Below are 68606 nucleotides of genomic sequence, written 5' to 3' on the forward strand. Positions count from 1 at the left end.
GGTACAGAGTCAATGTGGAGGCTATATACAGGGTATTACGGTACAGAGTCAATGTGGAGGCTATATACAGGGTATTACGGTACAGAGTCAATGTGGAGGCTATATACAGGGTATTACGGTACAGAGTCAATGTGGAGGCTATATACAGGGTATTACGGTACAGAGTCAATGTGGAGGCTATATAAAGGGTATTACGGTACAGAGTCAATGTGGAGGCTATATACAGGGTATTACGGTACAGAGTCATAATGTGGAGGCTATATACAGGGTGTTACAGTACAGAGTCAATGTGGAGGCTATATACAGGGTATTACGGTACAGAGTCATAATGTGGAGGCTATATACAGGGTGTTACGGTACAGAGTCAATGTGGAGGCTATATACAGGGTGTTACAGTACAGAGTCAATGTGGAGGCTATATACAGGGGGTACCGGTACAGAGTCAATGTGGAGGCTATATACAGGGGGTACCGGTACAGAGTCAATGTGGAGGCTATATACAGGGTGTTACAGTACAGAGTCAATGTGGAGGCTATATACAGGGGGTACCGGTACAGAGTCAATGTGGAGGCTATATACAGGGGGTACCGGTACAGAGTCAATGGGGAGGCTATATACAGGGTATTACGGTACAGAGTCATAATGTGGAGGCTATATACAGGGTGTTACAGTACAGAGTCAATGTGGAGGCTATATACAGAGGGTACCGGTACTGAGTCAATGTGGAGGCTATATACAGGGTGTTACGGTACTGAGTCAATGTGGAGGCTATATACAGGGGGTACAGAGTCAGTGTGCAGGAGCACCAGTTAGTCGAGGTAATATGTAGGTAGAGGTGAAGTGACTGCATAGATAATAAACAGAGAGTAGCAGCAGTGTAAGAGGGGGGCAATGCAAATAGTCCAGGTAGCCATTTGGTTAGCTGTTCAGGAGTGTTATGGCTTGGGGATAGAAGCTGTTAAGAAGCCTTTTGGTCCGAGACTTGGCTCTCTGGTACTGGACCGTACGCACTACCCTCTGTAGTTCCTTGCAGGCGGAGGCCGAGCAGTTGCCATACCAGGCGGTGATGAAACCATTCAGGATGCTCTCGATGGTGCAGCTGTGGAACTTTTTGGGGATATGAGGAACCATGACAAATCTTTTCAGTCTATAGGCAATGTCGTGCCCTCTTCACAACTGTCTTGGTGTGTTTTGACAGTTCGTTGGTGATGTGGACATCAAGGAACTTGAAGCTCTCAACCTGCTCCACTACAGACCCGTTGATGAGCATGGGGGTGTGATCAGCCCTCCTTTTCCTGTAGTCCACGATCATCTCCTTTGTCTTGATCACGTTGAGGGAGAGGTTGTTGTCCTGGCACCACACTACCAAGTCTCTGACCTCCTCCCTATAGGCTGTCTCATTGTTATTGGTGATCAGGCCAAGGTGTGAGCAATGACCAGCCTTTCAAGCCACTTCATGACTACAATCGTGAGTGCTACGGGTCGGGAGTCATTTAGTTTTTGGTTGGTAGTTATTTAAGCAGGTTACCTTCGTGTTCTTCGGCGCTATGGTGGTCTTCTTGAAACATGTTGGTATTATAGACTCGGTTCGGGACAGATTGAAAATGTCATTGAAGACACATGCCGGTTGGTCTGTGCATGCTTGAAGCACACATCTTGGTAATCCGTCTGGCCCTGCGGCCTTGTGAATGTTGCCCTGTTTAAAGGTCTTGTTCGCATCGGCTATGGAGAGCATGATCACACACTCATCCGGAACAGCTGGTGCTCTCATGCATGCTTCTGTGTTGCTTGCCTCGAAGGGCGTATTGAAGTCATTTTGATTGTCTGGTAGGATCGTGTCACTGGGCAGCTCAAAACTGTGCTTCCCTTTATAGTCCGTAATAGTTTGTGAGCCCTGCCGAAGCCGGTGTAGTAGGATTCAATCTTAGTCCTGTATTGATGCTTTGCCTGTTTGATGGTTCTTCGGAGGGCATAGTGGGATTTCTTATAAGCGTCCGGATTACGCGGAACCCAAACCGGCTGCGCATGCGCATCATAATAAATGTATTTTGTCCCCCCACACTAAACGTGATCACGACACGCAGGTTAAATTATCAAAACAAACTCTGAACCAATGACATTAATTTGGGGGCAGGTCGAAAAGCATTAAACATGTATGGCAATTTAGCTAGCTAGCTTGCTGTTGCTATCTAACGTTAATTGGTCCTATTTAACTAGCTTGCTGTTGCAAGCTAATTTGTCCTATTTAGCTAGCTTGCTGTTGCTAGCTAATTTGTCCTATTTAGCTAGCTTGCTGTTGCTAGCTAATTTGTCCTATTTAGCTAGCTTGCTGTTGCTATCTAACGTTAATTGGTCCTATTTAACTAGCTTGCTGTTGCAAGCTAATTTGTCCTATTTAGCTAGCTTGCTGTTGCTAGCCAATTTGTCCTGGGATATAAACATTGAGTTGTTATTTTACCTGAAGTGCACAAGGTCCTCTACTCTGACAATTAATCCACACACAAAACGGTCATCCGAATCGTAACTAGTCATCTCTTCTCCTTCTAGGCTTTTTCTTCTCTTGACTTTATCTTGCGATTGGCAACTTTCATAAATTACCGCCATCGACATCATTCGTCTTTCAGTCACCCATGTGGGTATAACCAATGAGGAGATGGCACATGGGTACCTGCTTCTATAAACCAATGAGGAGATGGAGAGGCAGGACTTACAGCGCAATCTGCATCAGAAATAGAACTGACTTCTATTTTAGCCCTTGACAACGCTCGTTGGCACAATAATTGAATAACATTTCGAAATCTATTTTGCAACGCTTGCGTGCGTGACGTGAGTGGTGTAGTCAGCCTGTTTGTCTCCCGCTCCTTGAAAGCGGCAGCTCTAACCTTTAGCTCAGTGCGGATGTTGCCTGTAATCCATGGCTTCTGGTTGGGGTATGTACTGTGACGGCCCTGAATTATTCTGAACCGTCTCAGTGCAGCTCCTTCCAATAGGGCGCTTTCCCTTTAATTCCCAATTAAATAGCCAGCATCAGCTGCGCAAAAGTGGGGTTGTGATGGAGACGTGAATGAGGATGTGTTCAACCCTCAGTGCCGAAGCTTCTCTATTCCTTTTGTTGCCGTTAAACGTGTGTTTTGTAGCCTAAGAGAGTTTACCCAGGATCGGATCCACTCTTTGCGTCCGTGGACTACACCTCTCCGTTCTTCGTGGCCTTTCTCCGCTGGAGATCTATTGGCGGATTGGATTGTCTGACTGACCGACTGACTACCACCTTTTTGTATAGGGTATTTCATTTGTTTTGATGTGATGTATACTGTGATTTATGTAGTTAGTTGTAGTTGAGGACTTAGTAAGAGTCGATACGCTTTAAAGTTCTGTGGTAAAATAATTGTTATATTGATTGTATGTTTAATACTGGGTTTACGCTACACGGAATGAACGGACAAACATTGCGTGACAAAAGTCACTTGAGTTAACTGAACTCCTTTACCGGGCTGGACTCTTTTTAGGCCCGAGGTACAGGACATTTCTGGAGGAACCAGAACTCATTGTGATATTATTATATGTGTGTAATCATTGTTGTTGCTAATACAACCCACGCAAAAGAATGTAGTTGTTTTTGAAGTTCTTTCCAATGTTTTAAGGGTTTATGAAAAGTTTATTTCCATCCTGACTTTTACATAAGTCCTTTGTATTGGTGTAGACTTGACGGACCAGATGGGACTCATTCCCACCCAAACTAAAAGGAGAAACCAATGTTTTCTCTGGTAGGCACAACCTACCTGGCACCCCTATAAATAATAACCTCAAGTCAAAAACGTCATCGATGCACTTATTAATGAAGCCGGTGACTGAGGTGGTATGCCATCGGAAGAATCCCGGAACTTATTCCAGTCTGTGCTAGCAAAACAGTCCTGTAGCTTAGCTCAGATTTTCCAAATGAAGGGTGAGGGAGAGCTTTGTACGCATCTCTGTGTGTGGAGTAAAGGTGGTGTAGAGTTACATTTTTATTTATTTATTTTTCTTCTCTGGTTGCACATTTAACATGCCGGTAGAAATGAGGTAAAACAGATTTAAGATTCCCTGCATTAAAGTCCCCGGCCACTAGGAGACCCACCTCTGGGTGAAAATGTTCTTGTTTGCTTATGGCGGAATACATTGAGTGCAGTCTTAATGACAGCATCGGTTTGTGGTGGTAAATAGATGGCTACAAATAATATCGATGAAAACTCTCTTGGTAGATAGTGTGGTCTACAGCTTATCATAAGGTACTCTACGTCAGGCGAGTATTAAGACTTCATTAATATTAGATTTCATGCACCAGCTCTTATTGACAAATAGACACACACCACCACACCTCGTCTTACCGGAGGCAGCTGTTCTCTCTTCCAGATGCACCGAAAACCCAGCCAGCTGTATGTTATTCATGTCGTCATTCAGGCACGACTCGGTGAAACACAAGATAGTACAGTTTTTAATGTCCCGTTGGTAGGATAGTGTTGATCGGAGCTCATCCAGTTTATTATCCAATGATTGCACGTTGGCTAATAGGACTGATGGTAGAGACAGATACTTCCAAGGCACCTACGTCCCCTATATCTCTGTCTCTTCAACATGCGAATGATGGGAATTTGGCCCCCACAGGAGCCAGAATGTGGCCCCCACAGGAGCCAGAATGTGGGCCCCTGGCCCCTTCCATAACCAGTGTTGTTTTCTATTGAAGACCCCATCCAACGGAACCATGCAAAACTAACCATGTTTCTGTTGTTTTTAAAGATGTTTTGTTCAGAATGCATTGTGTTGGTTGCTAAATGAATTGCCTCATTGAGGACATTGAAGTGTTCTGAATGTTTCCTCTTGTTTTGTACCTGCAGACTATGGCAGGAGAATGTCTCTCTGAAAGATCTCCAGAGTAAAGGCGTTTGTCTCCTGAAGCTGCAGATAGGAAGCCAGTCAACTGGCCTTTATGGACGATCACTCCTCCTTCTGGAACCCAGAAAACACATGGGCGTCTCTGTGCTGCCTAGCAACAACTTTGGACCCGGTAAGAACGTTGAATAGCATAGCTTATGGTCTGTCCGTCTTTATGTAAGACTTTACACACAGTAGTAGCCTGGTTCCATGTATTTGATGTCTTGCCAACTCCTATGGCCATAGGAGTTGGCAAAAAACACATACAGGTCTATGAAAAGGCTATTTACATAGACTGAACTAAATCACTAACTCTCTGATTGGTTTTGTCTGTGGTTGCAGGAGACATAGTGGGTCTGTATGACCTGGATGGCTGTAAGCCGTCCTCCCAGCTGTGTACTGGTGTCGTGACCCGCATCAGTCAGTCAGCTGTCACCGTGGCCTGTGAGGACTCGCCGGACGGACTCAACCTGGACACAGACGCTCTGTACAACCTCATGAAGCTGGCTAACGATGTCACGTACAAACGCATGAAAAAGTTAGTAAGAGAACCTATGCCTGAGCTTAACCGTTACCCTGATCTCAACTCTAACCTAACTCTGACTCTAATCCTTACCTATTCCATTACTTGTTGTCCGCAGGGCCTTGAACACTCTGAATGGGTACAGCAGTGGACCAGCCTCGGATTTGATCAGTGTTCTCTTTGGCTATTCAGAACCTGGCTCTATATCACAACCAAGTAAGGCTTCCTCTCTGGAATATGTTATGAGCTTACTGTATCACACCAGAGCTGGAATTATACTCTCTGAAATAGAAGAATGTGAAAATTATTGCCTTTGTGATTTTGGACATCAGAAAAAAATTACAAATAAAATTTAAAAAACTCTCAGATGCAATTATAAGATTGACAATTATCGCTCTTCTTTGTTCAGATGATCTGTCTTTCCTGAACAGTGGTCTGGATGAGTCTCAGAGACAGGCGGTGTCGTTTGCTCTGTCTCAGAGAGAGGTAGCTGTAATACACGGGCCACCAGGCACCGGCAAGACAACCACTGTGGTGGAAATCATCCTACAAGTGGTCAAACGGGGACAGAAGGTAAAGTGTCATTGGTCCATTCTTATCAAGACCATTATCAACTACTGGCAATCTTATAGCAAACAAGTCAATATGTTATATTGAAAAAATTGCAGAATCTGGCTTTAAATATGGTTTAGGTAATCCTTTAAATATGGTTTAGGTAATCCTTTAAATATATATGGTTTAGGTAATCCCTTTAAATATATATGGTTTAGGTAATCCCTTTAAATATATATGGTTTAGGTAATCCCTTTAAATATATATGGTTTAGGTAATCCCTTTAAATATATATGGTTTAGGTAATCCCTTTAAATATATATGGTTTAGGTAATCCCTTTAAATATATATGGTTTAGGTAATCCCTTTAAATATATATGGTATAGGTAATCCTTTGTAATCATAATAATGGCTTGATTGTTATGTTAGTCACAGATTAACCAGATTTTGACTCTAATTGGTAACCGAGCTACATACCCCAACCAGAAGCCATGATCTACACTGAGCTAAAGGCTAGAGCAGCCGCTTTCAATGAGTGGGGGACTAATCCGGACGCTTATAATAAATCCCGCTACGTCCTCAGACTAACCATCAAACAGGCCAAGCGTCTATACAGGACTAAGATCCTACTACACTGACAATAACGCTCGGCGGATGTGGCAGGGCTTTAAGTCCACAAAGGGAAACCCAGACGCAAGCTGCTCAGTGATGCGAGCCAGACGAGCTAAATCTATTTTATGCTCGCTTCGAAGCAAGTAACACTGAAACATGCATGAGAGCTCCAGCTGTACCGGACGACTGTGTGATAACGCTCTCAGTAGAAGATGTGATCAAGACCTTTAAACAGGTCAACATTCACAGGGCCAGATGGATTACCAGGACGTGTACCGCAAGCATGAACTGACCAACTGGCAAGTGGTCAACCTCTCCCTGTCCGAGTCTGTAATACCAACATGTTTCAAACAGACCACCATAGTCTCTGTGCCCAAGAAAGCGAAGGTAACCTGCTTAAATGACTACCGCCCCAACAGATCCAGAGATGACGCACTCTCAATCACACTGTCCTACCAGGACAAAAGGAGCACCTATGTGAGAATGCAATTCATTGACCCTCAGCTCAGCGTTCAACACCATAGTGCCCTCAAAGCTCCTCACTAAGCTAAAGACCCTGGGACTAAACACCTCCCTCTGCAACTGGATCCTGAACTTCCTGATGGGCCGCCCCCAGGTGGTAAGGGTAGGCAACAACACATCTGCCACACTGATCCTCAACACAGGGGCCCTTCAGGGGTGCGTGCCCAGTCCCCTCCTGTACTCAGTGTTCACCCACGACTCCAGCACAATCATTAAGTTTGCTGACGACACTGGTGATAGGCCTGATCACCAACAACAATGAGACAGCCTATAGGGAGGTCAGAGACCTGGCAGTGTGGTGCCATGACAACAACCTGTCCCTCAACGTGATCAAGACAAAGGAACGGACTACAGGAGAAGGAGGGCTGATCACGCCCCCATTCTTATCAACGGGGCTGTAGTGAAGCAGGTTGAGAGCTTCAAGTTCCTTGGTGTCCTCATCACAAACCAACTATTATGGTCCAAACCCACCAAGACAGTCATGAAGAGGTCACTGCAACACCTTTCCCCCTCAGTAGACTGAAAAGATTTGTCATGGGTCCCCAGATCCTCAAAAGGTTCTACAGCTGCACCATCGAGGGCATCCTGAGCGGTTGCATCACCGCCTTGTATGGCAACTGCTTGGCATCTGACCGCAAGGCGCTACAGTGCTTACGGCCCAGTTCATCACTGGGCCAAGCTTCCTGCCAGGACCTCTATCAGGCGGTGTCAGAAGGCCCTACTCTATCAGGCGTTGTCAGAGGAAGGCCCTAAAAATTGTCACCCAACCCCGCACACTGACTCGGTTTCAGCACCCCCTGTACATATATAGCCTCGTTATTGTTATTTTGTTGTTACTTTTTTAAACTTTATTTATTAAATATTTTCTAAACTATTTCTTGAACTGCATTTTTAAGGGCTTGTATAAGTTAGCATTTTACAGTAATTTTATTTGAATGTTTTTATCTGTTTGTCCTGTAGGTCCTGTGCTGTGCAGGTTCTAACGTGGCCGTGGATAACCTGGTTGAGCGCCTGGCTAAGGCCAAAGCTAAGGTCCTGAGACTGGGCCACCCTGCCCGCCTGCTAGAGTCCATTCAGAAACACTCGCTAGACGCCGTCCTCGCTCACAGTGACAACACCAACATCATCGCCGACATACGCAAAGACATCGACAAAGCTTTTGTAAGTATTGATTGTATTATTATATATGTGGCGTCAATGATAATCACATCTTTATGCGAGTATGATGTATTTCCAGTAGGGCTACACCAGCATGGTCTCTAATTATTTGACTGGTAAATGATGATAACAGATATTTTGGTATCAGAAATTACTGTAATACAGTACCAGTCAAAAGTTTGGACACACATATTTGAGATTCTTCAAAGTAGCCTTTTCCTTGATGACAGCTTTACACACTTTGATAAAAAATAAAACATCTGTGAAAGACTTTTAGACTTAGATAATAAGGTAATTTTCTCTGTGTATTTTCATAACGTATTGGAAGACTTCTAGGTTTGATATTGTTGTGTTTTCTCAATGTATGGTGAAGATGGGGATGAAGAAGATGAATGACAAACGAGATCGGATCCACCTGAAGAGGGAGGTAGGAGAGCTGAGGAAAGAGCTGAGGACCAGGGAAGCTACAGCCATTGCTGAGGTCCTCAAACGTGCTGATGTTGTTCTAGCCACTAACACAGGTGAGTGAGGTTGGATATCAACAGTTGTTCATTAGGGCACACACTATAAAACGTTTCAAAATTGTTTTGCAACATAAAAGAAAAACGTGCAAGTCCTGGTAGCCCCTTCCTATTTCAGTCCGTTTTCTTCCCTTTGGTGCCTAATGAACACAACCCTATGTCTCCGTTCTGACTGGATGGTGTCCTAGTGAACAGTTAATATTACCTGTCTGTGTTGTCTCCAGGTGCTAATGATGGTGGCCCTCTGAAGAACCTACCTGTAGACCATTTTGACTGGGTGGTGATCGATGAGTGTGCCCAGGCGTTGGAGAGCTCCTGCTGGATCGCTCTGCTCCGAGGCAGGAAGTGTATCCTGGCTGGAGATTACAAGCAGCTGCCACCCACCATCAAGTCTCACACGTAAATATCAGCTCTTCTTATTGGTCCCACCAACAAAGATATGTTGCTCTGTGTATAGTCAGTGGAATTAGACACATTTAGATTTTTTTGGGAGACCATTGGGGTGCATGTAGATAAGGAATAAGATTGGGCCTAAAACGGAACCTTGAGGGCTTAAAATGAAAGGTGTCTCATCTTCCTGGGATGCTAAAAAATATTTCTGGGACGACTTGGAGTTGCATTGTGTTGTTTAAGTGTTCCCTTTATTTTTTTGAGCAGTGTATATCTGGGACGGTTCCAAACAGACTCTGGGACTGTTCAGGGACAATCAACTCCATTTTTTTTTTTAAAGCAACAATGATGATGCAACAGATCAGAACGTTTAGCTTAAAGTGTTGATAAACTATTATTGCTTCGTATTAAAGCGCAGCAATGCCCACAATGCTTTGCGCAAATGTTCCAAAATGCAACTTGCGGAAAAACACAGTTCTCAAAGAGTACCGCACTTGATAGCAGTTTAATGAGACCGAGATGACATTTGTTAGAATGTAGAGGTGGATATTGAAAGAACGTTGATTTGTAAACCAATAGAACATGAGAGAAACTGTTTTTAATCGCAGGAAATGTTAATACAGTCATTCCCTCAGCATTTATATGGTCGGATTTTGGCTAGGTTACTTTGAAACCAGGATATAGGCTAGGCTACTTTAAAACCAGGATTTGGCTAGGCTACTTTGAAACCAGGATTTTGGCTAGGTTACTTTGAAACCAGGATTTTGGCTAGGTTACTTTGAAACCAGGATTTTGGCTAGGTTACTTTGAAACCAGGATTTTGGCTAGGTTACTTTGAAACCAGGATTTTGGCTAGGCTACTTTGAAACCAGGATTTTGGCTAGGCTACTTTGAAACCAGGATTTTGGCTAGGTTACTTTGAAACCAGGATTTTGGCTAGGCTACTTTGAAACCAGGATTTTGGCTAGGTTACTTTGAAACCAGGATTTTGGCTAGGCTACTTTGAAACCAGGATTTTGGCTAGGCTACTTTGAAACCAGGATATAGGCTAGGCTACTTTGAAACCAGGATTTTGGCTAGGCTACTTTGAAACCAGGATTTTGGCTAGGTTACTTTGAAACCAGGATTTTGGCTAGGCTACTTTGAAACCAGGATTTTGGCTAGGCTACTTTGAAACCAGGATATAGGCTAGGCTACTTTGAAACCAGGATATAGGCTAGGCTACTTTGAAACCAGGATATAGGCTAGGCTACTTTGAAACCAGGATATAGGCTAGGCTACTTTGAAACCAGGATTTTGGCTAGGCTACTTTGAAACCAGGATATAGGCTAGGCTACTTTGAAACCAGGATTTTGGCTAGGTTACTTTGAAACCAGGATTTTGGCTAGGCTACTTTGAAACCAGGATTTTGGCTAGGCTACTTTGAAACCAGGATTTTGGCTAGGCTACTTTGAAACCAGGATATAGGCTAGGCTACTTTGAAACCAGGATATAGGCTAGGCTACTTTGAAACCAGGATATAGGCTAGGCTACTTTGAAACCAGGATATAGGCTAGGCTACTTTGAAACCAGGATATAGGCTAGGCTACTTTGAAACCAGGATTTTGGCTAGGCTACTTTGAAACCAGGTAAGACATGCCTCATAAAATGGCATAAAACATCCAGGTTTAAAACAATTACGTTAATGGTTAGATAGTGCTGACTGGCTCATCTCAGAAGGTGGGTAATGTGCTCTGGCCTTCTGTCCGTTCTTGTGACCTGAACAGTTTCCACCACCAAGCCATAAGACTGATAAGTGGTTAACCAATAGCTACCCAGACTAACTATTTAACTATCTGCATTGACCCGTTTTTGCAAATATGTTAGATTATCACATTTGCTGCTGTTACTGTTTATCCTGTTGCCTAGTCACTTTATCGCTATCAATATGTACATATTTACGTAAATTACCTCGTACCCCTGCACATTGACTCAGTACTGGTACCCTGTGTATATAGCCAAGTTATTACCTGGTACCCTGTGTATATAGCCAAGTTATTACCTGGTACCCTGTGTATATAGCCAAGTTATTACCTAATTAGACTATATGCCGATAAAGGTCTGGGGAAAGTTGTGAATGTAGCAACAATAGAACAAGTCATAGCTGACTCAACTATCTGAGTAGTACACATATTAGGGATTAAATCCCTGTGAATAACCTAGAGTAGGGACGGTTCGTCTTGCGTTTGGGACGGTTCGCCTTCGAGTTTGGGACGGTTAAAATTGCACTTCAGGACGATTCTGGAAAGGTGATTAGGGGGGGGGGTTATTCTCAAGCCCTGCTTGGGGGGTTCCACAGGTGATGGTAGTGGGTTCTGACTGTCCCCAGTCATACCTGCAATGTAAATAGTTCCATAGATCCATGTGTCATTCCTTGCTTGTGTCTTTTTTACTTTTTGCCATATTTAAAATGGATACTTGGATTTCAATCAATACTATTTTTTTCTCATCCAGGGCTGCATCTAAAGGCCTGTCTGTCAGCCTGATGGAGAGGTTGATCCTGAAGTATGGCGACTCTGTAGTCAGGATGCTGACAGTGCAGTACCGTATGAACAGTAACATCATGACCTGGGCCTCAGAACAGATGTACCAGGGTCAACTCGTCGCACACAGCTCAGTGGAGAAACACCTGCTCAAGTAACAACGGACTCCTTTTGGCTACGTTTACACCGGCAGCCCAATTCAGGTTCTTTTTGTATTGGCATCTGGTCTGATTTGGTCAAAAGATCAATAATTAGGATCAGAATTTGGCTGCCTGTGTAAACACAGCCCATTTATCTCACATCAAATTAGTAGACATTTTAATGAAGGTTTAGGATCAGGGTAGGGTTCAATTCCATTTGAAATCAGTGAATTCTGTAATTAAACTGGAAGTCCAATTTGGACTTTCATTCTAGACTTTCAGTTAATTCCTTGACGGAATGAAGTTCACTTTACTTCCTAAATTGAAATGGAATTGACCCCAAACCCTGTAAGGAACCCAGTTCTAACATGGCTCTTTCCCCTGAACAGAGATCTCCCAGGAGTAGCCAGTGTTGAAGAGACCAGCACCCCTCTCCTCCTCATAGACACAGCAGGCTGTGGACTTAGTGAGATGGAGGTGACAGACGACCAGTCCAAAGGAAACCAAGGTTGGCTTTCTAAAGGATATGATAAGGTGTCCTATTTCCTGTTGGTTGTTGTTTTTATGTTGTGATCATGTTTTTTAATTTAATAAAATGTTTACTACTACCAAACCAATGTCCCCTAGCTCAACACAGTATGACCTAGTCTAAACTAAGAGGAAACTCACTCGGGTATCTTGTCTTCTTAGGACTCATGTGAGGTGCTGACATCTAATAAACTAATTGTGATGAACTCGTCTTCTGATAAACAGGTGAGGTGGACATTGTGGAACTGCACATCAAAGCGTTGACTGAAGCTGGGGTGAAACCTAAAGACATCGCTGTTATTGCCCCTTACAATCTGCAGGTGAGTCAGGGCTGCTTTCTGCACTATTAAACTTTTAGCTCCATTTTTTTTTTGTGGAGATCAGTGTCTTCTAAGCCTTGATCTGAAACATTTGTGACAGAAGGTGCAGAGGCTGTTTATGTTCTTGTCTGTGTTTAGGTGGATCTCCTGCGTCAGCGTCTCTCAGCGAGACATCCTGATCTGGAAATCAAGTCTGTAGACGGCTTCCAGGGTAGAGAGAAGGAGGCTGTGGTGCTGACCTTGGTCAGATCTAACAGGAAAGGTAAACTAGTGTTTGTTTTTGTGTGTGTGTCGCTAAATTTCTACCAATGTGCTGATGTACTAAGTTCCATCTCTCCTTCAGGTGAGATAGGGTTCTTAGCTGAAGACCGGAGGATCAACGTGGCGGTGACTCGAGCCAGACGTCACCTGGCCCTGGTGTGTGACACGCAGACCGTCCAGACCCACGGCTTCCTCAAGACCCTCATCGATCACATGACCCAGCACGGCGACGTACGCACCGCCTTTGAGTACCTGCAGGTAGGTTAATATCCTTATCCCTAGTCCTCGCCATTTAAACGTACTTGTTTTGCTATCGATATCGGCAATACTAGTCTAAAAAATATTGTATCCCATATCGGCATAATAGCCACAAATACAGGGCCTTCATAAAGAATACCCCTGGACTTATTCCACATTTTGTTGTGTTACAGCCTAAATTCAACATGGATGAAATATTATATTTTTTTCTGATACATCTACACCCATGATGACAAAGTGAAAACATCCTGCTGTCAGATCCAAGGCTCTTCATAGAACAGTTATGTTTGTGTTGTGGGCTACTGTAGACTAGGGCTGTGGTCTAGGGCTGTGGTCTAGGGCTGTGGTCTAGGGCTGTGGACTAGGGCTGTAGTCTAGGGCTGTGGACTAGGGCTGTACATGTTACGCTCCGTCCGCTAATACCAGATTAGTAACTGGAAGTAGTTTTCTGTTCATCGCTCTCGGGTAAATCCCCAAGTGGTTTCCTTCTTCCCTGGCAACTGAGTTAGGAAGGACACCTGTATATTTGTAGTGACTGGGTGAATTGATACACCATCCACAGTGTAATTAATAACTGCACCATGCTCAAAGGGATATTCAATGTCTGCTGTTTTTTACCCATCTACCAATGGGTGCCCTTCTTTACAAGGCAGTGGAAAACCTCCCTGGTCTTTGTGGTTGAATCTGTTTGAAATTCACTGCTCAACTGAGGGACCTTACAGATAATTGTATGTGTGGTGTACAGAGATGAGGTAGTTATCTTAAACACAATTTCACACAGAGTCCATGAAACTTCACTATGTAACTTGTTCAGCACATTTTTACTCCTGAACTTATTTAGGCTTGGCATAACAAAGGGGTTGACTACATATTGACTCAAGACATTTAAGCTCTTCACTTTTAATGAATAAAACGTAATTCCACTTTGACATTATTGACATTATGGGTATTGTGTGTAGGCCAGTGACAAAACATCTCAACTTAATTTAAATGTCAGGCTGTAACACAATAACATTTTGAAAAAGTCAAGGGACTGTGGATATGTACTGAACAAAAATATATAAATTCAACATGCAACAATTTTGAAGATTTTACTGAGTTTACATTTCATATAAGGAAATCAGTCAATTTTTAAATAAATAAATTAGGCCCTAATCTATAGATTTCACATGACTGGGCAGGGGCACAGCCATGGGTGGGACTGGGAGAGCATAGGCCCACCAACTGGGGAGCCAGGCCCCACCCACCGCAGAGCCAGGCCCAGACAATTAGAATTATTTACGGAGAGTTTCATCAGATGTCCGGGTGGTCTCAGACGATCCCGCAGATGAAGAAGCCGGATGTGGAGGTCCTGGGACGAGGAAGCGCATACAGCCTCAATTAGCCTAGCAAGCTAGCTTAATTAGCTTTTCCAGGTTTGATGCAGTCAAGACAGGTACTACATCATCACATTACAATGATAAATAACAAAGCCATGTCTGCTATAGCTCGAGTCGGCTTGGTTGGTTGGTTGCTGTCTCTCATCTGTGTAATTCGCTCACACGCACAGTAGCCCCTTCTAGAGTGTCATCTTCTCCCTCACACGATCAGCTCCGGTTAATCAAGTTGCTTAAAAATGTCCTTTTCTGCTGCTTCCCTCACTTGGATCAGACCGGGTCTGGATCCGACCAGACCTATTCCGAACGGGTCTAGTTGTACTCAGGTCTGTTCAGAACTGGTCTCTATTTTAACAATTTTATTTATGTATATCGGGTCATGTTGGGAAAGCCCCCAAATGAGTGGTTCAGTGCCCACACGCAGTCTCTGTGGTTCATGTGAGCCCCCAAATGAGTGGTCTCCAGCTCAACGCTTTTCATTCCTGGGAATAAGATTCAATTACGAATCACCCCTGTGTGTTACAACAGCGGGGGTCTGTTTTTCAGAGCTGTCTGTCCCAGGTAGGTGCTTTGTCGCCAGGACCTATGACTGGTCGGTAGGGTAACCTCCATGATAACTTTCTTTCCCTGGGTATATTTATAATGCGTGCAATCCAACACTGGGTGCCAGCCGGTTACCGGAACACGTCTTATCGCATAAACCGAGTGTAACAACAGTTCTCCAAGGTGGCCCGGCCAATCAGGTTACGTCACTGAGCCCTGGTACCCAGAGTGGGCCGGGCTTTAGGCAAACCCAGGCAGATAAACACTGGGGGGTTTTTTCAACAGAGTTCCACAGTGTTCACGAGTGTAGTCTCCTGTGTGGTCCTTCTCCATGTTCAGATACACGGTTGTGAAGAGTGGTGGAAATGGAAGAAGAACCAGATGGCACTTCTCTGGAATCTCGCTGTCTGCTCCGACCAATTACATGCATGCGCGGTGTCTCCATGGATCATGCGATCAGTGACGTCAGGGTACAGGCTACAATTTGTGGTGCTCTTTCCTGAGTTTCTGCAGCATCATTATGTTGACTGTTCTCCAGGCCTCAGTGCCTGTTTTGAGGGAGGAAAGATCCTCCCGTCACCCGAAGCAGGCAGTCCGAGTGGTTCCCATGTCGAAGATCCAGAATGGCTAGTGCAAACATTGTGTGTCGTTCTAGACCCTTCAGCAAACACCTCAGAATAATCAAGAGCCTCTGGCTATTACAGCCAATTGGCAGTATTATACACATCCATGCTAATGTCCCATATTCAGTCACCAGGCTTCATAAGGAACCAGTTTAAAGAGTTGTCTGACTCCCATCTCAGCGTGTTCTGGAGCTTTTCTATCCTCACGGATTGTGTCCGGGTTCCGGCTCTGCTTAGACACGTTTGGGCTGTGTCACAGTGCCTACGTGTAGATCCGTGTTAACTCCCGTTGTGCAGGGACCTCTATTGTCCCAGGTGCACGGGCAGGTTTGGCAAGCGAGGCCAGAGAGTTGGTTCTTACGGGCCCCTAAGAGGCCCAATCTGAAAGCTAGAGGTTTATCTCTGAATGTTATTGCTACCGTTCAGTCTGCAAGGGGGAGACAGGCTTCTCCATGAGCAATGTTGAGCCAAGGTAAAGGAATTGTTCCTTTACAGATGGGATTATATTTCTCCATAGTATGCTGTACGTAGGCTGACTGACTGAATGAAAGGGAACGTAACGTTATGACTATAACTATTGTTCTCTGAAGGAGGGAAACGTGGTACAACACCTGTATAGCCCCGTACCACCCATTCCTGAGCTCGGTGAAGAGCGGTTTGAAATGCAAGGAATGAATCCAAGCCTCACACTTATCACCTGTGGAAGGCAGGGCTTCTAGCGAGGCACGGATTTCATTGGCCTTGTCAGGCACAACGCCCCATAGCATGTTGTACCTCGTTTGCCTCCTTGAGGGAACAGTAGTTATAGTCATAATGTTACGATATTAAACTATGAAATATCGCAATCGATTTAGGCAATGCTAGCCTAAAAACTATTGTTATCCATATGGGCAATACTAGCCTGAGAAATAAATTGGTATAAATCGAAACTGAAAGTATCATCCATCCCTACCTACAGGACATTGTGCCCCAGAACTACACCAGAGACCACCGAGATACCAAGTCTAACAACACTAAAGCTACCGCTAGCAGCTCCACCTCCAACAAGCAGAAGGGCAGAGGCCAGGCTGGGAGCAAGGTGGAGCCAGGACACAAGAGGACCTCTGGGAGTAACAAGACCCAGGGAGGAGAGCCTCAGACAGGTTCGGGTATGCCGTTATTCACATACTGTAACAATAAGGACAAGTTGAATGGTTTGGGGAGGCTGGTTTTGCCAGAACCAGATTAAGCTTAGTCCTAGACTAAAAATCAAGTTCAATGGAAAATCTCAATTGAAAATAGTTGTTTTATTCCAGGTTTAATCTAACCCCATGCTGTGGTAGTGTTACAGAAATATACACACAACTGAAATTTAAACAAAAGTTGACATGTTCACATTGATTGAAATGACACAGATCCCGGCACACACAGCCAAGCCAGACGTTCCACCCCCACAGAGGAGGAGCAGAGACTTACGCAGATAAAATACCTGGAGATCAAGAACCAGGTGGAGTGGTTTCTCCAGGACCCAGACCAGACGGAGCTACGGTTTCCCTCGACCCTCAACTCCCACGACCGCCTGCTCGTACACCAGGTACATAGTACTTTGTGTTTTTATTAAGTTGTTGATGCAAGCACACTAACTTCTACCACTACCATTTACAAATTATTCTGGACAGCTCAAACAAGCACACACTTTTTTTTCTTCAGCAAAGTTACTTTTTGTAGTTGTACATTATCAATGTACAACTTATGGTGAGGTGTTTGCATAAGCCTATCTTGTGTTTCTGTTCCTCACCTGCACCCTGTGTTGCACTTTGATGTTGTGCTTTGTTTTTCCTGTTGCAAATAAATAAAACTAAAAACTACATTTGTAAAACAGGTTGCAGAGGAGCTGGGCCTGAACCATGAGAGCCAGGGAGAGGGAAAGGATAGATCCATCACTGTCTCCAGACCCCCAACAGGGTCTAACGAGGCTGGGGAAGAAGAGGAGCAACAAGCCCAAGAACCAGCAGCCGTCCGGGAGGAAGAGAGTGTTACAGGGCCTCCTGTAGGGCAACCGGCAGCCGTCCTGGAGGAAGAGAGCGTTACAGGGCCTCCTGTAGGGCAACCGGCAGCAGATCTCAAGACTTTACATCTGGAACGAATGAGACGGGAGCAGAAGAAGAGGGAGCAGAAGATTGAGCAGGAGAAGCATCTAGATACCATCCGTACAGCAGGACAGACTCAGACTGCTAAGAAGACCAAGGCAAAAGGTTAGTGTAAAAAATGATCAAACTAGAAGTCAATAATGATGATTAAAATACGTTCTGATCAAACCGTATTCCTTTATGATCAGCAAGGCTCACTCTAATTGCCTGTTTTTTATTTTGGATCCGCCGATATACAGTGGACACAAGGGTCATTCAAGGGTTTTTCTTTATTGTGACTATTTATTTAAATTGTAGAATAATAGTCAAAACATCGAAGTTATTAAATAACACACATGGAATCATGTAGTAACCAAAAAAGTGCTAAACAAAAATATATTTGAGATTCTTCAAAGTAGCCACCCTTTGCCTGGATGACATTTCTACACACTCTTGGCATTCTCTCAACCAGCTTCATGAGGTAGTCACCTGGAATGCATTTCAGTTAACAGGTGTGCCTTGTTAAAAGTTCATTTGTAGAATTTCTTTCCTTAACTTCTTATGGTATAGGGGACGCTTGCATCCCACTTGGGGGAAAAAACGGAAAATGCAGCGCGGCAAATTCAAAAAAATGATATAAAAATCCAACTTTCATTAAATCACACATGTAAGATACTCAATTAAAGCTACACTCGTTGTGAATCCAGCCAACATGTCAGATTTCAAAAAGGCTTTTCGGCCAAAGCATAAGAAGTTATTATCTGATGATAGCACAATGTCAACAAAGAGAGTAGCATATTTAAACCCTGCAGGCGCTACACAAAACGCAGAAATAAAATATAAAACATGCATTACCTTTGACGAGCTTCTTTTGGTGGCACTCCAATATGTCCCATAAACATCACAATTGGTCCTTTTGTTTAATTAATTCCATCCATATATATCCAAATGTCCATTTATTTGACGCTTTTGATCCAGAAAAAAACTGCTTCCAAAAAACGCAACGTCACTGCAAAATATTTCAAAAGTTGCCTATAAACTTTGCCAAAATATTTCAAACTACTTTTGTAACTTTAGGTATTTTTTACCTCTTGGAACTACCCATCCCGGATCCGGGAGAATTGTCATCAACTACACTAATTAGCATAGTGCAAACGGTCAATAAATATTACTAGAAAATATTCATATTCATGAAATCACAAGTGAAATATAGTGAAACACAGCTTAGCCTTTTGTTAATCATCCTGTCATCTCAGATTTTGAAATGATGCTTTACAGCCAAAGCAAGACAAGTGTTTGTGTAAGTTTATCGATAGCCTAGCATAGCATTATGTCCAGCTAGCAGCAGGAAGCTTGGTCACGAAAATCAGAAAAGCAATCAAATTAATCGTTTACCTTTGAGCTTCGGATGTTTTCACTCACGAGACTCCCAGTTAGACAGCAAATGTTCCTTTTGTTCCATAAAGATTATTTTTATACCCAAAATACCTCCGTTTGTTGGTCACGTTATGTTGAGAAATCCACCGGAAATAGCGGTCACGATAACGCCGAAAAAAATCCAAATGATATCCATAATATTGACAGAAACATGGCAAACGTTTTTTATAATCAATCCTAAAGGTGTTTTTCAAATATCTATTTGATAATATATCAACTGGGACAATTGGCTTTTCAGTAGAAGTGAGAGGAAAAATGACTACCTCTGTCTTTTACGCAAGAATCACTCTGAGAGCCCTCAGCTGGCCACTTACGCAATGTAGTCGTTTACGCTCATTCTTCAACATAAAGGCGTGAAACTACGTCAAAATGCTGTAGACACCTTAGGGAATACGTAGAAAAAGGAATCTGGTTGATATCCCTTTCAGTGGCCAATAGGGGTGCATAGGAAGACAACGGTTTCAAAACATGAGTCACTCCCTGATTGGATTTTTCTTATGCTTTCGCCTGCAATATCAGTTCTGTTATACTCACAGACAATATTTTTACAGTTTTGGAAACATTAGAGTGTTTTCTATCCTAATCTGTCAATTATATGCATATTCCAGCATCTGGTCCTGAGAAATAGCCCGTTTACTTTGGGCACGTTATTTTTCCAAAAATGAAAATAGTGCCGCCTAGCTTCAAGTTAATAATCAATCAAATTGTAGATGGGGCGATTTGTTTTCAATACAGGAAGTAAACAAACCATGCTCCTTTTTACGTCTTGCGCAACTCTCAATAGTGTAACGTTGTTCCTGGATGTGCTTCTTCTTCGTTGCACAAATGAATAACCTCAACCAAATTCTAAAGACTGGTGACATCCAGTGGAAGCGATAGGAACTGAAAACAGGTATATCCCAATGACAACTCAGGGAACAGTCAGAGGCAAAAAAAAATAAAACATCTGAACAGTTAGTCCTCAGCCTGCTACATACGTTCTGTTATATTCACAGACATGATTCAAACCGTTTTAGAAACTTCAGAGTGTTTTCTATCCACATCTAATAATATGCATATCTTATATTCCTGGCATGAGAAGCAGAAAGTTGAAATTGGGCACGTTATTTATCCAAAAGTGAAAATGCTGCCCCCTATACCTTTAAGAGGTTTTAATGTGTTTAAGCCAATCAGTTGTGTTGTGAGGGGTATACAGAAGACAGCCCTATTTGGTAAAAGTCAAAGTCCATATTATGGCAAGAACAGCTCAAATAAGCAAAGATAAATGACAGTCCATCATTACTTTAAGCCATGAAAGTCAGTCAATAAAGAACATTTCAAGAACTTTGAAATGTTCTTCAAGTGCAGTCGCAAAAACCATCAAGCGCTACGATGAAACTGGCTCTCATAAGGACTGCCACAGGGAAGGAAGACCCAGAGTTACCTCTGCTGGAGAGGATAAGTTCATTAGAGTTATCAGCCTCAGACCCAGAGTTACCTCTGCTGGAGAGGATAAGTTCATTGGAGTTACCAGCCTCAGAAATTACAGCCCAAATAAATGCTTCACAGAGTTCAGGTAACAGACACATCTCAACATCAGCTGTTCAGAGGATGTGTGAATCAGGCCTTCATGGTCGAATTGCTGCAAAGAAACCACTACTAAAGGACACCAATAAGAAGAAGAGACTTGTTTGGGCCAAGAAACACGAGCAATGGACATTAGACCGATGGAAATCTGTCCTTTGGTCTGTGTCTTTGAGAGATGCAGGGTAGGTGAACAGATTATCTCTGCATGTGTGGTTCCCACTGTGGAGGAGGAGGGGGGATGTTGTAGGGGTGCTTTGCTGATGACACTGTCTGTCATTTATTTAGAATTCAAGGCACACTTAACCAGCATGGCTACCACAGCATTCTGCAGCAATATGCCATCCCATCTGGTTTGCGCTTAGTGGGACTATCATTTGTTTTTCAACAGGACAATGACCCAACACACCTACAGGCTGTTTAAGGGCTATTTGACCAAGAAAGAGGGTGATGGAGTGCTGCATCAGATGACCTGGCCTCCATAATCATCTGACCTCAACCCAATTCAGATGGTTTGGGATGAGTTCTGTAACAGCCCTGAATTTGTCTGAACCGTCTCAGTGCTTCTCCTTCTAATAGGACGCTTCCCCTTTAATTACCAATTAAATAGCCAGCCTCCGCTGCGCAAAAGTGGGATTGTGATGGAGACTCGAATGAGGTTCAACCCTCAGTTACGAAGCTCTTTACTCCATTTGTTTTGTTGCATTTAAAAGTTTTAAAGTGTGCTTTAATAGCAAGTTTACCCTCGGATCCATTCATTAGTCCGTTGGACTGCACCTCTCATTAGTCCGTTGGACTGCACCTCTCATTAGTCCGTTGGACTGCACCTCTCATTAGTCCGTTGGACTGCACCTCTCATTAGTCCGTTGGACTGCACCTCTCATTAGTCCGTTGGACTGCACCTCTCATTAGTCCGTTGGACTGCACCTCTCATTAGTCCGTTGGACTGCACCTCTCATTAGTCCGTTGGACTGCACCTCTCATTAGTCCGTTGGACTGCACCTCTCATTAGTCCGTTGGACTGCACCTCTCATTAGTCCGTTGGACTGCACCTCTCCGTTGTTCTTCGTGGCCTTTCTCCGCTGGAGATCTGTTGGCGGATTGTCTGACTGACCGACTGACTACAACCTGTTTGTGTACGGTATTTCATTTGTTTTGATGGGATGTGAACCGTGATGATTTATGTAGTTGTAGTTGAGGACTTATTAAGATTTGATACGCTTTATGGTTGTGTGGTAAAATAATCTATTTTGATTGTATGATTGAGACTGGATTTATGCTACACTTGTATGAACGGACAAACATTGTGTGACTAAGGTCACTTGAGTTCCCTGAACTCCTTTTCCAGGCTGGACTTTTAGGCCCGAGGTACTGGACTTTTCTAGAGGAACCAGAGCTCGTTATGTGTTCTATTATTATGTGTTTGTGATCATTTATGTTGGTAATACAACCCACGCAAAATAATAGTTGTTTGACGTTATTTCCAATGTTTTAAGAGTTTATGAAAAGTGTTTTTCCCTCCTGACTTTTACATGAGTCCTTTGTGTTGGTGTAGACTTGACGGATCAGACGGGACTCATTCCCGAGAAACCAATATTTTCAATATTTTCTCTGGTAGGCACAACCTACCTGGCATCCCTATAAACAATAACCTCAAGTCAAAACCGTTACAGTTTGACCGCAGAGTGAAGGAAAAGCAGCCAACAAGTGCTCAGCATATGTGGGAACTCCTTCAAGACTCTTGGAAAAGCATTCCAGGTGAAGCTGGTTGAGAGAATGCCAAGAGTGTGCAAAGCTGTCATCAAGGCAAATAGTGTTTTACTTTGAAGAATCTCAAAGATAAAAATTGGGGGTTACTACATGATTCCATATGTGTTATTTCATAGTTTTGATGCCTTTACTATTATTCTACAAATAGTGAAAAACAAACTTTTGACTGGTACTGTATCTGTATAATTTCTCTCCTCTAGGAAAGACCAAAAAGACCAAAGCGGGGGCCTGTGAGATCGCTGCGGCTGCGACAGCGGATGCTGATTTTGACACCCTAATAGATGCTGTGGTGAAGGCAGAACGCGTCTGTAGTTTTGTCAAGTGTAAAACGTTAGTAATTCATCTGGGACAACTCTGTCTGTTCTGCAACAGACAATACTGCCTCGGTCACCACATACCTGAGGTAAGACACATTGTTTCTAGATCATTTTCTTTCTGACTGACTCTCACTGTATTATGTTCCACTGTTTAGCTGTCAGAGTTAATCCGTTAACTCGAGTTAATCAAGACCTCTATTTTCTTGTAAGTCCAATGCAGCCATTTTCATCAAATCATTTCTGTTTAACAATTTAAGTAACTTACTGTGATTTGTTTTTTAATTAAAATGGCCCAAAGAGACACAATGTCTTCTTAGCTAAATGCAAATTTTCAAGCAGGAATTTGGCTAGGACAGTCTGGAAGTGGGCTGAGAGAGGGGCCTAATTGGAGGAGCCTACTGGGAGGGATAAGTAACCTGGAAACTAGCTCTTATTGGCAGAGAAGAAAGCAAACTCTCTAAAACTAGCTCTTTGTTGTTCTGTTAACTGATACCGCCTGGTGATGTCACCAGAAACTCGTCTTTTCAAACAGCTCTTACACTAAAAGTGCATTATCATAATTTTCACGATACTATTCCAACATTATAGCGTGGAAATATATATATATATATAAAACACAGCAAAATCGTGTTTTGGACTGCACTGCCCCTTTTAAATGACAGATCACTAAACTAAATCTGCATTTGCGAGTTAACTCAATTCCATTTGTTTTCTGTTTGACATCCCTAATTTGTTGTAACTCTTATCTACCAGTGGTCACTTTCAGGTATATTTTGTATTTAGTGGACTGATTTTAATTTAGTTTCACATTTTTGGAAAGGTTATTCTCTGATGTTTCTTTGTTGCGATGACTCTGTGACTGTGTTGCGACGACTCTGTGACTGTTGCGGCGACTCTGTGACTGTGTTGCGGCGACTCTGTGACTGTGTTGCGACGACTCTGTGACTGTGTTGCGGCGACTCTGTGACTGTGTTGCGACGACTCTGTGACTGTTGCGACGACTGTGTTGCGGCGACTCTGTGACTGTGTTGCGGCGACTCTGTGACTGTTGCGGCGACTCTGTGACTGTGTTGCGGCGACTCTGTGACTGTGTTGCGGCGACTCTGTGACTGTGTTGCGGCGACTCTGTGACTGTGTTGCGGCGACTCTGTGACTGTTGCGACGGCTGTGTTGCGACGACTCTGACTGTGTTGCGGCGACTCTGTGACTGTGTCGCGACGACTCTGTGACTGTGTCGCGGCGACTCTGTGACTGTTGCGACGACTCTGTGACTGTGTTGCGGCGACTCTGTGACTGTTGCGACGACTGTGTTGCGACGACTCTGTGACTGTGTCGCGGCGACTCTGTGACTGTGTCGCGGCGACTCTGTGATTGTGCCGCGGCGACTCTGTGACTGTGTTGTAACTCCTCCAGGTCCATGGGTGTGGAGACCAAGCCAGGGCCAATGCCAGGATGAGGATCAGTAAAGAAGGGGTTCTGTATGCTGGTAGTGGACACAAGGACAAGTCTGTAGATCCTAACAAGAAGGCCTATTTACACAGGAAGCTGGACTCCAAACTCAAAGACATGGAAAAGCAACGGAAGACCAAACCCAAAGAGAGTGACAATAATTGACCTTTGACCCTTTTAATTCCAGTTTGTCAGTGACTGTAAGCTCTGAGGATGACCCTTTGTGGACTGAATAGATATCATTATTAAACAGATTACTGCGAAATCATTTCAGCCGGTCTGTCAATATTTTGTGTTTTAATATAGTATATAACTAAATACGTCTTATACTCACACATACAGAACATCACTTCCAGTGCTTTATTGTCCATTAACTCAGAGAATGGAATTGTCTTTATGCTCACAACCCAATCCCCCAAGACACACCCTGATGGACTGGAGCCAATTAGTCATCTGCAGTGCCGCAGTCCCTAAAAAAAATTGTAGGAGGTTAGTGCCTTGGTCATTGGCACAACGGCAGGGGACGGTGTCTAGGATGATGCCAGCATCCCTCCAGTTGCCAGCTCACTGCACCAGATTTTCCCATCTGATACTGGGATTCGTACGACAACTCTCTGGGTAGTGACCACTAGGCCACTTTAATATTATTACATTTTTCTAGAACTTTATCAATGGTTCTGATTTGATCATGGTTGACATGTCAGGTGCTACTGAAGTGTCCTTAAAAAAATACAAATGTATCTGATCATGTACTTCAGGCATGGGCAACTGACAGCCCACCTTTTGTAGGCCTGTGGATCAATTTCCAAATTGTAAAAAAAAATACATGGAATTCAGTCGGGGTCTCAACATACTAGTAGAGAACACATGGTGCCATTTAAATGGAATTAGTGGACAATAATTAATGGACAATAAAGTGGAGGCCAGCAACGTAGTTTCACTTGGGGTCTGAGCCTGGTTGCATAAAACATCTGAAGTGTTTCCCTTAAGGAATCATTCCCCTTACCTAAGGGAATTGTTAAATGATGTTGCATAGAGCCCCTGGGTAAGGGCATACTTAAGGGGTTTTATGTTAGTTTAAAGTCATGTAAAGCAGAAAGAACCTCTTGTTACCATGCAAATGACCTGAACAGTTTATCAAAGAGCATTTATTTTTGGGAGATCACAAAATTGAATTTCTACATTCAAGACAGGAGAAACCAGTTGATTCATAAGATAATAAAACATGTTTCTCTACTTTTAACCTCAATTTGTTTCTATTACTTTTTAGCACATCAAGCTAATTTACAGAGTATGTAGCTTAGCTAGCCAGCTAGCTTCGTAGCCATGGATTGTGCTCCTTCCATTGTTTCACTAGGTAGCTATTGTTAGCTAGCTGGTTGATGTTTTCCCTTTTGCAACAAGGGCAGAGGAAAACATTCGCCTGCACAAATTCACCTTAAAATATTTTGTGCAACTGACTTAGTCAACCATAAAACAAAATTATTCATCACCTCATCGTTTCCCTTACAATTTCCTTCACTTTAAGTCAGTTGCACAAAACATTTTAACGTGAATTTCCCTCATAAATTAAGTGAAAAAGTTATGGGTGCCCATGAGTCCCTTAACCGCTTCATTCAGTATGGATATCAATGTAAACCCCATTTGTGGAGGTGCCCTGGTTTCAATAGAAAAACAACCACCAGCTAGGTAGCTAGCTTCTTAGCTAAACAATGGAAAGTGCACAATCCGTGGCTACAAAGCTAGCTAGCTGACTACTTTGTAAGCTAGCTTGACTTGCTAGAAAGGAATATACAATAAACAAGTAACTTCAATAAACATGGTTTATTATCTTCTGAAGCAATTTGATTATCCTTGGTTTATTGTAGATGTAAACATTTTATACCACAAAATAAATACATTATTTGAGACATTATCAAATCAAATCAAATTTTATTTGTCACATACACATGGTTAGCAGATGTTAATGCGAGTGTAGCGAAATGCTTGTGCTTCTAGTTCCGACAATGCAGTAATAACGAGCAAGTAATCTAACTAACAATTCCAAAAAAAACTACTGTCATACACAGTGTAAGGGGATAAAGAATATGTACATAAGGATATATGAATGAGTGATGGTACAGAGCAGCATAGGCAAGATACAGTAGATGATATTGAGTACAGTATATACATATGAGATAAGTATGTAAACCAAGTGGCATAGTTAAAGTGGCTAGTGATACATGTATTACATAAGGATGCAGTCGATGATATAGAGTACAGTATCAACGTATGCATATGAGATGAACAATGTAGGGTAAGTAACATTATATAAGGTAGCATTGTTTAAAGTGGCTAGTGATATATTTACATCATTTCCCATCAATTCCCATGATTAAAGTGGCTGGAGTAGAGTCAGTGTCATTGACAGTGTGTTGGCAGTAGCCACTCAATGTTAGTGGTGGCTGTTTAACAGTCTGATGGCCTTGAGATAGAAGCTGTTTTTCAGTCTCTCGGTCCCAGCTTTGATGCACCTGTACTGACCTCGCCTTCTGGATGGCAGCGGGGTGAACAGGCAGTGGCTCGGGTGGTTGATGTCCTTGATGATCTTTATGGCCTTCCTGTAGCATCGGGTGGTGTAGGTGTCCTGGAGGGCAGGTAGTTTGCCCCCGGTGATGTGTTGTGCAGACCTCACTACCCTCTGGAGAGCCTTACGGTTGAGGGCGGTGCAGTTGCCATACCAGGCGGTGATACAGCCCGCCAGGATGCTCTCGATTGTGCATCTGTAGAAGTTTGTGAGTGCTTTTGGTGACAAGCCGAATTTCTTCAGCTTCCTGAGGTTGAAGAGGTGCTGCTGCGCCTTCCTCACGATGCTGTCTGTGTGAGTGGACCAATTCAGTTTGTCTGTGATGTGTATGCCGAGGAACTTAAAACTTGCTACCCTCTCCACTACTGTTCCATTAAGTCAGTGAATCAGGCCATCTCCATGGTAACCAGATACTATTTCTGCCATACATGTGTAACCGATGTGAAATGGCTAGCTAGTTAGCGTGGTGCGCGCTAATAGCGTTTCAATCGGTGACGTCACTCGCTCTGAGACCTTGAAGTAGTTGTAACGATGCTTCGTGGGTGTCAGTTGTTGATGTGTGCAGGGCCTGGGGCGAGGGGACGGAAGCAAAACTGTTACACATGCCTTCAAACTACCATAAAATCTTTAAATGATGCCCTTACCTGAGGAAATATGAGGGGCTCTATGCAACACCCTTAAACAATTCCCTTCGGTAAGGGAAAACTATTCCTCAATGGAAATAGTAAAGATGTTTTATGCAACAGGGCCTTAACCTACAGTAGGTATAGGTACAGTTGAAGTTGGAAGTTTACATACACCTTAGCCAAATACATTTAAACTCAGTTTTTCCACAATTCCTGACACTTAATCCTCATAACAATTCCCTGTCTTAGGTCAGTTAGGATCACCACTTTATTTTAAGAATGTGAAATGTCAGAATAATAGTAGAGATAATGATTTATTTCTAAGTTAACATACACTCAATTAGTATTTGGTAGCATTGCCTTTAAATTGTTTAACTTGGGTCAATTGTTTCGGGTAGCCTTCCACAAGCTTCCCACAATAAGTTGGGTGAATTCTGGCCCATTCCTCCAGACAGAGCTGGTGTAACTGAGTCAGGTTTGTAGGCATCCTTGCTCACACACGCTTTTTAAGTTCTGCCCACACATTTTCTATAGGATTGAGGTCAGGGCTTTGTGATGGCCACTCCAATACCTTGACTTTGTTGTCCTTTAGCCATTTTGCCACAACTTTGGAAGTATGCTTGGGGTCATTGTCCATTTAGAAAACCCATTTGCGACCAAGCTTTAACTTCCTGACTGATGTCTTGAGATGTTGCTTCAATATATCCACGTAATTTTCCATTCTCATGATGTCATCTATTTTGTGAAATGCACCAGTCCCTCCTGCAGCAAACAGATGAACGTGGTACCTTCAGGCATTTGGAAATTTCTCCCAAGGATGAATCAGACTTGTGGAGGTCTACAATTTATTTTCTGAGGTCTTTGCTGATTTCTTTTGATTTTCCCATGATGTCAAGCAAAGAGGCACGGAGTTTGAAGGTAAGCCTTGAAATACATCCACAGGTACACCTCCAATTGACTCAAATTATGTCAATTAGCCTATCAGAAGCTTCTAAAGCCATGACATCATTTTCTGGGATTTTCCAAGCTGTTTAAAGGCACAGTCAACTTAGTGTATGTGAACTTCTGACCCACTGGAATTGTGATACAGTGAATTATAAGTGAAATAATCTGTCTGTAAACAATTGTTGGAAAAATTACTTGTCATGCACAAAGTAGGTGTCCTAACCAACTTGCCAAAACTATAGTTTGTTAACAAGAAATTTGTGAAGTGGTTGAAAAATGAGTTTTAATGACTCAAACCTAAGTGTATGTAAACTTCCGACTTCAACTGTATGTATGTACAGTGCATTCGGAAAGTATTCAGACCCCTTGACTTTTTCCACGTTTTGTTACGTGACCGCCTTATTCTTAAATATATATATTTTAAATTCCCTTATTAATCTACACACAATAAATACCCCATAATGACATAGCAAAAACATGATTTTAGACATTTTTGCAAATTTATTACAAATAAAACACTGAAATTTGACATTTACATAAGTATTTAGACCCTTTACTCAGTACTTTGGCAGCGATTACAGCCTTGAGTCTTCTCCGGTATGACGCTACAAACTTGGCACACCTGTGTTTGGGGAGTTTCTCACATTCTTCTCTGCAGATCCTCTCAAGATCTGTCAGGTTGGATGGGGAGCGTTGCTAACAATAGAACAAGTCAGTAGCTAAGTGAACGTAGCAACAATAGAACACGTCAGTAGCTAAGTGAATGTAGCAACAATAGAACACGTCAGTAGCTAAGTGAACGTAGCAACAATAGAACAAGTCAGTAGCTAAGTGAACGTAGCAAAAATAGAACACGTCAGTAGCTAAGTGAATGTAGCAACAATAGAACACGTCAGTAGCTAAGTGAACGTAGCAACAATAGAACACGTCAGTAGCTAAGTGAACGTAGCAACAATAGAACAAGTCAGTAGCTAAGTGAATGTAGCAACAATAGAACACGTCAGTAGCTAAGTGAACGTAGCAACAATAGAACAAGTCAGTAGCTAAGTGAACGTAGCAACAATAGAACAAGTCAGTAGCTAAGTGAATGTAGCAACAATAGAACACGTCAGTAGCTAAGTGAATGTAGCAACAATAGAACAAGTCAGTAGCTAAGTGAATGTAGCAACAATAGAACACGTCAGTAGCTAAGTGAACGTAGCAACAATAGAACAAGTCAGTAGCTAAGTGAATGCAGCAACAATAGAACACGTCAGTAGCTAAGTGAATGTAGCAACAATAGAACACGTCAGTAGCTAAGTGAATGTAGCAACAATAGAACAAGTCAGTAGCTAAGTGAACGTAGCAACAATAGAACAAGTCAGTAGCTAAGTGAACGTAGCAACAATAGAACACGTCAGTAGCTAAGTGAACGTAGCAACAATAGAACAAGTCAGTAGCTAAGTGAACGTAGCAACAATAGAACAAGTCAGTAGCTAAGTGAATGTAGCAACAATAGAACACGTCAGTAGCTAAGTGAATGTAGCAACAATAGAACAAGTCAGTAGCTAAGTGAACGTAGCAACAATAGAACAAGTCAGTAGCTAAGTGAACGTAGCAACAATAGAACACGTCAGTAGCTAAGTGAACGTAGCAACAATAGAACACGTCAGTAGCTAAGTGAATGTAGCAACAATAGAACACGTCAGTAGCTAAGTGAACGTAGCAACAATAGAACAAGTCAGTAGCTAAGTGAACGTAGCAAAAATAGAACACGTCAGTAGCTAAGTGAATGTAGCAACAATAGAACACGTCAGTAGCTAAGTGAACATAGCAACAATAGAACAAGTCAGTAGCTAAGTGAATGTAGCAACAATAGAACACGTCAGTAGCTAAGTGTATGTAGCAACAATAGAACACGTCAGTAGCTAAGTGAATGTAGCAACAATAGAACAAGTCAGTAGCTAAGTGAACGTAGCAACAATAGAACACGTCAGTAGCTAAGTGAACGTAGCAACAATAGAACAAGTCAGTAGCTAAGTGAACGTAGCAACAATAGAACACGTCAGTAGCTAAGTGAACGTAGCAACAATAGAACAAGTCAACATAGAACAATAAAAGATCAATGAAATAATTTCTCAAATTTAATAATGGGCAGTTTTTTTTAACTTACATATCCTATATGGAAATAACAGACATGAGCATGTTTCATTTAGTTAGTTCTACCACCTCCACATTAATTTTAAACCGGGTTAAATTTAAGGTTGTAGTAAAGTTCCGCGTCAGTCCACAGGGGGCGCTGTGTCACTGTCAGAAGATACAGTAGGATCCCTTATTGATGTCACTTGTTAAATCCACTTCAATCAGTGTAGATGAAAGGGAGGAGACAGGTTAAAGGTTAACCTGGTTATATCAAAAGATTTAAGTGCCTTTGAACAGGTTATGGTAGTAGGTGCCAGGTTATGGTAGTAGGTGCCAGGTTATGGTAGTAGGTGCCAGGTTATGGTAGGAGGTGCCAGGTTGTGGTAGGAGGTGCCAGGTTATGGTAGGAGGTGCCAGGTTATGGTAGGAGGTGCCAGGTTATGGTAGGAGGTGCCAGGTTAGTGTAGGAGGTGCCAGGTTATGGTAGGAGGTGCCAGGTTATGGTAGGAGGTGCCAGGTTATGGTAGGAGGTGCCAGGCACACTGGATTGAGTGTGTCAACAACTGCAATGTTGCTGGGTTATTCACACTCAACAGGCTCCCATGTGTATCAAGAATGGTCCACCACCCAAAGGACATCCAGCCAACTTGACACAACTGTGGGGTGGGATGGACGCAATATTAGGAAGGTGTTCTTATTGTTTGGTATACTTATGTTACACATCATACAGGCCTACATTATGTTACACATCATACAGGCCTACATTATGTTACACATCATACAGGCCAACATTATGTCACACATCATACAGGCCTACATTGTTACACATCATACAGGCCTACAGTATGTTACACATCATACAGGCCTACATTATGTTACACATCATACAGGCCTACATTATGTTACACATCATACAGGCCTACATTATGTTACACATCATACAGGCCAACATTATGTCACACATCATACAGGCCTACATTATGTTACACATCATACAGGCCTACATTATGTTACACATCATACAGGCCTACATTATGTTACACATCATACAGGCCTACATTATGTCACACATCATACAGGCCTACATTATGTCACACATCATACAGGCCTACATTATGTTACACATCATACAGGCCTACATTATGTTACACATCATACAGGCCTACATTATGTTACACATCATACAGGCCTACATTATGTCACACATCATACAGGCCTACATTATGTTACACATCATACAGGCCTACATTATGTTACACATCATACAGGCCTACATTATGTTACACATCATACAGGCCTACATTATGTTACACATCATACAGGCCTACATTATGTTACACATCATACAGGCCTACATTATGTCACACATCATACAGGCCTACATTATGTCACACATCATACAGGCCTACATTATGTTACACATCATACAGGCCTACATTATGTTACACATCATACAGGCCTAAATTATGTCACACATCATACAGGCCTACATTATGTTACACATCATACAGGCCTACATTATGTCACACATCATACAGGCCTACATTATGTTACACATCATACAGGCCTACATTATGTTACACATCATACAGGCCTACATTATGTGACACATCATACAGGCCTACATTATGTCACACATCATACAGGCCTACATTATGTTACACATCATACAGGCCTACATTATGTTACACATCATACAGGCCTACATTATGTTACACATCATACAGGCCTACATTATGTCACATGAAGGTGTGAAAAGATAATACATTATTTTGTCTGTCTTAACTTTAACACCAACTAGATAAAGTCAAACGATCATCTACAATGTTCATATATGTAAATGTGGTGGTTTATTAAAAAGACGAGAATAAATACATTCTAAGAATAGTTCATATTCCATTTTATAATCAAAACATTTTGACCAGATGTATCATTATATCGAAATGGATTAAATATAAAATTACAAAATGTTACATCATAAAATATATGTCTTACACATTTAACAAAGTTATGACGCAAAACAATAATTCTAGAAAGTTACAATGCATTCCAGTAAAATATATTTCTTACACATTTAACAAAGTGAATTAAGTTAAAACAATGCATTCCAGATAAGTTAGGATTGATTGTCAAATGAAAAAACTCCGCAATATTGTTGGTGTATATGTTCATACAATCTACTTAAAATTATTGGAAATCTGTAAGAAAAAATGGTGATTAACAATGATATAAATATGAATATTATCAATCAATAAAATAGAAAAGCCATTGTGTTTAAATAAAGTGTGACTTTCGATAATCAAAAAACTCATTTGTATATTAATAAAACGTTTGATAACTTGGCAAAGTACACATGCAACATCTATCCACATTGTGTTACTGCTAATAATCACCATCAGAACCAATCTTATTTACACCAGAGCTTCAACAACTATCCACATTGTGTTACTGCTAATAATCACCATCAGAACCAATCTTATTTACACCAGAGCTTCAACATCTATATAAATGAAAATGTCTTTACAGTTTCTTAGTATTCTACATGTAAGTGATTGGTCAGACAACATCCTTTTCCCAATAATACATGATCTAATTGTGTTTAATTCCCAACAATGTTTTGCTTTGAATACTGTTGTAGTGTTATAGACTCAAAAGAAACATATATTTTTAGTTTTCCAGAAATAGATGCTGGATAGAAAAAGTAATCGAAACTTAACTAGAAAAGTACATTTCCTGAATAAAATGTGGCGTGCTTGCTAGCTTGTTTTAAAGTATGTTTTGATTTAACTTTTAGTGGTGGTAGTGTCTACAGTAGTAATGGTAGTGACTGGTTATAGTAGTGGTAGTGTCTACAGTAGTAATGGTAGTGACTGGTTATAGTTGAAAAAGTAGGTAGATGAAAAGATAGATTGACAGGATAGGGTATCCTGAGCATTCGAAATTGGGTTTGGTGTCTCTATCTTGAGCCGTTGGTGGGTATTATATGCAAATGTAGAACATTTAAATAATTATAATTTATAGTGCGGACCAGAGCAGTTAGTTGTGGTCAGTAGTTGTGTGATTGGGTTGCAGGCTCTTTGGGCCCTACAGTATGGATGTGGTCAGTAGTTGTCATCAGTAGTCTTGTGGATAATAGTTGTGTGCTATTTTATATAGTTATACTTGATAAAGATGTTAAATCATGTGAAGTTAGGATAGCCTGAGTGTTTTAAAGTTAGTATTTTAGCTTAATTGTCCAAGGAGCAGGATCTTTTTGAACAGCTGCCTCTGTATTCCCATGGTTCTCATTCAAACCCATGCTAATCTATGCACATTTGAAATGGCTACAGTTCCTAAAGTATAGGCAGATTGCTTATCAAAGGAGTTTTCATACTGAGTTGGGCCAGTCTGAACATCTGGTTTGGAGTTGATAGCTTAAACAGTGAAAGAGGAGATGGGTCTAGAAGTTTTAATTTCTTTATCAAGTCTAACGGACCTTTTTCTCTTTCATTGAAACGCATTGGGAGCTCATCTAAATATTATATTATAGTTCAAAATGTATAAATGCTATCAAAAACATGTTCTCAAGCAGTCTAAGCTAGGGCAGTCTACACATTCGCAAGTTGTTTTCATGTTTATAGCTTAAATTGTTTAAGCGCTAGAGCGGGCAGAATAATAATAATAATGTGTTATAAATCTAGAGTTGTGCTTTGCCTTCAGCAAGCTCACCTAATAATTAATAACACAATGTGGGTTGAACTGCTCCTTAGTCACTTAGGGTTGAATCCTAACTTCCACTTGAGTTCAATTTTCACTTAGTCATGCACTGATGTTAATGGGAGACTAAGTGAAAATTCAACTTGCAATAAGGACAAATACTAGTAGTATAGTTTTTATATTTTTATCAAACGAACACAAGTGTATCCTGACCGTCCATTTGATCAGCATTTGATCTTCGTGATTGAGTTCTTTAGTTGAAGTGTTGTGTTCTCAACTGTGATTGGACAACGTACACTATGTTCACTGAGAACTGATGATAAAACGGTTGTACAGAAATATGTTCATGACATATGGCCATTAGCTACTTTACAGTAATCATGTATAGAGAACATATAGCCTTTCGATGGGGTATATTTAAAATACAATTGTGTTCAATTTGAATAATAGAACGTGTGGCCAAAATCCTAGTGATTTCACTTTATCCCAAACAATAACGTTTAACATAATTTCCAATTAATCTTCCAGCGTACCCTAACCCAAAGTAAAGTGAACATTATGCTAAACTATCAGATTTATCTAAAACAGACGTCCACAAAACTTAAGTATATTGGATTTCTTCCTCCTCACCCTCTGACAAAAAAAACAACAGTAAATCATGTACAACAGTGTAATAAAGCTATCACTGTATCCTCATCTGTCTGAGGAGTCATGTTCACTGTGGTGACCTTTGAACTGTGACTGTGTCTTGAAGTACAGTCCTGTCTGTCCTCACCCTGGGATTGTTAGTCTTGTCTACCAGCCAGCTCTCGCTCGGTCGGTAGCAAGTAGCCCGGGGACGAGGTAATGGGCTGGTGCCTGTTTCTGTGGCACATCCTCTGAACACAGTAGCCAGTCAACAAACTGTATCCGAGTCTGTGATCAGTTTAGTTAGGACATTCAGATATGTGTTTAGTTAGGACATTCAGATATGTGTTCAGCAGTCTGCCCATTCAGAAGTGCAGTCTGGCTCTCCTATGTGACTGAGGTCGGGGCTTCACATAGTGTCCTCAACTCCCAGGCACCGTGCCTCGTAACATCACACAAACCCAGGCTTCATGGAGGACCGACGACATTTGGGGCAGCCCCTGGAACCGTTGTTCTGTAGACACCTGAGAGGATAGAAGAAGTAGAGACTCTGGGAACTGACTCATGTCAAATCCTAAGAGTCCCCCCCCTGTTTCCACCCCTGGACATAAAACATGTAGAATATGTTAAAATCTCTTAAGGATACGCCCCTTTTTTCAATTTTTTGTCTAAAATGACATTTCCAAATCTAACTGCCTGTAGCTCAGGAACTGAAGCAAGGATATGCATATTCTTGATACCAATTGAAAGGAAACACTTTGAAGTTTGTGAAAATGTGTAATGAATGTCGGAGAATATATCACAATAGATCTGGTAAAAGATAATACAAAGAGAGAAAAAACAATGTTTGTACCATCTTTGAAATGCAAGACAAAGGCCAAAATGTATTATTCCAGCCCAGCTGCAATTTAGATTTTGGCCACTAGTTGGCAGCAGTGTATGTGCAAAGTTTTAGACTGATTCAAAGAACCATTGTATTTATGTTCAAAATGTTGTATCAAGACTGCCCAAATATGCCTAATTGGTTTATTAATAACTTTTCAAGTTCATAACTGTGCACTCTCCTCAAACAATAGCATGGTATTATTTCACTGTAACAGCTACTGTAAATTGGACAGTAGAGTTAGATGAACACTAATTTAAGCTTTCTGCAAACATCAGATATGTCTATGTCCCGGGAAATGTTCTTGTTTACTTACAACCTCATGCTAATCACATTAGCTTACGTTAGCTCAACCTCATGCTAATCGCATTAGCCTACGTTAGCTCAACCTCATGCTAATCACATTAGCTTACGTTAGCTCAACCTCATGCTAATCGCATTAGCCTACGTTAGCTCAACCGTCCCGTGGGTGGGACACCGATCCTGTAGAGGTTTTTAATCAAGGCAAAAGTCCCTACTGGAGGTGGAAGGTGTGAGAGCAGGGCAGAGCCACATGTAGTAATAATATGTAGACTACATAACATGTAGATGGGTCATCGTTAGAGCACCTACTGGAGGTGGAAGATATGAGAGCAGGGCAGAGCCACATGAAGTAATAATATGTAGACTACATAACATGTAGATGGGTCATCGTTAGAGCACCTACTGGAGGTGGAAGATGTGAGAGCAGGGCAGAGCCTGCAGCTGTTGGTTCTTCTCTCCTATGGACTCGCCACACATTCCACAGTACAGCTCCAGCTCCTCCACACACTGCAGGAACTTCACAACCTGCTCCCTCAGCTCCTCCTGCCTCTCCTTACTGCGGTAGATCCCCTCACTGAGACAGTGCACCTTTAGACTACACAGCTAACACAGAGAGAGAGGTATATAAGGGTTAGAATCAACACACAGACTGAACGTAGCTGACTTACTGCAGTCGATTCCCTCATTCAGGCTACACAGCTAATGGGACAAGAACTGGAATTTAGCACAAGCTAAAGTGTGACGTGCATCTGACTGTTGCATGATTGTTTTAATTGCACAGTAAAAAGGCAGCATATTTTCATGGTATTTATTCAGAACTATGTGCACTGTACCTTGGTTCCTAAAGCTTCTGACAACTCCTGAGCTCGCTGCAGAGCATCCAGAGCCTTGTCCAATTCTTTCTGCTGGAGCCAACACTTCCCTACCCCCAGGTACACCTGGGTCTGGCCAAGACGGTTCCCAATCTCTGTCATTATACACATGGAGGACTCATAACGAGGCAATGCTTTCTGGAGGAGAGGAGAGAACAGGAGGTGAGGGAGTGGAGGGAAGAGAAGAGAGGAGAGAAGAGAGAACAGGAGAGGAGAGAAGAGAAAAGGGGGAGCAGAGATGAGGGGAGGAGAGGAGAAAACAGGAGAAGAGGGAGAGAGTAGAGGAGAGGAGAAAACAGGAGAAGAGGGAGAGAGTAGAGGAGAGGAGAAAACAGGAGAAGAGGGAGAGAGTAGAGGAGAGGAGAGAACAGGAGAAGAGGAGGGGAGGAGAGAACAGGAGACGAGGGAGAGAAGAGGGAGGAGAGAACAGGGTGAGAGGAGAGAAAATAATATGAATCAAGCCCAGACTATATTGAAGGAATGTTTTGCTCTTCAGATTACGTCCATGTATCTGTAACAGTGTAGCACGGACAGTATTTGGTTACTTACATCAACGTCATTCCGGCAGCGATGGATATCAGCGAAGTTCAGTAAGCACAGCGCCTGGAGAGGTCGGTCCCCGTGCTGCAGGGCTATCTTCATGGACTCCTGGAGGATGGGAACCACTTTAGTGTGACACACAACCTCTAAACAACACACACACAACCTCTGAACAACACACACACATCCTCTGAACAACACACACACAACCGCTAAACAAAAAACACACAACCTCTGAACAACACACACACAACCTCTGAACAACACACACACAACCGCTAAACAAAAAACACACAACCTCTGAACAACACACACACAACCGCTAAACAAAAAACACACAACCTCTGAACAACACGTACACAACCTCTGAACAACACACACACAACCTCTAAACAAAAACACACAACCTGAACAACACACGCACCTCTAAACAACACACACACAACCTCTGAACAACAAACACACAACCTCTAAACAACACACACACAACCTCAACAACACACACACACAACCTCTAAACAACACACACACAACCTCTAAACAACACACACACAACCTCTAAACAACACACACAACCTCTGAACAACACACACACAACCTCTAAACAACACACACACAACCTCTAAACAACACACACACAACCTCTGAACAACACACACACAACCTCTAAACAACACACACACAACCTCTAAACAACACACACACAACCTCTAAACAATACACACACAACCTCTGAACAACACACACACACAACCTCTAAACAACACACACACAACCTCTAAACAACACACACACAACCTCTAAACAACACATCCTTACTGTACATCAGCTAAGTCCTCCTGTTTTTACCATCCGAGGACATTAACATTAAGGATATTAACATTAAGGACATTAACATTAAGGACATTAACATTAAGGATATTAACATTAAGGACATTAACATTAAGGACATTAACATTAAGGACATTAACATTAAGGACATTAACATTAAGGATATTAACATTAAGGATATTAACATTAAGGACATTAACATTAAGGATATTAACATTAAGGACATTAACATTAAGGATATTAACATTAAGGACATTAACATTAAGGACATTAACATTAAGGATATTAACATTAAGGATATTAACATTAAGGACATTAACATTAAGGACATTAACATTAAGGACATTAACATTAAGGATATTAACATTAAGGACATTAACATTAAGGACATTAACATTAAGGACATTAACATTAAGGACATTAACATTAAGGACATTAACATTAAGGACATTAACATTAAGGATATTAACATTAAGGACATTAACATTAAGGATATTAACATTAAGGACATTAACATTAAGGACATTAACATGACCAGGCATTTGACCTGTTGCTGGCTAAACGTAACGTTAAATCTGACGTTATTGATCATGTACACATGTTATTGTTGATGTAGTGAAATGCTTATGGTGTGTATACACAGTAGTTATATAGTATGGTGTGTATAGACAGTATAGACAGTAGTTATATAGTATGGTGAGTATAGACAGTATAGACAGTAGTTATATAGGATGGTGTGTATAGACAGTATAGACAGTAGTTATATAGGATGGTGTGTATAGACAGTATAGACAGTAGTTATATAGGATGGTGTGTATACACAGTAGTTATATAGGATGGTGTGTATAGACAGTATAGACAGTAGTTATATAGGATGGTGTGTATAGACAGTATAGACAGTAGTTATATAGGATGGTGTGTATACACAGTAGTTATATAGTATGGTGTGTATAGACAGTATAGACAGTAGTTATATAGTATGGTGTGTATAGACAGTATACACAGTAGTTATATAGGATGGTGTGTATAGACAGTATAGACCGTAGTTATATAGGATGGTGTGTATACACAGTAGTTATATAGTATGGTGTGTATAGACAGTATAGACAGTAGTTATATAGGATGGTGTGTATAGACAGTAGTTATAAAGGATGGTGTGTATACACAGTAGTTATATAGTATGGTGTGTATAGACAGTATAGACAGTAGTTATATAGTATGGTGTGTATAGACAGTATACACAGTAGTTATATAGGATGGTGTGTATAGACAGTAGTTATAAAGGATGGTGTGTATACACAGTAGTTATATAGTATGGTGTGTATAGACAGTATAGACAGTAATTATATAGGATGGTGTGTATAGACAGTAGTTATAAAGGATGGTGTGTATACACAGTAGTTATATAGTATGGTGTGTATAGACAGTTTAGACAGTAGTTATATAGGATGGTGTGTATAGACAGTATAGACAGTAGTTATATAGGATGGTGTGTATAGACAGTAGTTATACAGGATAGTGTGTATACACAGTAGTTATATAGTATGGTGTGTATAGACAGTATAGACAGTAGTTATATAGTATGGTGTGTATAGACAGTATAGACAGTAGTTATATAGGATGGTGTGTATAGACAGTATAGACAGTAGTTATATAGGATGGTGTGTATAGACAGTAGTTATATAGGATGGTGTGTATAGACACTATAGACAGTAGTTATATAGGATGGTGTGTACAGACAGTATAGACAGTAGTTATATAGGATGGTGTGTATAGACAGTATAGACAGTAGTTATATAGGATGGTGTGTATAGACAGTAGTTATATAGGATGGTGTGTATAGACAGTATAGACAGGAGTTATATAGGATGGTGTGTATAGACAGTAGTTATATAGGATGGTGTGTATAGACAGTATAGACAGGAGTTATATAGGATGGTGTGTGTAGACATTAGTTATATAGGATGGTGTGTATAGACAGTAGTTATATAGGATGGTGTGTATAGACAGTAGTTATATAGGATGGTGTGTATAGACAGTAGTTATATAGGATGGTGTGTATAGACAGTAGTTATATAGGATGGTGTGTATAGACAGCAGTTATATAGGATGGTGTGTATAGACAGCAGTTATATAGGATGGTGTGTATAGACAGCAGTTATATAGGATGGTGTGTATAGACAGCAGTTATATAGGATGGTGTGTATAGACAGCAGTTATATAGGATGGTGTGTATAGACAGCAGTTATATAGGATGGTGTGTATAGACAGTAGTTATATAGGATGGTGTGCATAGACAGTATAGACAGTAGTTATATAGGATGGTGTGTATAGACAGTAGTTATATAGAATGATGTGTATAGACAGTAGTTATAAAGGATGGTGTGTATAGACAGTAGTTATATAGGATGGTGTGTATAGACAGTATAGACAGTAGTTATATAGGATGGTGTGTATAGACAGTAGTTATATAGGATGGTGTGTATAGACAGTATAGACAGTAGTTATATAGGATGGTGTGTATAGACAGTATAGACAGTAGTTATATAGGATGGTGTGTATAGACAGTAGTTATATAGGATGGTGTGTATAGACAGTATAGACAGGAGTTATATAGGATGGTGTGTATAGACAGTAGTTATATAGGATGGTGTGTATAGACAGTAGTTATAGAGGATGGTGTGTATATACAGTAGTTATATAGGATGGTGTGTATATACAGTAGTTATATAGTATGGTGTGTACAGACAGTATAGGCAGTAGTTATATAGAATGGTGTGTACAGACAGTATAGACAGTAGTTATACAGGATGGTGTGTATAGACAGTATAGACAGTAGTTATATAGGATGGTGTATATAGACAGTATAGACAGTAGTTATATAGGATGGTGTGTATAGACAGTATAGACAGTAGTTATATAGGATGGTATGTATAGACAGTAGTTATATAGGATGGTGTGTATAGACAGTAGTTATATAGGATGGTGTGTATAGACAGTAGTTATACAGGATGGTGTGTTTAGACAGTAGTTATATAGGATGGTGTGTATAGACAGTAGTTATATAGGATGGTGTGTATAGACAGTAGTTATATAGGATGGTGTGTATAGACAGTAGTTATATGGGATGGTGTGTATAGACAGTAGTTATATGGGATGGTGTGTATAGACAGTAGTTATATAGGATGGTGTGTATAGACAGTAGTTATATAGGATGGTGTGTATAGACAGTAGTTATATGGGATGGTGTGTATAGACAGTAGTTATATAGGATGGTGTGTATAGACAGTAGTTATATAGGATGGTGTGTATAGACAATAGTTATACAGGATGGTATGTCTAGACAGTAGTTATATAGGATGGTGTGTATAGACAGTAGTTATATAGAATGGGGTGTATAGACAGTAGTTATATAGGATGGTGTGTATAGACAGTAGTTATATAGAATGGGGTGTATAGACAGTAGCTATATAGTATGGTGTGTATAGACAGTATAAACAGTAGTTATATGGGATGGTGTGTATAGACAGTAGTTATATGGGATGGTGTGTATAGACAGTAGTTATATAGGATGGTGTGTATAGACAGTAGTTATATAGGATGGTGTGTATAGACAGTAGTTATATGGGATGGTGTGTATAGACAGTAGTTATATAGGATGGTGTGTATAGACAGTAGTTATATAGGATGGTGTGTATAGACAGTAGTTATACAGGATGGTGTGTTTAGACAGTAGTTATATAGGATGGTGTGTATAGACAGTAGTTATAGAGGATGGTGTGTATAGACAGTAGTTATATGGGATGGTGTGTATAGACAGTAGTTATATAGGATGGTGTTGGCTTGCCAGATCATTGGCTTGCCAGTCCTTCCATTACAGAACATTGGCTTGAATGTCCATTATAGTCAATTATATTTCTATGTAAAACTGAGGCCTGCTAACTGAGGGCTGCTAACTGAGGGCTGCTAACTGAGGGCTGCTAACTGAGGGCTGCTAACTGAGGGCTGCTAACTGGGGCCTGCTAACTGGGGCCTGCTAACTGGGGCCTGCTAACTGAGTGCTGCTAACTGAGGGCTGATAACTGAGGGCTGCTAACTGAGGGGTGCTAACTGGGGCCTGCTAACTGGGGCCTGCTAACTGAGGGCTGCTAACTGAGGGCTGATAACTGAGGGCTGCTAACTGAAGGCTGATAACTGAGGGCTGCTAACTGAAGGCTGATAACTGAGGGCTGATAACTGAGGGCTGATAACTGAGGGCTGCTAACTGAGGGCTGATAACTGAGGGCTGATAACTGAGGGCTGATAACTGAGGGCTGATAACTGAGGGCTGATAACTGAGGGCTGATTGGGCTGCTAACTGAGAGGTGCTAACTGGGGCCTGCTAACTGAGAGGTGCTAACTGGGGCCTGCTAACTGGGGCCTGCTAACTGAGTGCTGCTAACTGAGGGCTGATAACTGAGGGCTGCTAACTGAAGGCTGATAACTGAGGGCTGATAACTGAGGGCTGATAACTGAGGGCTGATAACTGAGGGCTGATAACTGAGGCTGATAACTGAGGGCTGATAACTGAGGGCTGATTGGGCTGCTAACTGAGGACTGCTAACTGAGGCCTGCTAACTGAGGACTGCTAGGGCTGCTAACTGAGAGCTGATAACTGAGGGCTGCTAACTGAGGCCTGCTAACTGAAGGCTGATAACTGAGGGCTGCTAACTGAGGGCTGCTAACTGAGGGCTGCTAACTGAGGACTGCTAACTGAGGACTGCTAACTGAGGACTGCTAACTGAGAGTTGCTAACTGAGGGCTGATAACTGAGGGTTGCTAACTGAGGACTGCTAACTGAGGGCTGCTAACTGAGGGCTGCTAACTGAGGGCTGCTAACTGAGGGCTGATAACTGAGAGCTGATAACTGAAGGCTGATAACTGAGGACTGCTAACTGAGAGCTGCTAACTGAAGGCTGCTAACTGAGGGCTGCTAACTGAGGGCTGCTAACTGAGGGCTGCTAACTGAAGGCTGCTAACTGTGGGCTGCTAACTAAGGCCTGCTAACTGAAGGCTGCTAACTGAGGGCTGATTGGGCTGCTAATTGAGGGCTGCTAATTGAGGGCTGCTAACTGAGGGCTGCTATTGTTTTTACTCCAGGATGAATTCTTTCCTTGGTCAGATGTATTCTAACTATGACAGGATGACTGAAATGTGTTGGAGCTAAATCTATTCAGCAGAACAGCGGTGATAAATCTGAAACAACACTCCCCATTTCAGTCCCCAATGGCACCCTATTCCCTATATAGTGCCCTACAGGGCTATGGTCAAATGGAACCATATTCCCTATATATAGTGCCCTACAGGGCTATGGTCAAATGTAGGGCTCTATACAGGGAATATGGTGCTATTTGGGATACCCCTCCCCACTGCTCTGCTACTACCCAACCACCACCACTCCTGCAGTCCTTAGCAGTGACATCAAGGTATTTCTCTGTCTCTCCAGTAAAGTATTACAGTTAACTCTGTCCCCTCTATGTTAATGAACACTTTAAACCAGAGGCAGCATATTTATACCCAGAGGTCTAAGATCGTACAACACAAAGACACACTGCCTGGCATGCCGGCTGCACCTGTCACTGATACGGTCTGTTGGTCTGTCACTTTCTAACACAAAGACACACAACTAAGTGTAGAAAACATTAAGAACACATTCCTAATATTGAGTTGCACATGGTACAGAATAACAGAGTATATTCATAATATTATGAATTAATGAATAAACAATATCCTCATTTTAAATGGAACTGTAACTAGGTAAACTTATACTCTGTTTTATTATGTCTGATAAACTGAGTTCATAAGAAGGGATTGTGTGACACGGACAAGGAGTAATTAAAGTTAATGAACACCATTCCAACTAGGAAGAAAGAAATGGTTTGTGGATTAAGTAAACAGATAAGGTAGTTAACCTATGGTTGAACCGACGAAACTGAGCTCTGGGGTGTTTTAGATAAGGCAGTGAGTGCATTCCTAGGTTTTCTGTTAATTAGAACTATCAGCTAAGTGGTGATCGATAATGTTGAGGGGTCAAAAAGTTAATTCAGTTGTGTTGTGTGTCCTGTGTATGTGCTAGGGGGGTCAGAATGAACTCAGAATGAACCTTTAAAGTTCCCTTTGTCCTGGTCGAGAGGAGGGGATTCATTTTAGAAGCAATGAAATGACGTCATGTTATTGTATATAAACTGTTGCTCGTGGTAACGTGGTAGCACGCTCCGAGAATACATTCTGTTACCTATTATTGATAACACTGGTCTCCCTCTATTTTATGCAAACAAGAATCTTACAAATTCTCCTGAAATAGATTAAGGGAATTAAATTAATTAAAACACATTGGTATAATTAAATTACAGTATATCACAGTGGTTTCTGAACTCACCTACCACTACCGTCATCTTTACCTTAATCCCATCAATCCAGGAGGTAAACACAAATTGGAATTGAACTTTCCGTTGACCTTCTGAATTTAATTTTTTAAGTAGAGATACTGGTGTGCAAAAGAGCAGAAAAGTAAACAAAAACAATATGGGGATGAGGTAAGTAGTTGGATGGGCTATTTACAGATGGACTATGTACAGCTGCAGCGATCGGTTAGCTGCTCAGATAGCTTATGTTTAAAGTTAGTGAGACAAATATAAGTCTACAGCTTCAGCGATTTTTGCAATTTTGCAATTGAAATGGAGTCGACCCCAACCCTTGTTTACAGCAGTATCTAGTCTCGTATCATCTCTGGGAATGTAGGTAATACATAATAACTCACTGGATTAATAAACAATGCCATTTATACTAAACAACACTAATAAACCTTACCTCACAGCACTCCATGGCATCAGGCAGGCGGTCCAGTTTCCTGTAGGCTACAGACATGTGGTACTGGCTCATGGCCCTGTACTTCAGACTCCAGCCTTTACCGTAGTCATTCACCAGCTCAGCCGCTTTACACGGGAAGAACAGGGCCTTCTCATAGTCCTGATGGGAGGACATAACAGATCATTTACAGGGATGAACAGGGCCTTCTCATAGTCTTGATGGGAGGACATAACAGATCATTTACAGGGGATGAACAGGGCCTTCTCATAGTCCTGATGGGAGGACATAACAGATCATTTACAGGGGAAGAACAGGGCCTTCTCATAGTCCTGATGGGAGGGTAGCAGATCATTTACAGGGGAAGAACAGGGCCTTCTCATAGTCCTGATGGGAGGGTAACAGATCATTTACAGGGGAAGAACAGGGCCTTCTCATGGTCCTGATGGGAGGACATAACAGATCATTTACAGGGGAAGAACAGGGCCTTCTCATAGTCCTGATGGGAGGGTAACAGATCATTTACAGGGGAAGAACAGGGCCTTCTCATAGTCCTGATGGGAGGGTAGCAGATCATTTACAGGGGAAGAACAGGGCCTTCTCATAGTCCTGATGGGAGGGTAGCAGATCATTTACAGGGGAAGAACAGGGCCTTCTCATAGTCCTGATGGGAGGGAAACAGATCATTTACAGGGGAAGAACAGGGCCTTCGCATAGTCCTGATGGGAGGACATAACAGATCATTTACAGGGGAAGAACAGGGCCTTCTCATAGTCCTGATGGGAGGGTAACAGATCATTTACAGGGGAAGAACAGGGCCTTCGCATAGTCCTGATGGGAGGGTAACAGATCATTTACAGGGGAAGAACAGGGCCTTCTCATAGTCCTGATGGGAGGACATAACAGATCATTTACAGGGGAAGAACAGGACCTTCTCATAGTCCTGATGGGAGGGTAACAGATCATTTACAGGGGAAGAACAGGGCCTTCTCATAGTCCTGATGGGAGGACATAACAGATCATTTACAGGGGAAGAACAGGGCCTTCTCATAGTCCTGATGGGAGGACATAACAGATCATTTACAGGGGAAGAACAGGGCCTTCTCATAGTCCTGATGGGAGGACATAACAGATCATTTACAGGGGAAGAACAGGGCCTTCTCATAGTCCTGATGGGAGGACATAACAGATCATTTACACGGGAAGAACAGGGCCTTCTCATAGTCCTGATGGGAGGAAACAGAACAGATGGATGAGTTTTTTATTTATTTTACCTTTATTTAACTAGGCAAGTCAGTTAAGAACAAATTCTTATTGTCAATGATGGCCTAGGAACAGTGGGTTAACTGCCTTGTTCAACGCTCTAATCACCAGGCTACGCTGCCGTGAGGAGCCGGCGTCCATTTTTTAAATTTAATTGAACTTTTATTTAATTGAACCATGTTATCCCATTCAGGTCAGAATCTCTCTTTCACAAGGGAGTCCTGGCCAAGAGGGCAGCTCTGTGAAACACACACAGTCTACAGACAGATTTAGCAGTACGGATCAGCAACACTACAGTTTTGATATAAACTTTACCTCTTTATAAGCGTTCTAGCTTGATGCCATAATATTCTAACCGGCGATTTAATTAATAACCGCTGAGAGTTTAGTCTGTCCTGTATTATTAGGGCAAGCAGATTCAACTTTCATTCTCCGGACGCCAGCTAATCTGGACCTGATTGAAACCAATCCACTTTTTGGAATCCAGGGATTACTGGGACAAATCTCACGTGTCAAAACAGAATACAACAGGGCCTCTACTAGGCTAGACCCAGGCCTCGACTACACAGGCAGGCCTCCACCAAGCTAGAATACAACAGGCCTCTACCAGACTACAATACAACATAACTACAATAACAACTGTACTAGGGACAACACAGTTTAGTCTGGGACCAGTGTAGGGGACAAAACACACTACTACATAGGCCTCTACCAGGCCAGAATACAACAGGCCTCTACCAGGCCAGAATACAACAGGCCTCTACCAAACTAGAACACAACAGGCCTCTGCCAGGCTAGAAGACAGTAGGCCTCTACCAGGCTAGAATACAACAGGCCTCTGACCGGGGCCTACGTGGCTCACTCAGCCTTTGCACCAAAATGCATTTGACAAGATGTGTCCTCAAATATAACTGTGTTGAATTGAAGGAGGACTCTTCTGAGAATGGATAACACTTCGAAGACTCTTTTTACATACAAGGTTGAATTGCATCTGATCAGGGATGTAACAAAGTAATAGCAATGTAATAACATATATAGGACATTTTCTCAGAGCTTCATAATAGACATACTGTCGACACTTTACCTTGAGCTGGATGTAGAAGTTCCCCAGGCTGCAGCAGACTCTAGACTCCAGCATCTTGTCATCGTTGTTGTGGGCGTAGCGCAGGGCCTTCTCATAGCTCTCTAGAGCCTTCTGGAACACACTGACGCCCAGGAACGCGTTGCCCATGCTCAGACACACCTGGAAACACAAGTAGAGGCAGAGGTCATAAATGCAGAAGTCGTAAAGGACTTGACTTCATTTGCATTGTGGCATTTTTTCCAGTAAACCCAGATGTACGCAGACGTCCAGAGGTCCCAGACGTCCAGAGGTCCCAGACGTCCAGAGGTCCCAGAGGTCCCAGACATCCAGAGGTCCCAGAGGTTCCAGAGGTCCCAGACGTCCAGAGGTCCCAGACACCCAGAGGTCCCAGAGGTCCCAGACATCCAGAGGTCCCAGACGTCCAGAGGTCCCAGAGGTCCCAGACATCCAGAGGTCCCAGAGGTCCCAGACGTCCCTGAGGTTCCAGACGTCCCTGAGGTCCCAGACGTCCCTGAGGTCCCAGACGTCCCTGAGGTCCCAGACGAGGTCCCAGACGTCCAGAGGTCCCAGAGGTCCCAGACGTCCCAGACGTCCCAGACATCCAGAGGTCCCAGAGGTCCCAGATGTCCAGACGTCCAGAGGTCCCAGACGTCCAGAGGTCCCAGACATCCAGAGGTCCCAGACATCCAGAGGTCCCAGACATCCAGAGGTCCCAGACATCCAGAGGTCCCAGACATCCAGAGGTCCCAGACATCCAGAGGTCCCAGACATCCAGAGGTCCCAGACATCCAGAGGTCCCAGAGGTCCCAGATGTCCAGACGTACCAGAGGTCCAGAGGTCCCAGACGTCCCAGACGTCCCATTCTCTTTATTTTCCTGTTGTTTTGTCTCTTACTGTAAGAACGTGTTGTTTATTGTTGTGTTGTTTTGTTTTCTGCCACCATTATGTATGTGTCCTGTTTTGTTTGGCAACAGGAAATAAGGCGAAACAGCATGTATTACAGTATTATAATATGATTGTATATTATTGCTGAGACCCACCTGTCCGTTAAGTTGCAGACTGACAGTAGTTCCCTGCATGTTGAGGCAGGTCTTACAGTAGGACACAGTCTTCTGGAAGTCACACAGCTTCTCGTTGCTCCTAGCCAGGTTCAGGTAGCCCTCAGTCAGGTAGTCTGGGTCCTCCATCTCCCTGGCTGTGTCTATCTGGGCCAAGGCATACTGACGGAGGAGAGAGAGAGAGAGAGGATGAAGGACGATTTGGCCAAAATAGGTAGGACCAATGTAGATAATTAATAGTATAGACACAATGTAGACCACTAACACTGTAGACACAACGTAGATAACTAACACTATAGACACATTGTAGATAACTAACACAATAGACACAATATAATCTCCACCCAGAACAGCCAGAAGAGGACTGGCCACCCCACATAGCCTGGTTCCTCTCTAGGTTTCTTCCTAGGTTTTGGCCTTTCTAGGGAGTTTTTCCAAGCCACTGTGCATCTACACCTGCATTGCTTGCTGTTTGGGGTTTTAGGCTGGGTTTCTGTACAGCACTTTGAGACATCAGCTGATTGGACACAATGTAGATAACTAACACTATAGACACAATGTAGATAACTAACACTATGGACACAACGTAGATAACTAACACTATAGACACAATGTAGATAACTAACACTATGGACACAATGTAGATAACTAACACTATGGACACAATGTACATAACTAACACTATAGACACAATGTAGATAACTAACACTATAGACACAATGTAGATAACTAACACTATAGACACAATGTAGATAACTAACACTATAGACACAATGTAGATAACTAACACTATAGACACAATGTAGATAAACTATTGGACACAAAGTAGATAACTAACACTATGGACACCGTATATAACTAACACTAAAGACACAATGTAGATAACTAACACTTTAGACACAATGTCGATAACTAACACTATAGACACAATGTCGATAACTAACACTATAGATACAAGGTAGATAACTAACACTATAGACACAATGTAGATAACACTATAGACACAATGTAGATAACTAACACTATAGATACAAGGTAGATAACTAACACTATAGACACAACGGCGATAAAACTATAGATATAATGTAGATAACTAACACTATAGACACAACGTAGATAACTAACACTATAGACACAATGTAGATAAACTATTGGACACAATGTAGATTACTAACACTATAGATACAATGTAGATAACTAACACTATGGACAAAATGTAGATAACTAACACTATAGACACAATGTAGATAACTAACACTATGGACACAATGTCCATAACTAACACTATAGACACAATGTAGATAACTAACACTATGGACACAACGTAGATAACTAACACTATGGACACAACGTAGATAACTAACACTATGGACACAACGTAGATAACTAACACTATGGACACAACGTAGATAACTAACACTATAGACACAACGTAGATAACTAACACTATAGACACAACATAGATAACTAACACTATAGACACAATGTAGATAAATTATTGGACACAATGTAGATAACTAACACTATGGACACAATGTACATAACTAACACTATAGACACAATGTAGATAACTAACACTATAGACACAATGTAGATAACTAACACTATAGACACAATGTAGATAAACTATTGGACACAATGTAGATAACTAACACTAAAGACACAATGTAGATAACTAACACTATAGACACAATGTCGATAACTAACACTATAGACACAATGTAGATAACTAACACTAGACACAATGTAGATAACACTATAGACACAATGTAGATAACTAACACTATAGACACAATGTCGATAACTAACACTATAGACACAATGTCGATAACTAACACTATAGACACAATGTAGATAACACTAGACACAACGGCGATAAAACTATAGATATAATATAGATAACTAACACTATAGACACAATGTAGATAACTAACACTATAGACACAACGTAGATAACTAACACTATGGACACAACGTAGATAACTAACACTATAGACACAATGTAGATAACTAACACTATGGACACAATGTACATAACTAACACTATAGACACAATGTAGATAACTAACACTATAGACACAATGTAGATAACTAACACTATAGACACAATGTAGATAAACTATTGGACACAATGTAGATAACTAACACTAAAGACACAATGTAGATAACTAACACTATAGACACAATGTAGATAAACTATTGGACACAAAGTAGATAACTAACACTATGGACACCGTATATAACTAACACTAAAGACACAATGTAGATAACTAACACTTTAGACACAATGTCGATAACTAACACTATAGACACAATGTCGATAACTAACACTATAGATACAAGGTAGATAACTAACACTATAGACACAATGTAGATAACACTATAGACACAACGGCGATAAAACTATAGATATAATGTAGATAACTAACACTATAGACACAACGTAGATAACTAACACTATAGACACAATGTAGATAAACTATTGGACACAATGTAGATTACTAACACTATAGATACAATGTAGATAACTAACACTATGGACAAAATGTAGATAACTAACACTATAGACACAATGTAGATAACTAACACTATGGACACAACGTAGATAACTAACACTATGGACACAACGTAGATAACTAACACTATGGACACAACGTAGATAACTAACACTATGGACACAACGTAGATAACTAACACTATAGACACAACATAGATAACTAACACTATAGACACAATGTAGATAAATTATTGGACACAATGTAGATAACTAACACTATGGACACAATGTAGATAACTAACACTATGGACACAATGTACATAACTAACACTATAGACACAATGTAGATAACTAACACTATAGACACAATGTAGATAACTAACACTATAGACACAATGTAGATAAACTATTGGACACAATGTAGATAACTAACACTATAGACACAATGTCGATAACTAACACTATAGACACAATGTAGATAACTAACACTAGACACAATGTAGATAACACTATAGACACAATGTAGATAACTAACACTATAGACACAATGTCGATAACTAACACTATAGACACAATGTCGATAACTAACACTATAGACACAATGTAGATAACTAACACTATAGACACAATGTCGATAACTAACACTATAGACACAATGTAGATAACTAACACGATAGACACAATGTAGATAACACTAGACACAACGGCGATAAAACTATAGATATAATATAGATAACTAACACTATAGACACAATGTAGATAACTAACACTATAGACACAACGTAGATAACTAACACTATAGACACAATGTAGATAAACTATTGGACACAATGTAGATAACTAACACTATAGATACAATGTAGATAACTAACACTATGGACACAATGTAGATAACTAACACTATAGACACAATGTAGATAACTAACACTATAGACACAATGTAGATAACTAACACTATAGACACAATGTCGATAACTAACACTATGGACACAATGTAGATAACTAACACTATAGACACAATGTAGATAACTAACACTATAGACACAATGTAGATAACTAACACTATAGACACAATGTAGATAACTAACACTATAGACACAATGTAGATAAACTATTGGACACAATGTAGATAACTAACACTATAGACACAATGTAGATAACTAACACTATAGACACAATGTAGATAACTAACACTATAGACACAATGTAGATAAACTATTGGACACAATGTAGATAACTAACACTATAGATACAATGTAGATAACTAACACTATGGACACAATGTAGATAACTAACACTATAGACACAATGTAGATAACTAACACTATAGACACAATGTAGATAACTAACACTATAGACACAATGTCGATAACTAACACTATGGACACAATGTAGATAACTAACACTATAGACACAATGTAGATAACTAACACTATAGACACAATGTAGATAACTAACACTATAGACACAATGTAGATAACTAACACTATAGATACAATGTAGATAACTAACACTATAGACACAACGTAGATAACTAACACTATAGACACTATGTAGATAAATTATTGGACACAATGTAGATAACTAACACTAAAGACACAATGTAGATAACTAACACTATGGACAGACACAATGTAGATAACTAACACTATGGACACAATGTAGATAACTAACACTATAGACAGACACAATGTAGATAACTAACACTATGGACACAATGTAGATAACTAACACTATCGACACAATGTAGATAACTAACACTATAGACACAATGTAGATAACTAACACTATAGACACAATGTAGATAACTAACACTATAGACACAATGTAGATAACTAACACTATAGACACAATGTTGATAACTAACACCATAAACACAATGTAGATAACTGAAACTATATGCCATCTTGACAGATCTCTATTGAAAGTGCTTTTCCGTCCATCACTAGGCCTAATCTGTAGCTGGGAGACTGGCCTTGTAGATACAAAACAAAACCTTTTGATAGGATAGAAGTGATGGAATATTGTTATTGATAAAATTATGCCATGTACCTAAATATATAGAACAATTTAGTCACCCTTAACACATAAGAGTTAAGAAGTTTCAGAAGTTCAAGTTTTAATTCACAGTCTCCCGTTTTGGGGCCCTGTAACTAACTTAATGAAGTATTCATGAAGCAGTGCGTACAGGAGAGAGTAGGGAGTTTTATGTCAACAACAAGGCCCACATCCGAGCTCTGGTTGCAAGGCTCTCTCTGTGCCCCCATACGTCTGTATCCTGTGGAAGCCACACATTAACCCCTTGATGGTCCTCAGGATTCAGTTTAGATAACGCCATAGAAATAGAATGTACTACAGTCAGATATTATATACTCAGACATGGTCTGAGGGGCTTTGTCTATTCTAGTCCAATCTATTTCTATGGATAATCCCAGGAGGAGAGGTTTGAAACAACACCATGTTCTTTCACCATTGTTGAACTGCTGCAATGAAAGAGCTGGAGAACGATCACTCTGCCCCCTGGCATCCACCACGATGACACATTAAATGAATGACAGCAGCATCCACTCATGTATGCAGAGGGTCCCTGGTTCGGGCCCAGGTAGGGGCGAGGAGAAGGGCGGAAGCTACCCTTTAACACTTCAAGCCTCCTCCTCAACCCCTTCTTGCTCTCTCCTCACCTGCAAAATTTCAGTTGAGTCTTGCTCCATAGACTACACTTGTGTGTCCATCATGCATCTGAACAACTAGCTGGCCGGCTTCATCTGCACTGATTGGTCTAAACAACTAGCTTGCCGGCTTCATCTGCACTGATTGGTCTAAACAACTAGCTTGCCGGCTTCATTTGCACTGATTGGTCTAAACAACTAGCTTGCTGGCTTCATCTGCACTGATTGGTCTAAACAACTAGCTTGCCGGCTTCATCTGCACTGATTGGTCTAAACAACTAGCTTGCCGGCTTCATCTGCACTGATTGGTCTAAACAACTAGCTTGCCGGCTTCATCTGCACTGATTGGTCTAAACAACTAGCTTGCCGGCTTCATCTGCACTGATTGGTCTAAACAACTAGCTTGCCGGCTTCATCTGCACTGATTGGTCTAAACAACTAGCTTGCCGGCTTCATCTGCACTGATTGGTGAAGTCATTTAATGAGATAAATGTAAACAACTGTTGATTTCAGGTTAAAAAAAGGAACAGAAAGTAAAGATATAAACCGGTACTTTTTGTTTCGTTTTTCGGACCGGTTCATTACATTATTTTGTTGGTTGGAACAGTGGAACGTAAAAGCTTTTTATGGGGGAGTTCTGTTCAGAACAAAACGATTGGAAAATAATTTCAGTTCCAACCCTTGCTGCTATAAAATTGATAGTGCTGTGTTATAATCCCAAAAGATGGACACTTCAAGATATCCTTTACATCATACATACAGGACTTGGAGGAAATCAGAGGATCATACTACAAAGTCTATCCTATGAAATAGTTTTTGTCTAACTCAACTAATGCCTAATATCAACTGTTCAATCAGGATGTGGAATGTGTCTACAACTGTGTGACATGCTGCCCAAAGAGCTAACATCTCAACACTTCAATAACAGTATGTTGAACTGATGAGAAATTAGAAAACATCTACTTCGACATGGCTAGTGAATTTGACAGGGACTCTCTCTCTCTCTCTGTTTTACCTTGAGCATCTCTTTATACTTCCCCATCTCAGAGTGAGCGGTGATGAGACAGCCCAGCACTCTGAACTTCCCCCCGGGGTCTGAGGTCTTCTCCAGCACCTTGGTCCAGACATGCAGGGCTTTGTCAGTCTGATTGGCCTGGTACAGCTTTAAGCCTTTCTCTACCTGCTGCTTGGTTTGGTCCTGGCCCATCTCTGCTACAAGGAGGTGCCTCATAAAAATATTCATCCGTTTAGGTGTTGTTTGGCTTTCAGTGGAGGACCAAGAAAGTAGATCCTTGCCCATGTACAGTGAGTTACGTTAAGAAAGTAGTTCCTTGCCCATGTACAGTGGGTTATGTTAAGAAAGTAGTTCCTTGCCCATGTACAGTGGGTTACATTAAGAAAGATCTGGTCATAAAGACTGAGGATCCTCTAACGATCTACGATTCTCTGACGTTCCTCTCTGTGGTACTAGGCCTCTCTCTCTGATCCAGTAGGTCTCTATATCTCTCTCTCTGATCCAGTAGGTCTCTATATCTCTCTCTCTGATCCAGTAGGTCTCTATATCTCTCTCTCTCTGATCCAGTAGGTCTCTATATCTCTCTCTCCGATCCAACTCTCTCAGCTCCGGCAGGCGACGGGTCAGGATGACTGGGAGGAAACTGGATCCAGGACTTTAAAGGACCAGCCAACTAACACCTTCATACCTAATCACGTTGAGGACGAGGTGAAAGGAAAACCAAACGTGTCCCTCCCTACTTCCTCGATCCAACAGTAACACCTTTAAGAGTTCACAGTTCACTTCCCGAAGAAATTCTGCTTTCGAAAAACGCTGCAGAAACACGTCTCCCTGCGAAGTGCTGGCAGCGGTATCCCAGAATATCTGCTCCCTCCGCACCCCTGTGAAAGGAATGTCCAGCGCCCCAGTGTCCCCCCCCCTTCCCTCTCCCTGTCCCTGGGCTGGCGCTGCAGCAGATGTCCCTGTCACTCTAGACCATGTGTCACTATAGGAATCCTGCTCTGTCCTCTGTTCACAGATCCAAGGTCCCGATAGGAGACGCTATACCCTCTCTACCCTCCTCACAGAAAGACCTCAACCTTTCATCCAAACTATGACTGAAGTTAAAACGTTACCTCCACATCCCAGCCGTCAGAAAATGCATAGAGCTACACCCAGAAATGGATCTGACCTGGGCATCTCACTCAAACCGTGGGGAGGGGGGTCTGAACTGGGCGAGGAGAGCAACAGCTATAAGCAAAGTTATTTCACAACATTGGAGGTGCAGCTTGTCAAACAAACTACTCCTAGTGGCTGGCTGGTCACTCATTCCTGTGGGTGGGTCTAGTGGACTGGAGGCACACACGCACAGCCACTACAACCCCCACTTTAACCCTCACCCTGGTGTCAGCAACTGATGCTCAGAATAGTTCACAAAGTCTGACATGTTACTGGCCTTGGGTTTCAGTTGAACAGCCTCCTTAAACACATCGGTGGGATCACTCAGAGCCTTGGCCTGCCCAGTGTAGTGTCTGCCTGTGTTTATTCCACACATTTAGTTGAAGGTAATTCCCCATATCGTTTAACTTTCAACCTCTTACTGCAACTGTCAATCACAGGAGGATTCTGGGGGCAACTGGGGGGGTCCTGCCTTGATTGGTTAACTGATTAACTTTAAAATATATATATATATATAAAAATGCATAATAAATCTGGCTGTGACTGGTCAATAGTGTGAGTCAGCGGGTGGGTAAACACAGGAGAATTCTGGGGGCAAACACAGGAGGATTCTGGGGGCAACCACAGGAGGATTCTGGGGGCAACCACAGGAGCCCGCTCTCAATGTTCAAAATACACTACAGAGCAAAATTTAGTCACAGAGAATCAATAGTTTCTCAAAAATAACTGTGGATTAAATGTGATCACAAGCACATACAGGAAACTGCCAAAATGAAGGATTACCCAACATAGTGTCTTAAAGGGTGTTGGGACACAGTGAGCTGCCAGAACAGCTTCAATACTCCTTGACATAGATTCTACAAGTGGACCTAAACCATGCCAGGATTTTTTTTATTTAAATAAAGATTATTTAACCTTTATTTAACTAGGCAAGTCAGTTAAGAACAAATTCTTATTTACAATGACAGCCTACCAAAAGGCAAAAGGACTCCTGCGGGGACGAGGACTGGGATAAAAAAAAAAATTAATAATAATATAGGATTAAGCACACATCACGACAAGAGAGAACACAACACTACATAAAGTGAGACCTAAGACAACAACACAGCATGGCAGCAACACATGACAACACAGCATGGCAGCAACACAACATGACAACAACATAGTAGCAACACAACATGACAACACAGCATGGTAGCAACACAACATGACAACACAGCATGGCAGCAACACAACATGACAACACAACATGGTAGCAACACAACATGACAACAACATGGTACCAACACAACATGGTACCAACACAACATGGTAGCAACACAACATGGTAGCAACACAACATGGTACCAACACAACATGGTACCAACACAACATGGTACCAACACAACATGGTAGCAACACAACATGGTACCAACACAACATGGTAGCAACACAAAACATGGTACAAACATTATTGGGCACAGACAAGAGCACAAAGGGCAAGAAGGTAGAGGCAACAAAACATCACGCAAAGCAGCCACAACTGTCAGCAAGAGTGTCCATGATTGAGTCTTTGAATGAAGAGCTTGAGATCAAACTGTCCCGTTTGAGTGTTTGTTGCAGCTCGTTCCAGTCGCTAGCTGCAGCGAACTGAAAAGAGGAGCGACCCAGGGATGTGTGTGCTTTGGGGACCTTTAACAGAGTGTGACTGGCAGAACGGGTGTTGTATGTGGAGGATGAGGGCTGCAGTAGATATCTCAGATGGGGGGGAGTGAGGCATATGAGGGTTGCATAAATAAGCATCAACCAGTGGGTCGGAGGAGTATAGAGTGCAGTGATGTGTCCTATAAGGAGCATTGGTGGCAAATCTGATGGCCGAATGGTAAAGAACATCTAGCTGCTCGAGAGCACCCTTACCTGCCGATCTATAAATTACGTCTCCGTAATCTAGCATGGGTAGGATGGTCATCTGAATCAGGGTTAGTTTGAAAATTCACCGCAGACCATAACCTATTATTTGTAGCCATCATTTACTCAACTGTTACCTTTATTTTGGCAGTTACCAGTTGGCCCAGCATGATTACCAGTTGGCCCAGCATGATTACCTGTTGGACCAGCATGATTACATCTTGGACCAGCATGATTATCAGTTACCAGTTGGCCCAGCATGATTACCAGTTGGACCAGCATGATTATCAGTTACCAGTTGGCCCAGCATGATTACCAGTTGGCCCAGCATGATTATCAGTTACCAGTTGGCCCAGCATGATTACCTGTTGCCTACAGTTGGACTAGCATGATTACCGGTTGCCTACAATTGGACTAGCATGATTACCTGTTGCCTACAGTTGGACTAGCATGATTACCGGTTGCCTACAATTGGCCCAGCATGATTACTGGTTGCCTACAATTGGCAGAGCATGATTACAGGTTGCCTACAATTGGCCCAGCATGAATACCAGTTGCCTACAATTGGCCCAGCATGATTACCGGTTGCCTACAATTGGCCCAGCATGATTACCGGTTGCCTACAGTTGTCCCAGCATGCTTGCCAAATATACACCTTGTTGTGTTATGGCCGTAGACATATAATCCATAGAAGAGTTTCGGAACCTGGTAATTTGTCTATTAAACTCATGGGTACACTATATTTCTATGGCTGCCAGTCTTGACTTGAATGGGAACTGGCATCTATGGATTACATGTCTATGGTTGCCAGTCCTGAATAGGAACTGCCATCTATGGATTACATGTCTATGGTTGCCAGTCCTGACTTGAATGGGAACTGCCATCTATGGGTTATATTTCTATGGTTGGTTGCGGCTGTCTGTTTGCCTTTTGCAAATGTCTAAATACAATGGCCGAGAAGGCCAGCATCCCGGAGTCGCCTCTTCACTGTTGAAGTTGAGACTGGTGTTGTGTGGGTACTATTTAATGAAGCTGCCAGTTGAGGACTTGTGAGGCATCTGTTTCTCAAACTAGACCCTCTAATATACTTGTCCTCAGTGCAGGACATGTTGAGTGCCCTTCTCTATAAGCATGCTGAAAGTCTGTTATTCATTTGTTTACAGAGAAATTGCATTGTATTTGGTCAAACTTTTTTTTCCAACAGTTTGCTAAGAGCTGGCAGCAAGCTGATAGATCTGCTGTCAGAATCAGTAAAGGCCGATTTACCACTCTGAGTAGCAGAATGACTTTGGCTTCCCAACAGGCCTGAGGACAGACAAAAGCAACCATATGGCTTCAGCAAAGTAAACAGAAAATATAACAAGATAGCTAGAACAACAATGACAAGATACGGATTCTAATTCAAACACAATGTGTCAAAAAGAAAAGTGGACCAAGGCACCCTTCATATAATTCATTAAAATGCATTGATTTGTATGACAAGTTCAATGGAACTACTGCTGAACTCTACTCTATTGTACTGAACTCTACTGAACTACTGTACTCTACTGTACTCTACTCTGTTCTAATCTACTCTACTGTACTCTACTCTGTTCTAATCTACTCTACTGTGTTCTACTGTACTGTGTTCTAATCTACTCTACTGTGTTCTACTGTACTGTGTTCTACTCAACTGTGCTGTGTTCTACTGTACTGTGTTCTACTATACTGTGTTCTACTCAACTGTACTGTGTTCTACTGTACTGTGTTCTACTCTACTCTACTGTGTTCTACTGTACTATGTTCTACTCAACTGTGCTGTGTTCTACTGTACTGTGTTCTACTCTACTGTACTGTGTTCTACTCTACTCTACTGTGTTCTACTGTACTATGTTCTACTCAACTGTGCTGTGTTCTACTGTACTGTGTTCTACTCTACTGTACTGTGTTGTACTATACTGTGTTCTACTGTACTGTTTTCTACTATACTGTGTTCTACTGTATTGTGTTCTACTTTACTCTCTTCTAATGTGTTTTACTCTACTGTGTTCAACTCTACTATACTGTGTTCTACTGTACTGTGTTCTACTCTACCCTGTTCTACTGTACTGTGTTCTACTCTACTGTGTTCTACTCAACTGTACTGTGTTATACTCTACCGTGTTCTACTGTACTGTGTTCTACTATACTGTGTTCTACTCTACAGTACTGTGTTCTACTCTGCTGTGTTATGCTGTACTGTGTTCTACTCTAATCTACTGTGTTCTACTGTACTGTGTTCTACTCAACTGTGCTGTGTTCTACTGTACTGTGTTCTACTCTACTGTACTGTGTTGTACTATACTGTGTTCTACTGTACTGTTTTCTACTATACTGTGTTCTACTGTATTGTGTTCTACTTTACTCTCTTCTAATGTGTTTTACTCTACTGTGTTCTACTCTACTGTACTGTGTTCTACTGTACTGTGTTCTACTGTACTGTGTTCTACTCTACTCTACTCTACTGTGTTCTACTCAACTGTACTGTGTTATACTCTACCGTGTTCTACTGTACTGTGTTCTACTATACTGTGTTCTACTCTACAGTACTGTGTTCTACTCTGCTGTGTTATGCTGTACTGTGTTCTACTCTAATCTACTGTGTTCTACTGTACTGTGTTCTACTCAACTGTGCTGTGTTCTACTGTACTGTGTTCTACTCTACTGTACTGTGTTGTACTTTACTCTCCTCTAATGTGTTTTACTCTACTGTGTTCTACTCTACTATACTGTGTTCTACTGTACTGTGTTCTACTCTACCCTGTTCTACTGTACTGTGTTCTACTCTACTCTACTCTACTGTGTTCTACTCAACTGTACTGTGTTATACTCTACCGTGTTCTACTGTACTGTGTTCTACTATACTGTGTTCTACTCTACAGTACTGTGTTCTACTCTGCTGTGTTATGCTGTACTGTGTTCTACTCTAATCTACTGTGTTCTACTGTACTGTGTTCTACTCAACTGTGCTGTGTTCTACTGTACTGTGTTCTACTCTACTGTACTGTGTTGTACTATACTGTGTTCTACTGTACTGTTTTCTACTATACTGTGTTCTACTGTATTGTGTTCTACTTTACTCTCTTCTAATGTGTTTTACTCTACTGTGTTCTACTCTACTGTACTGTGTTCTACTGTACTGTGTTCTACTTTGTTCTACTCTACTGTGTTCTACTCTACTGTGTTTTACTCTACTGTACTGTGTTTTACTCTACTTTACTGTGTTCTACTATACTGTGTTCTACTCTTGTGTGTTCTACTCCACTGTACTGTGTTCTACTGTACTGTGTTCTTCTCTAGTGTGTTGTATTGTACTGTGTTCTACTGTACTGTGTTCTACTCTACTGTACTGTGTTCTACTCTTCTGTATTCTATTCTACTGTACTGTGTTCTACTGTACTGTGTTCTACTCTACTCAATCAATCAATCATATCAAATGTATTTATAAAGCCCTTCTTACATCAGCTGATGTCACAAAGTGCTGTACAGAAACCCAGCCTAAAACCCCAAACAGCAAGCAATGCAAATGTAGAAGCACGGTGGCTAGGAAAAACTCCCTAGAAAGGCCAGAACCTAGGAAGAAACCTAGAGAGGAACCATGCTATTTAACCAGGTAGGCTAGTTGAGCAGACTTGTTTACGTGTTGCTGTGCGTTTTGTTGCCAACCTTACTTTGCTACCTGACAACTTTACGGTTTTTACTTTTTAATTACCCTTTATATTTGTAGTTTTTCCCTCACTTAACTTTATTTCATTCAACTTTTTCACTCCGGACGCTTTATCTGGACGTGGTTCGTCAGGACCTCCAACAGCCGAAGCTAAGTAGTAACATTAACATGATGCCTTCTAATTGCAGTCGCTGTACTCATAATATACAGGAGAACGATCGCCTTACGGGGAGGATAGCTGTGCAGCAAGCCCAGCTTCAGACGCAACTATTAGGCAAGGGTAATTTCAGTGTAGGAAAGGATGAAACAGCGTCTGTGCCACCAGTAAGTACAGATAGTAACGTTAGTATAAATCCCCTCGCATGGTCTCCACAGCCGGACAACTTTCTCATGGCTTCTGGAAGGAAATGCTGTAGGAATGCTCAACCGGTGTCGCTCATTCAGCCGACAGAAACTTTCAACCGGTTGTCCCCATTAAGCAGCGAGTCTGAGGCCGAGTCTTCTCTGGTCTCTACTCCTCCCGTTATGCGGTCTGAGACTCCGAAGCTTCCCACCATTAGCTCTGACAAATTGAAAACCCTAGTCATTGGCGACTCCATTACCCGCAGTATTAGACTTAAAACGAATCATCCAGTGATCATACACTGTTTACCAGGGGGCAGGGCTTCCGACGTTAAGGCTAATCTGAAGATGGTGCTGGCTAAAGCTAAAACTGGCGAGTGTAGAGAATATAGAGATATTGTTATCCACGTCGTCACCAATTATATTAGGATGAAACAGTCAGAGGTCACCAAGCGCAACATAGCTTCAGCGTGTAAATCATCTAGAAAGATGTGTCGGCATCGAGTAATTGTCTCTGGCCCCCTCCCAGTTAGGGCGAGTGATGAGCTCTACAGCAGTCTCACAACTCAATCGCTGGTTGAAAACTGTTTTCTGCCCCTCCCAAAAGATAGAATTTGTAGATAATTGGCCCTCTTTCTGGGACTCACCCACAAACAGGACCAAGCCTAGCCTGTTGAGGAGTGACGGACTCCATCCTAGCTGGAGGGGTGCTCTCATCTTATCTACCAACATAGACAGGGCTCTAACTCCTCAAACTCCACAATGAGATAGGGTTCAGGCCAGGCAACAGGCTGTTAGCCAGACTGCCAGCTTAGTGGAGTCTGCCACTAGCACAGTCAGTGTAGTCAGCCCAGCTATTGAGACCGTGTCTGTGCCTCGAGCTGGGTTGGGCAAAACTAAACATGGCGGTGTTCACCTTAGCAATCTCACTAGGATAAAGACCTCCATTCCAGCCATTATTGAAAGAGATTGTGACACCTCACATCTCTAAATAGGGCTACTTAATGTTAGATCCCTCACTTCCAAGGCAGTTATAGTCAATGAACTAATCACTGATCATAATCTTGATGTGATTGGCCTGACTGAAACATGGCTTAAGCCTGATGAATTTACTGTGTTAAATGAGGCCTCCTTTGTCCCATGGAATAAAGGTTGTGGATCTTAATGTTTTCCCTCATAATCCTGGACTATTGGACCACCATTTTATTATGTTTGCAATCGCAACAAATAATCTGCTCAGACCCCAACCAAGGAGCATCAAAGTCGTGCTATAAATTCTCAGACAACACAAAGGTTCCTTGAGGCCCTTCCAGACTCCCTCCACCTACCCAAGAGATGTCAGAGGACAAAAATCAGTTAACCACCTAACTAAGGAACTCAATTTAACCTTGCGCAACACCCTAGATGCAGTTGCATCCCTAAAAACTAAAAACATTTGTCATAAGAAACTAGCTCCCTGGTATACAGAAAATACCCGAGCTCTGAAGCAAGCTTCCAGAAAATTGGAACGGAAATGGCGCCACACCAAACTGGAAGTCTTCCGACTAGCTTGGAAAGACAGTACCGTGCAGTATTGAAGAGCCTTCACTGCTGCTCAATCATCCTATTTTTCCAACTTAATTGAGGAAAATAAGAACAATCCAAAATGTCTTTTTGACACTGTCGCAAAGCTAACTAAAAAGCATCATTCCTCAGGATGGCTTTCAATTCAGCAGTAATAAATTCATGAACTTCTTTGAGGAAAAGATTGTGATCATTAGAAAGCAAATTACGGACTCCTCTTTATATCTGCGTATTCCTCCAAAGCTCAGTTGTTCTGAGTCTGCACAACTCTGCCAGGACCTAGGATCAAGAGAGACACTCAAGTGTTTTAGTACTATATCTCTTGACACAATGATGAAAATAATCTTGGCCTCTAAACTTTCAAGCTGCATACTGGACCCTATTCCAACTAAACTACTGAAAGAGCTGCTTCCTGTGCTTGGTCCTCCTCCTAACATAATAAACAGCTCTCTATCCACCGGATGTTTACCAAACTTACTAAAAGTGGCAGTAATAAAGCCTCTCTTGAAAAAGCTAAACCTTAACCCAGAAAATATAAAAAACTATTTGCCTATACCGAATCTTCCATTCCTCTCAAAAATGTTAGAAAAAGCTGTTTTGCAGCAACTCACTGCCTTCCTGAAGACAAACAATGTATACGAAATGCTTCAGTCTGGTTTTAGACCCCATCATAGCACTGAGACTGCACTCGTGAAGGTGGTAAATGACCTTTTAATGGCGTCAGACTGAGGCTCTGCATTTGTCCTCGTGCTCCTAGACCATAGTGCTGCTTTTGATATCATCGATCACCACATTCTTTTGGAGAGATTGTAAACCCAAATTGGACTACACAGACAAATTCTGGCCTGGTTTAGATCTTATCTGTCTGAAAGATATCAGTTTGTCTCTGTGAATGGTTTGTCCTCTGACAAATCAACTGTAAATTTCGGTGTTCCTCAAGGTTCCGTTTTAGGACCACTATTGTTTTCACTATATATTTTACCTCTTGGGGATGTCATTCGAAAACATAATGTTAACTTTCACTGCTATGCGGATGACACACAGCTGTACATTTAAATGAAACATGGCAAAGCCCCAAAATTGCCCTCGCTAGAAGCCTGTGTTTCAGGCATAAGGAAGTGGATGGCTGCAAACTTTCTACTTTTAAACTCGGACAAAACAGAGATGCTTGTTCTAGGTCCCAAGAAACAAAGAGATCTTCTGTTGAATCTGACAATTTATCTTTATGGTTGTATAGTCGTCTCAAATAAAACTGTGAAGGACCTCAGCGTTACTCTGGAACCTGATCTCTCCTTTGACGAACATATCAAGACTGTTTCAAGGACATGATGCAGAAAAATTTATCCATGCTTTTGTTACTTCTAGATTAGACTAGTGCAATGCTCTACTTTCCGGCTACCCGGATAAAGCACTAAATAAACTTCAGTTAGTGCTATGAGTCAGAAACATTTATTCTGACAAAATGGAGTACAAAATTTAAATAGGATTATTTTGGTCTTAAAGTCAGTCTCATCCAGAACAGAGTTTTGTACCAGAGTACATCACAACGTAAAGGTTAAGTTCATTTAAAACCTGCCCACATCTGGTGTAACAGTGCCTCTCCTCGCCTCGAACCAGGAACCCTCTGCACACATCAACAACAGCCACCCACAAAGAATCGTTACCCATCGCGCCACAAAAGCCGTGGCCCTTACAGAGCAAAGGGAGACAACTACTTCAAGATCTCAGAGCGAGTGATGTCACCGATTGAAACGCTTTTAGCGCGTACCACCGCTAACTAGCTAGCCATTTCACATCGGTAACACTGGCAGCACAGAAGTAATTATCAAGTCAGAGTGCAGCTGCTAGCAATCCGATTGTAACAGGTTTGATAAAGAACTGATACAGGTTTGATAAAGGACTGATACAGGTAACAGGTTTTATAAAGGACTGATACATGTAACAGGTTTGATAAAGGACTGATACAGGTAACAGGTTTGATAAAGGACTGATACATGTAACAGGTTTGATAAAGGACTGATACATGTAACAGGTTGATAAAGGACTGATACAGGTAACATGTTTGATAAAGGACTGATACAGGTAACAGGTTTGATAAAGGACTGATACAGGTAACAGGTTTGATAAAGACCTGATACAGGTTTGATAAAGGACTGATACAGGTTTGACAAAGGACTGATACAGGTTTGATAAAGAACTGATACAGCTAACAGGTTTGAGAAAGGGCTGATACAGGTAATAGGTTTGATAAAGGAGTGATACAGGTTTGAGAAAGGGCTGATACAGGTAACAGGTTTGATAAAGGACTGATACAGGTTTGATAAAGGACTGATAGAGCTAACAGGTTTGAGAAAGGGCTGATACAGGTAACAGGTTTGATAAAGGACTGATACAGGTAACATGTTTGATAAAGGACTGATACAGGTTTCATAAAGGGCTGATACAGGTAACAGGTTTGATAAAGGACTGATACAGGTAACAGGTTTGATAAAGGACTGATACAGGTAACAGCTTTGATAAAGGACTGATACAGGTAACAGGTTTGATAAAGAACTGATACAGGTTTGATAAAGGACTGATACAGGTTTGATAAAGGACTGATACAGGTTTGATAAAGAACTGATACAGGTTTGACAAAGGACTGGTACAGGTTTGATAAAGGACTGATACAGCTAACAGGTTTGAGAAAGGGCTGATACAGGTAATAGGTTTGATAAAGGAGTGATACAGGTAACAGGTTTGAGAAAGGGCTGATACAGGTAACAGGTTTGATAAAGGACTGATACAGGTTTGATAAAGTACTGATAGAGCTAACAGGTTTGAGAAAGGGCTGATACAGGTAACAGGTTTGATAAAGGACTGATACAGGTAACATGTTTGATAAAGGACTGATACAGGTTTGATAAAGGGCCGATACAGGTAACAGGTTTGATAAAGGACTGATACAGGTAAGAGGTTTGATAAAGAACTGATACAGGTTTGATAAAGGACTGATACAGGTTTGATAAAGGACTGATACAGCTAACAGGTTTGAGAAAGGGCTGATACAGGTAACATGTTTGATAAAGGGCTGATACAGGTAACATGTTTGATAAAGGGCTGATACAGGTAACAGGTTTGATAAAGGACTGATACAGGTAACAGGTTTGATAAAGGACTGATACAGGTAACAGGTTTGATAGAGGACTGATACAGGTAACAGGTTCTATAAAGGACTGATACAGGTAACAGGTTTGAGAAAGGGCTGATACAGGTTCTATAAAGGACTGATACAGGTAACAGGTTTGAGAAAGGGCTGATACAGGTTTGATAAAGGACTGATACAGGTTTGATAAAGGACTGATACAGCTTACAGGTTTGAGAAAGGGCTGATACAGGTAACAGGTTTGATCAAGGACTGATACAGGTAACATGTTTGATAAAGGACTGATACAGGTTTGATAAAGGGCTGATACAGGTAACAGGTTTGATAAAGGACTGATACAGGTAACAGGTTTGATAAAGGACTGATACAGGTTTGATAAAGGACTGATACAGGTTTGATAAAGGACTGATACAGCTAACAGGTTTGAGAAAGGGCTGATACAGGTAACAGGTTTGATAAAGGACTGATACAAGTAACAGGTTTAACAAAGGACTGATACAGGTTTAATAAAGGACTGATACAGATAACAGGTTTAATAAAGGACTGATACAGGTAACAGGTTTGCTAAAGGATTGATACAGGTAACAGGTTCGATAAAGGACTGATACAGGTTTGATAAAGGACTGATACAGGTTTGATAAAGGACTGATACAGCTAACAGGTTTGCTAAAGGACTGATACAGGTAACAGGTTTGATAAAGAACTGATACAGGTTTGATAAAGGACAGATACAGGTTTGATAAAGGACTGACACAGGTAAGAGGTTTGAGAAAGAACTGATACAGGTTTGATAAAGGACTGATACAGGTTTGATAAAGGACTGATACAGCTAACAGGTTTGAGAAAGGGCTGATACAGGTAACAGGTTTGATAAAGGACAGATACAGGTAACATGTTTGATAAAGGGCTGATACAGGTAACAGGTTTGATAAAGGACTGATACAGGTAACAGGATTGATAAAGGACTGATACAGGTAACAGGTTTGATAAAGGACTGATACAGGTAACAGGTTTGATAGAGGACTGATACAGGTAACAGGTTCTATAAAGGACTGATACAGGTAACAGGTTTAAGAAAGGGCTGATACAGGTAACAGGTTTGATAAAGGACTGATACAGGTTTGATAAAGGAATGATACAGCTAACAGGTTTGAGAAAGGGCTGATACAGGTAACAGGTTTGATAAAGGACTGATACAGGTAACATGTTTGATAAAGGACTGATACAGGTAACAGGTTTGATAAAGGACTGATACAGGTAACATGTTTGATAAAGGACTGATACAGGTTTGATAAAGGACTGATACAGGTAACAGGTTTGATGAAGAACTGATACAGGTTTGATAAAGGACTGATAGAGGTTTGATAAAGGACTGATACAGCTAACAGGTTTGAGAAAGGGCTGATACAGGTAACAGGTTTGATAAAGGACTGATACAGGTAACATGTTTGATAAAGGGCTGATACAAGTAACAGGTTTGATAAAGGACTGACACAGGTAACAGGATTGATAAAGGACTGATACAGGTAACAGGTTTGATAAAGGACTGATACAGGTAACAGGTTTGATAGAGGACTGATACAGCTAACAGGTTTGAGAAAGGGCTGATACAGGTAACAGGTTTGATAAAGGACTGATACAAGTAACAGGTTTAACAAAGGACTGATACAGGTTTAATAAAGGACTGATACAGATAACAGGTTTAATAAAGGACTGATACAGGTAACAGGTTTGCTAAAGGATTGATACAGGTAACAGGTTCGATAAAGGACTGATACAGGTTTGATAAAGGACTGATACAGGTTTGATAAAGGACTGATACAGCTAACAGGTTTGCTAAAGGACTGATACAGGTAACAGGTTTGATAAAGAACTGATACAGGTTTGATAAAGGACAGATACAGGTTTGATAAAGGACTGACACAGGTAAGAGGTTTGAGAAAGAACTGATACAGGTTTGATAAAGGACTGATACAGGTTTGA

The 68606-nt window shown here is 41.5% G+C and overlaps 2 protein-coding genes across 3 annotated transcripts in view; one reads left to right on the top strand and one right to left on the bottom strand.

Annotated features, from left to right (window-relative positions):
* The window catches only part of ighmbp2 (immunoglobulin mu DNA binding protein 2), a 26988-nt gene extending 2319 nt beyond the window's left edge, over nucleotides 1-24669 (top strand). Inside the window, exons 3-19 of one of the 2 annotated variants that reach the window (XM_024383939.2) lie at nucleotides 4872-5041; nucleotides 5251-5446; nucleotides 5550-5647; nucleotides 5841-6004; nucleotides 8078-8278; nucleotides 8649-8796; nucleotides 9021-9195; nucleotides 11680-11862; nucleotides 12238-12356; nucleotides 12602-12696; nucleotides 12835-12958; nucleotides 13040-13215; nucleotides 16716-16905; nucleotides 17152-17330; nucleotides 17619-17991; nucleotides 22836-23038; nucleotides 24366-24669. In XM_024383939.2, the coding sequence (XP_024239707.1) occupies nucleotides 4872-5041; nucleotides 5251-5446; nucleotides 5550-5647; nucleotides 5841-6004; nucleotides 8078-8278; nucleotides 8649-8796; nucleotides 9021-9195; nucleotides 11680-11862; nucleotides 12238-12356; nucleotides 12602-12696; nucleotides 12835-12958; nucleotides 13040-13215; nucleotides 16716-16905; nucleotides 17152-17330; nucleotides 17619-17991; nucleotides 22836-23038; nucleotides 24366-24566 (2995 nt within the window). In that variant the 3' untranslated portion in view covers nucleotides 24567-24669. The remainder of the gene's footprint in view (nucleotides 1-4871; nucleotides 5042-5250; nucleotides 5447-5549; nucleotides 5648-5840; nucleotides 6005-8077; nucleotides 8279-8648; nucleotides 8797-9020; nucleotides 9196-11679; nucleotides 11863-12237; nucleotides 12357-12601; nucleotides 12697-12834; nucleotides 12959-13039; nucleotides 13216-16715; nucleotides 16906-17151; nucleotides 17331-17618; nucleotides 17992-22835; nucleotides 23039-24365) is intronic. The other variant, XM_024383940.2, reaches the window with a different exon arrangement.
* Nucleotides 24670-32094: 7425 nt separating this feature from the next.
* rapsn (receptor-associated protein of the synapse, 43kD) lies at nucleotides 32095-55744 on the bottom strand. The gene is made up of 8 exons (XM_042301990.1): nucleotides 54844-55744; nucleotides 48645-48824; nucleotides 47605-47763; nucleotides 45261-45419; nucleotides 37590-37688; nucleotides 37002-37178; nucleotides 36572-36771; nucleotides 32095-35506 (listed from the first exon to the last, which is right to left on the bottom strand). Exons 1-8 carry the CDS (start codon nucleotides 55126-55128, stop codon nucleotides 35434-35436), a joined length of 1332 nt encoding a protein of 443 aa, XP_042157924.1. The 5' UTR covers nucleotides 55129-55744; the 3' UTR covers nucleotides 32095-35433.
* Nucleotides 55745-68606: the final 12862 nt, after the last annotated feature.

The sequence above is a fragment of the Oncorhynchus tshawytscha genome, linkage group LG19, assembly GCF_018296145.1.
Source record: "Oncorhynchus tshawytscha isolate Ot180627B linkage group LG19, Otsh_v2.0, whole genome shotgun sequence".
Taxonomy (NCBI): Eukaryota; Metazoa; Chordata; class Actinopteri; order Salmoniformes; family Salmonidae; genus Oncorhynchus; species Oncorhynchus tshawytscha.

Excerpts from the sequence above, each read along its gene's own strand:
- rapsn (XM_042301990.1), bottom strand. The coding sequence starts at position 55,128 with ATGGGCAAGGATCTACTTTCTTGGTCCTCCACTGAAAGCCAAACAACA. Across the intron at positions 48,825-54,843 it reads AGTATAAAGAGATGCTCAAG|TATGCCTTGGCCCAGATAGA; the intron begins GTAAAACAGAGA and ends CTCCTCCGTCAG. Across the intron at positions 35,507-36,571 it reads TCTCACATCTTCCACCTCCA|GTGTCTACAGAACAACGGTT; the intron begins GTAGGTGCTCTA and ends CTATCCTCTCAG.